Here is a 72,089-nt window from a genome sequence, read left to right as displayed (position 1 = left end):
ACTTCACTCTGTATAACAGTCTCTAGATCCATCCACCTCTCTACAAATGACCCAATTTCGTTCCTTTTTATGGCTGAGTAATATCCCATTGTATATATGTACCACATCTTCTTTATCCATTCATCTGTCAATGGACATTTAGGTTGCTTCCACGACCTGGCTATTGTAAATGTGCTGCAATGAATATTGGGGTGCATGTGTCTTTTTGAATTATGGTTTTCTCAGGGTATATGCCCAGTAGTGGGATTTCTGGGTCATATGGTAGTTCTCTTTTTAGTTTTTTAAGGAACTTCCATACTGTTATCCACAGTGGCTGTATCAACTTACATTCCCACCAACACTGCAAAAGGGTTCTCTTTTCCCACACCCTCTCCAGAATTTGTTGTTTGTAGATTTTCTGATGATGTCCATTCTAACTGATGTGAGGTGATATCTCATTGTAGTTTTGATTTGCATTTCTCTAATAATTAGTGATGTACAGCAGCTTTTCATGTGCTTCTTGGCCATTTGTATGTCTTCTTTGGAGAAATGTCTATTTAGGTCTTCTACTCATTTTTTGATTAGGTTTTTTGTTTTTTTAATATTGAGCTGCATGAGCTGTTTATATGGTTTGGAGATTAATCCTTTGTCCGTTGATTCATTTGCAAATATTTACTCCCATTCTGAGGATTGTCCTTTTGTCTTTTTTACAGTTTCCCTTGCTGTGCAAAAGCTTTTGTTTCATTAGGTCCCATTTGTTTATTTTTGTTTTTATTTCCATTACTCTAGGAGGTGGATCAAAAAAGATCTTGCTGTGATTTATGTCAAAGAGTGTTCTTCCTATGTTTTCCTATAAGAGTTTTATAGTGTCTGGTCTTACATTTAGGTCTCTAATCCATATTGAGTTTATTTTTGTATGGTGTTAGGGAGTGTTATAATTTCATTCTTTTACGTGTAGCTGTCCAGTTTTCCCAGCACCACTTATCATAGAGACTGTCTTTTCTCCATTGTATATCCTTGCCTTCTTTGTCATAGATTAGTTGACCATAGGTGCGTGAGTTTATTTCTGGGCTTTCTATCCTGTTCCATTGATCTACATTTGTGTTTTTGTGCCAGTACCATATTGTCTAGATTACTGTAGCTTTGTAGTATAGTCTGAAGTCAGGGAGTCTGATTCCTCCAGCTCCGTTTTTTTCCCTCAAGACTGCTTTGGCTATTCAGGATCTTTTGTGTCTCCATACAAATTTTAAGATTATTTTGTTCTAGTTCTGTAAAAAACGCCATTGGAAATTTGATAGGGATTGCACTGAATCTGTAGATTGCTCTGGGTAGTATAGTCATTTTCACAATATTGACTCTTCAAATCCAAGAACATGGTATATCTCTCCATCTGTTTGTATCATCTTTAATTTCGTTCATCAGTGTCTTATAGTTTTCTGCATACAGGTCTTTTGCTTCCCTAGGTAGGTTTATTCCTAGGTATTTTATTCTTTTTGTTGTAATGGTAAATGGGAGTATTTCCTTAATTTCTCTTTCAGATTTTTCATCATTAGTGTATAGGAATGCAAGAGATTTCTGTGCATTAATTTTGTATCCTGCAACTTTACCAAATTCATTGATTAGCTCTAGTAGTTTTCTGGTGGCATCTTTAGGATTCTCTATGTATAGTATCATGTCATCTTCAAACAGTGACAGTTTTCCTTCTTCTTTTCCAATTTGTATTTCTTTTCCTTCTCTGATTGCCGTGGCTAGGACTTCCAAACTATGTTGAATAATAGTGGTGAGAGTGGACATCCTTGTTTTGTTCCTGATTTTAGATGAAATGCTTTCAGTTTTTCACCATTGAGAATGATGTTTGCTGTGGGTTTGTCATATATGGCCTTTATTATGTTGAGGTAGGTCCTCTATGCCCACTTTCTGGACAGTTTTTTATCATAAATGGGTACTGAATTTTGTCAAAATCTTTTTTTGTATCGATTGAGATGATCATATGGTTTTTCTTCTTCAATTTGTTAATATGGTGTATCACATTGATTGATTTGCATATATTTAAGAATCCTTGCATCACTGGGATAAATCCCACTTGGTCATGATGTATGATCCTTTTAAAGTGTTGTTGGATTCTGTATGCTAGTATTTTGTTGAGGATTGTTGCATCTACATTCATCAGTGATATTGGTCTATAATTTTCTTTTTTTGTAGTATCTTCGTATGGTTTTGGTATCAGGGTAATGGTGGTGGCCTCATAGAATGAGATTGGGAGTGTTCCTTCCTCTACAATTTTTTGGAAGACTTTGAGAAGGATGGGTGTTAGCTCTTCTCTAAATGTTTGATAGAATTCACCTATGAAGCCATCTGGTCCTGGACTTTTGTTTGTTGGAAGATTTTTAATCACAGTTTCAATTTCATTACTTGTGATTTGTCTGTTCTTCCTGGTTCAGTCTGGGAAGGTTATACCTTTCTAAGAATTTGTCCATTTCTTCCAGGTTGTCCATTTTATTGGCATAGATTTGCTTGTAGTAGTCTCTTAGGAGGCTTTGTATTTCTGCAGTGTCTGTTGTAACTTCTCCTCTTTCATTTCTAATTTTATTGATTTCAGTCTTCTCCCTGTTTTTCTTGATGAGTCTGGCTAAAGGTTTATCAATTTTGTTTATCTTCTCAAAGAACCAGCTTTTAGTTTTATTGATTTTTGCTATTGTTTTCTTTGTTTCTATTTCATTTTTTTCTGTTCTGATCTTTATTGTTTCTTTCCTTCTACTAACTGTAGGTTTTTTTGTTCTTCTTTCTCTGGTTCCTTTAGGTGTAAGGTTAGATTGTTTATTTGAGATTTTTCTTGTTTCTTGAGGTAGGCTTGTGTTGCTATAAACTTCCCTCTTAGAACTGCTTTTGCTGCATGCCATAGGTTTTGGATTGTCATGTTTTCATTGTAATTTGTCTCTAGGTATTTTTTGATTTCCTCTTTGATTTCTTCAGTGATCTCTTGGTTATTTAGTAATGTATTGTTTAGCCTCCATGTGTTTGTGTTTTTACTTTTTTTTCCCTGTAATTGATTTCTAATCTCATAGTGTTGTGGTCAGAAAAGATGCTTGATATGATTTCAATTTTCTTAAATTTACTGAGGCTTGATTTGTGACCCAGGATATGATCTACCCTGGAGAATGTTCTGTGTGCACTTGAGAAAAAAGTGTAATCTGCTGTTTTTGGATGGATTCTCCTATAAATATCAATTAAATCTATTGGGTCTATTGTGTCATTTAAAGCTTGTGTTTCCTTATCAATTTTCTGTTTGGATGATCTGTCCATTGGTGTAAGTGAGGTTTTAAAATCCCCCACTATTATTGTGTTACTGTCGATTTCCTCTTTTGTAGCTGTTAGCAGTTGCCTTATGTACTGTGGTGCTCCTATGTTGGGTGCATATATATTTATAATTGTTATATCTTCTTCTTGGATTGATCCCTTGATCATTATGTAGTGTCCTTCCTTGTCTCTTGTAACATTCTTTATTTTAAAGTCTATTTTATCTTATATGAGAATTGCTACTCCAGCTTTCTTTTGATTTCCATTTGCATGGAATATATTTTTCCACCCCCTCACTTTCAGGCTGTATGTGTCCCTAGGTCTGAAGTGGGTCTCTTGTAGACAGCATATATATGGGTCTTGTTTTTATATCCATTCAGCGAGCCTGGGTCTTTTGGTTGGAGCGCTTAATCCATTCACGGTTAAGGTAATTTTAGATATGTATGCTCCTATTACTATTTTCTTAATTGTTCTTGGTTTGTTTATGTAGTTCCTTTTCTTCTCTTGTGTTTCCCACTTAGAGAATTTCCTTTAGCATTTGTTGTAGAGCTGGTTTGGTGGTGTAGAATTCCCTTTGCTTTTGCTTGTCTGTAAAGCTTTTGATTTCTCTGTCGAATCTGAATGAGATCCTTGCTGGGTAGTGTAATCTTGGTTGTAAGTTCTTCCCTTTCATCACTTTAAGTATATCATGCCACTCTCTTCTGGCTTGTAGAGTTTCTGCTGAGAAGTCAGCTGTTAACCTTATGGGAGTTCCCTTGTATGTAATTTTTGTTTTTCCCTTGTTGCTTTCAATAATTTTTCTTTGTCTTTAATTTTTGTCAATTTGATTACTATGTGTCTCAGCATGTTTCTCCTTGGATTTATCCTGCCTGGGACTCTCTTCTTCCTGGACTATGGTGGCTATTTCTTTTCCTATGTTAGGGAAGTTTTCAACTATAATCTCTTCAAATATTTTCTTGGGTCCTTTCTCTCTCTCTTCTCCTTCTTGGACCCCCATAATGTGAATGTTGTTGGGTTTAAAGTTGTCCCAGAGTTCTCTTAGGCTGTCTTCATTTCTTTCCATTCTTTTCTCTTTATTCTGTTCTGTGGCAGTGAATTCCACCATTCTGTCTTCCAGGTCACTTATCCATTCTTCTGCCTCAGTTATTCTGTTATTGATTCCTTCTAGTGTATTGTTCATTTTAGTTGTTGTATTGTTTATCTCTGTTTGTTTGTTCTTTAATTCTTCTAGGTGTTTGTTCTTTAATTTGTCTAGGTCTTTGTTAAACATTTCTTGCATCTTCTCAATCTTTGCCTCCATTCTTTTTCCGAGGTCCTGCATCATCTTCACTTTCATTATTCTGAATTCTTTTTCTGGAAGGTTGTCTATCTCCTTTTCATTCAGTTGTTTTCCTGAGGTTTTATCTTGTTCTTTCATCTAGTACATAGCCCTCTGACTTTTCATTTTGCTACCTTTCTGTGACTGTGGTTTCTGTTCCACAGGCTGCAGGATTGTAGTTCTTCTTGCTTCTGCTGTCTGCCCTCTGGTGGATGAGGCTATCTAAGAGGTCTGTGCAAGTTTCTTGATAGGAGGGACTGGTCAGGAACTCTTTTCTTAATTGCAGACTTCTGCCTTGTTTTTGGTCAACACTTGTCATCTGTCACAGCAAGCAAGGGGAGGAGAGTAAGGGTTAGGGTTAGTACCTAGTACTTGTACTTAGTACCTAGGGTGAATACTAAATCACAGAATACTAGAGAGCCCTGGTTGGGGGCCGGGGGGGAATGTGGTTTTATGGAGTATATCAAATGACATCTGGGAAATTGAAGTTAATGGGAACCCAAGGGACACCCTGCCAGTTATATAGAAAAATGCTTATGAAATCACCCATCCCACTGATTTCTGATCTGGCAGCTCACCTGGATTTAGAGGAGTAGGGGAATAGTTAGCCCTAGGTCGTACCTTTCAAAACTGTGGATTAGATACCCTGGTCTCTGCTCCATCCTGATGAGTGATCCTTTCCTGGAAGGGGACTGGAAACCTGAGAACTTTCATTGTCTGCTGAGACTCCACACTGCACTCTGGCTCCTGTGACTCAGGTCACATGACTCTTGCCACCCCTTCCCTTCACCCCATCCCCTGCCCAGTCTCTGCTGTCACCTGATGGCACTAACTTTGTCAGTGCAGACAAAAAGTCTCTGTTACTTTTTTCTCCAAGACCATGGGGATTTGGGTCAGAAAGCCTCACTCAGGCATCCTTCCTGCTTAGCACCCTGACCTGAGTATTTGGCCTCACCTTTCAGAAATTCCCATTTCCAGGACAATTTTTTTCCTGTTTGTTTTCTCCTTTGTTTTATTTTTTAATCTAAGAGCCAGAGGGATCATTTAAAGCTCCCTGATTCACACGTCTCCCCTGTGTGGGTCTCTAATGATATATACCAGATCTCTAGCAGACCATGGGTCTTCTGTTTCAGTGTCACAGGTGATGAGAACACTGGCCTTAACATTAAAAATGTGTGTGGCTTTTGAGGTGAGTAAATCAGTCACACATGAGCTGATCTAAATTTCCTCATCCCCAAGATGAAGAGATGGCTTACATTAATCCCACTTAGTAATAAAGTAACCACAATGTGCCTTAAAGCCCTTCAGGACCCATAAAAGAGCTGCATCATTGTCTTTGCAACTGATTCTACTGCCTTACCCTCTTGGGACCGGAAGCACAGCCTAGACTCAAATCAGTCTTCCTTACCTCTCTCTTTAATATGAACTTTATCCTTTCTCAATCCTATCCTCCCAGTTTGTCTAATTCTGGCACATATTTTCTGTTGTGGTCCCATACTTATCATCCATTTATTCTTCATATATGTTGTTGCTGTTTGTATTTTTGCGATGGTTTCATGTTTCTTTTTGTAACTCTACCCAAGTGTTAGGTTTTGCACTCAGTAGTAGAAATAATTACATTACAGAGTGATGAGTACAATAAGAAAACTCAACACTGGGTGCTTTGGAGAAAGAAAAGCCAATCTATTAGGTCCTTTATCCCACACCCTTGCTCAGACGTCGATAAACCACCCTTCTAACACGATTATGGCCAGGTGGCAAATTTCTAATAAGGAGGGTGGAAGCAGTTTGGCATGTTAAAAATCCACCTTAGCAAGTCCACTGGAACTCAGTGACTCAGGAAAATAGTACAAGAGTCAGACCTCATCGATGCCAAATGGAGACAAAACCATGCTGAAAAAAACCGAAAAGGGCTTATTCTATATTTAATTATTCTCCATGAAAACCTACCAGAAGCATTTAGATGCCAGGTCTCATTTTCAATTTTAAGCAAGGGGGTGTACAAATAGTCCCTGATAACAGCTGATGAAACATAGGGAGAACCTCAAAATGGATATTCATCACACAAACAGTAGCGAGTGGCCATGAATTCAAGCAGCTCTCTCTTTAGGTTGTAGTGGCAATTGAGTAAAGGCAGATGGATGGACACTCTAGTTTGCTTCCACAAAGCCCCAGAAATTAATGCTTCTCTGAAACTCTGAATCCCGTGATGTTGCTAGACCACAGAATTTTCTGTTAATACATGATCGTTTATCTTGGATTATGGGAGCTCCTTGTGAACAGAGCTTATGATTTAATTCTACAGCACCAGCCCTTTTCACTTTACCCAGAATAGACCAGAACTCTGTAATTGCTTATTGGGTTTATTGTCTGAATTAATTTGATATTGATGATGTGAAGCAATTGCTTTTCAAACTGGGGTCTGCAATTGCTATGACAACTGTAACTGAAGCAGAATAGTTTTAGTTGTTTTGCTTTTATAAAAAATAATAATATAAAAAATATAACACAATGTCCAGGATTATTTCATGACCACCTTATGATAGAATTCTGACTCAAGATTCTAGGGTCTGCATCCATTTTTTTAGATCATACTTTACTCCCCAACTCCTGGGCCATCTGTGTGTACTTAGCTTTGTGATGAAAGGCTAGGCTTCTGAAGGATTCCCATGTCACTAAGGTCAGAGGCAATGAGGACTGATGAGAGTATCAGTCCCTCCTTTTGGGATTACAACTCTTGCTGTAATTGATGTCACCCACTTTACATCTGTCTTCCCTTTCTGCCTGCCTGTCAGGTGAACTTTAAACTTGTTTCAGAAGCAAAGACAACAGCCTTCAAGGGAATATCCAACCAGCTGCCACAATTTTGTAAGCCAATTCTCTCTAATAAATCTCCTTATATTATAAGCTAGTCATTCTGCTTCTCTGGTTTTCAACCAGGAGTTGATGCAGTACCTTACTCTTAACACTATTTTACCCTTGCCCAAGTTTAACAAGTAGCAAATACGTAAGAACTAAAAAACAAGAAGTTTTATGTTCATGGTTTCATAATATTGTATTAAGGCAGATTTTAACAACACTATAATCCCAAACTTATCTTCAACTAGACAAACAATTTAACAGAATCACTAAGTGATGTATGTAGTATCTTCAAGGACTGTTCAAATGCTTGGCACACAAATTTAGACAAGGACAGTAGCACAGAATTTGCCATTGACAAATAAGCCTGAATTTCATCATCACCTGATGCCCAGTAAGGTTACCATTCTTCCTTGTAAGCATTAGCTCTTGACTGATAGGACAATGGTTGTATGATTAGGGACCATTTTGAATGAGACTTTCAGTTCTGTGGAAATTATAAATCTGACTCAAGAAATGACATTTTGCAGTGGCAGAGATCAAAAAACATAGATATGAGTGTCATATTATCTCAAAGCATCAGCCTCAGAACTCCTTTTAGAGCCAGTGTTCTGAAAGTTTTAAGCAGACACCACAGTGATCATGCATTTAATGGCAAAGGAAAAGATGACAATGGGGAGCTGAATCCACCACAAATAGGGACCAACTCTGCCAGCATATATGGTGCTCTTGCCTTTGAATAAGAACACATTTGTTTTTCTACAAACAAATAAGAAGAAACCAAAAACCCATCATAACCTGGAAGGGATATCAAGCATTACTAAAATTTGAAGTTAGCATTCATTAATATTAGTAGGTAGGAATCACTTGCTGACAGAATTTTGACTAAGGAGAGAGAATGATCATTTTTAAACAGTCAATAATATTGCTCTTAAAACAAATTAGTACAACATACTGATAGAAAAAGAGATCTCTGCATTAAGTATTATTGAATTCAAAACATAAAACAAATTAAATATAGAACAGAATCTTAGGCAACATCTTTCCACTATTAAAGCCTACATTGGCAATTTTGTTTTAGCAAAACACAATCCATAAGACATTACAGTAATGTTGCTAATTTGAATGTTGTGTTTTTGATTTTATGGTAATTTTTATATTTGTTTTGGTTTTATAATTCTACAAAAGTTATAAGTATGCAAAGTTTGAATCTGTAGTTTGTGTATGCTTAAGCAACGTAATTATAGAAGTGATTTCTGTCAACAAATAGTGTCAATTAGAATTTCATTATTCTCTAGAATGGTAGTTCTCAACCGTGTTGACACATTAAAATTATTGGGGGGAATTCATTTCTGGTGATTATTATTTAATTGGTCTAAGGTGGGGTACTGAACTCCAAGTCATTTTTAATACCAATCTCTCAGTAAACAATACAAAAAAAATAGAAAAACAATGAGGTTATAGAAGATTTTAACAATATTACTAACAAAATTGGCATAATTTGCCTTTATAGAACATTACCCCTGACATATGCAAATTTATTTCAATTGCAGATGGAATCTTCACCAAGATAGATTATATGTTGTGCCACTAAAATAAATCTCAACAAATCATGAAACAATTGAAATATTTTATCATGTAAGCTCTGATGACAATATAATTACATTAGAATTTAGTGTCAATAGCATATTTAGAAAAATCCAAAAATGTTTGGAATTTAAGCAGGATACTTCAAAAAAATAATTGGCTAAAAAAATAAATTGCAAGATACATTATAAAATATTTTGAACTGAATGATAATGAAATTACATATCAGAACTTGAAGGATGTAGCCATAGCAGCACTTTGAGGAAATTTAATAACTTTAAATACTTATTTTAGAAAAGAAAGAAGGTTTCAAATCAATTTTCTACACTTCTACCCTAAGAAGCTGAAAGTGAAAAGCAAGTTAAGCCCAAAGTAAGTGGAAGAAAGAAGATAATAAAACAGGAGTGTTATTCGATGTATTAGAAAAATTAATAGATCCCCAAATTGGCTATTTAAAAATATTAATAAGATTGAAAACTCTCAGACAAGAAAGACTAGAATATTTTTTAAAAGAAAGAAAAAACTACTACGATCAGGGGTAAAATAGATAATATCTCTATATATCCTACAGACATTAAAAGTAATATAAGTAATGTTTTTGAACAACTTTTTGTAATTAAAATTGACAATTCAGATGATGGGCAAATTATCTGAGAAATACAAATTACCAAACTGACTCAGAATGAAACAGATAATCTAAAACAGCCTTACATTTAGTAAATAATGTGAATTCATAACTGAAAACCTTTCCACAAACCAAAAACAAATAATGGCACTGGCTTTTTACAAGTGAAATAGTACTGTACCTAAACAAACCCTATGATTTCTTTTTTTTCTTAAAAGGATATTGAGCCACCACAATCCTGATACCAAAACTTGAGAAAGTCATTATAAGAAAAGAAAATTACAGACTAACATCCCTCTTGAATAAACAACAAAGATAATGTTTTCCCAAATATTACCAAACAAATTCAGCAATGTACAAAAAATAATAATATACTATATTTCCTAGTAGGGTTTATTCTGGGTAGTCAAATTTGATTTAACCTTCAGAAAAATGTATCAATGTTATTTATCACATTAACTGAATAAAGGAGAAAAGTTATCATCTCAATAGATGTAGAAAAAGCATTTGTTGAAAGTCAACATCCATTCATGATAAAAACAGAAAACTAGGAATAAAAGGGAACTATCTCAATACCATGAAGGACATCTACAGAAGCCCTACAGCGAATATTATATTTAATAGTAAAATTTTGAATACTTTTCCAAAAGTTCAGGAATAAGACAATGATATCTTTTCTTACCTTTACAAATCAACATTGCAACGTACATCCTAACAAGTTCAATAAAGAAAAAAGAAAAAGAATAAATGTTGAAAAAGAATAAGTAATACCATTATTATCCGCAGATGGCGTGACTGTGGAGGTAGAAAACCCTATGGAACATAAAAACAAAACAAAACAAATTCTGAAACTAATAAGCAAATTTCTCAAGACTGCAAGATACAGTACTTAATAGCAGCAAACAAGGGATGCACTCCTCCGTGGGGTGCCACGAGGAGGAAGTCCTATTAATCTTCGTTTACCCAACACGGGTGGAGAAATGAATGAATGTTTATAATAAGGATGTAAGAAGAGTAGAATAAACCAAAGCAGGTGAAATATTATAATTCAGACAGACCACATAAACTAAATTTTGCACTAAACATCTTTTCACTGTTCCAAGGGCAGAAGCTTCTAAAGCCAACCAAGTGTTTTGTTTGCAATTTGACCCAAAATCTAGTGTTACCCATTTCTGCTGTCTTTTTAAATTTGAAGAATAAAAGCTGTATGAGTGACAAATATACAAATATACCAGCTCTATTAATAGTAATAACTGGAATGCACAGATAACAAAACTCAGCACTGATATGAAATTGACATATTTTCTAAGCAATTGTTTTCATTCAAGATGTATACAAAAAGGAAAAGCAAATCACTTGCATCTTGTATCAAATCACTAGGTCATTCTCTAATTCATTCATTCATTCAGCCACTCATTCACCCAACTTTTGTTTGTTGGTCACTTACTCTATGCTAGATACTAAACTAGCAGTGAGAATATACACTTTAATAAAAAAACTGTCCTTTCCAAAACAAACTGGCATTCTAGCTGAACGAAAGATAATCAGACAAATATAAAAATGACTAATTGTGCTATGAAAGAGATAGGTACAGAGTAATATGGGTTTCTGTTATTTCTTTGGGAAAATATATATACATGCCATGTCTGACCAACTCCACCAGACATCTCTGCCAGAAGCAAGTCACCCCATTGCCCACCTCTTACTTTCATTCCCCTATCTCAGATTTTTGCTCAGGTTTTGCTCTGTCTACATGGTTTTATCCACCATTTCTCCCTACCATATCTTCATACCCACCCTAAAAGAAAATCCAGTCCGAGTTCCCCCAACAACTTTCACTGGTGTCTTTCTTTTCTACACCCCTGTGGCTCTCATGTGCTGCCATGTCCTTTCTCTTCTTGTTTCACAGGAGCTTGTCTATGTTATGTGGCATTTTGGATGTTTCTATGAAAGCAGAGATCCATCTCATACTCAGCACCTACTGACAACATTGGACCATGGTTGTCATGTGGAAGATGCTCAAAAGTGGGGGTTGATGTTATTAATACACAATTGTTGAAAGCCTACCATGCACAAAACACTTTTTTTTTCTGCTAAATGTACTTGAGGATAGGTGGGATCCAGACACCTTTGATCCGCTCTCCCTACCTGCGTCTAAACATATCTTCTCTAAACACAGCTGCTGCAAAAGTACAAGCAGCACAAGCAGAGACTATAGCGTGCAATTTCTCTATTCAGCAAGTGTACTGATGTGGAAAATGTGTAAAATACAGTTTAGAAACAATGACTGCCATTCTTGAAATTCTCTGGAGCAGCAATTTGCTAGTGCGCCAATGTCATTGGCTTGAAGGACAAAGGTAAACATTTTTCTTTTACCTGTGCATAAAGGAAATGGCCTGGATCCCCTTGGGAAAAGCTCTTTCCCCCTAAAACAGGATGGAGGTAGACACAAGATATACCAGGACTGCCTTTGCATACGTTTAAAAGCTCTGGTGTAATTTGATCTCTGGGCACTTCTCAGTATGGGGTGCACAAGGGTATGCCATCTGAGAAAAGCTGAAAGACCACAATGCCTGGTGGCTGGGAATGATGGGCCAACAACCACATTTAAGAACTAGGGCTCTAGCCTCAGTCTCAGTCCTGAAAGCACAATAGAACCAGCCCAATTAACTCAGAATTTCTAGGGTTGGGATCCAGGCATTAGTAATTTTTGAAGCTCCTCAAGTACTTCCAATACACAACCTAATTTCAGAATTACTGAATACAATGGTAGAGGTATTCCAGGGGTTTCACACTTTTTTGTACTTGAATTACCTGGAGAAATCTTTAAAACTGCACGTGATGGTTAATTTTATGTGTCCACTTAACTGGACCATGAGATGCCCAGATACTTGGTCAAACATTACTCCAGGTGTTTCTGTGAAGGTGTTTCTGGATGAGATTAACAGTTGAATCACTGGACTAAGTAAAGGAGATTGTCCTATCTACTGTGAGTGAGCCTTGTCCAAACAATATACAATGGAATACTACTCAGTCATAAAAAAGAATGAAATAATGTCATTTGCAGCAACATGGATGGACCTAGAGATTATCATACTAAGTGAAGTAAGTCAGAAAGAGAAAGACAAACACCATATGATATCACTTATATGTGGAATCTAAAATATGACACAAATGAACTTATCTACAAAACAGAAACAGACTCACAGACACAGAGAACAGACTTGTGGTTGCCAAGGGGGAGGGAGTGGATTGGGAGTTTGGGATTAGCAGATGCAAACTATTATAAATAGGATGGATAAACAACAAGGTCCTACTGTATAGCACAGGGAATTATATTCAATATCTTGTGGCAAACCATAAAGGAAAATAATATCAAAAAATGTATATATATATGTAAAACTGAATCAATTTGCTGTACAGCAGAAACTAACACAATATTTAAATCAACTATACTTCAATAATTTTTTTAAAAAAGATATTGGAATAAATAGTAAAAACAAACAAACAAACAAAGAGCAATTGAAGGTCTCTATAGAACAAAAAGGCTGACCCTCCCATGAGTAAGAGTGAAGTCCTCCTGCCTAACTGCTTTTCGAGCTGGGACATGGATCTTTTCCTGCCTTCTGACACAAATGGAAACATTGACTCTTCTTGGGACCCTGTCGTGCTGGCTTGTGGATTAGAACTTGGACCACTGGCTCTCCAAGTCTCCAGATTGCTGACTACAGATCTTGTGACTTCTCAGCCACCATGCTTGTGTGAGCCAATTTCTGATATAACTCTCTTATGTACACATTTTCAGGAGATCAGAATCTTTTATATACATACAGAAATCTTTTTATATATATGGGCAGAATTTTTACGTATATGCAGGAATTTTATATATATATGACTCATATATAGGTGTGTGTGTATGTATATATATATATTTATACAGGAATTTTTTAATATTTATACAGGAATCTTTTATACTTATATTGGAATCTTTGGGGGTGAGAGCAAATCAGGTACATGGCTCTGACGAATACACTGTAGATGCCTTGGTCCCACTCTCAAAGACTCAGTTTCAACTGGAAAGGCATGGCCCAGGGCATTTGCTATTATTATTATTATTATTATTATTATTATTATTATTATTATTATTATTACTAGGTAGTTCTAATAAGACCAGACTTTGCTCTTTAGACACAACTGAATGATTTCAAGCAAGTTATTTAACCTTGTCTAAATTAGTTATCATCTTGGTATGTAAAATGAGGATAATTATACTACTTTATGCAGTAATTTGTGAAATCTGAATAGCATGTGGTACAGTCCCTGGCATATAGATAAAAGGGAGATATTCATTTTCACAAATATGTGTGAAATCAGCAAAATATTTTCCCATAGATAAATGCTCAGTATTTATTTTTAATACAACTAGAAAGTATTTCCAAATCATCAGTAATTTAAGTCCCTTCAGAATATAATTTGAGACTTATATGTGTGTCACAGATACATGATTCTTTTAACTCGCTTGATAAAAATACATACCTATTTTTTGCTGGTCTTTCCATTCATGATAAAATCATTGACCTAGTACAGATAGGCATCGGCCCAACAAACAGAAATTGCTAAACACATTTTTGCCTGTTCCTAATTTCTTCCATTTAATCACATTTCTTCAGGCACCAAGTGTCTGAGTATCTTCAAATCTCAGGTCAGCTTGTTTCAAAGAAATAGGAGGTGATAGCAAATAGTTGTTAAGTGACACTTGAAACAGTATTTGATCAAACACCACTTGTTGGATATACTTGGTCTGAGTTTTAAACCTGGGTTTCTCATTCATGCTGCTATACTGTAATTTGAGATTTGAAATTCCTTAAGCAATACATTTGACCTTAAAACACTGCTATGTTTCAGGGATCTCCATTGGCTGTAGGGTCTCCCTTTTTATCCAGCCCCTCTTTGTTACCTCTAAAGCATTTGCAAATGAACTTCTGTGTAGAAGGGTGCTAGCATGTTTATAGTCATAAATTAATGGGTGTTTAAGAGAGATTTTCTATGACGATTACTTTATTTAAAGATCATTTTTGTTTTAAAACATTGCTTTACTTGAATCTGAAACCTTGATAACAGCAAATAATTCAAACAGTCTAAGCAACAAGTATGATGCAGTTATAATTATTTGAATATGTTAACATTTAAGGAACAGTCAGGAGCATTACTGGCCTTTAGAAAAATAAAATGCTTCATGTAGACACTAATTAATCAATAAAATCCTAATTGGATTCTATTAAGTATTGAAAATGACATTTCAACTTAAATATTCCATTTACAGCCCTGACCCATTCCCAAGCAGCAATAAAAGCCAATTAAGGTGGCATTCAGATTATAATTATGAATGCTGTCACCACCCTCATCGACATTAATATTATAACAATTAAAGAGAACGCAGTAAGGAATGAATCTGGTAAGTATTCCTGCACAGATACCTCATTTTTTGACTATTGTTGAGGGATTTACTATTACACAAAAGTGGTTTTTAAAGAACAGAAGGTTTGGAATTAGAAGGCCTGCGAAAATACCAATCCTTTACTAATTGAGTATGTATCTGAGACTAATGTCTCCCTCTGTAAAATGGGGATAAGAGCAGCTATTTTCAGGACTATGTTGAAGATTAGAATTGATGTGTATGAGTGATCCAGCCATGTGCTGGACAAGCTGGAGTCGTGCAGAAAGTGGCAGATCTATTCTAGAATACTGAGGTCTACATTCATGGAATCTTAGGAAGAAACCCAGGATTCATCAAACCTCACCAGCCATTTTCAGTGCAGAAAACCTTTTAACTGTAAGTCCCCAAAGATTATGCTGCAACCTCTGCTTGAACATGTGTATTGCTTCAGAATTTATTTCCTCATGGGGTATCACAGTTTCATTGCTAATATTGTTAGAACACGCAGAAATTAACCTCCTTATTGACTCTCATCAGACCTAGTTCTACCATTGACAATAAAATAAACTTTATTGAAATTCTTTTCTGGATGAATTGTTCAGGAAATATAGAGATATGTTTAGCAGACTTTGGAGATAAGCTGCCTCAGACCAAATCCCAGCCCTATCACTGACTTGCTCTGTGACCTTGGACTGGTTAGCCTTGCTATCCTTTGGTTTTCTCATCATTAAATGTAGATGATAACTCCTGTCTCTTCCATGTGCTGTGAATGTTAGCTATTACTGCATCCTATTTCTTTTTCATATTCTCAAACATTCCCTGTAGAATACGATGTACAAAACTTTTTCCTGCCCAATCTACCCTGGATGTCAGTTTAAACACCAAAACCCATGTTACATTGGCCGTTTTGATGCACATCTTCGTGGGATGAGTTGCATATTTCCAGATCCGCGTGACAACAAACATTCTTCTTTTTACAGTACGCAAGTAAGGAAACAGAAGTTTAGAGAAGTGAGGTCAGGAAACTTGTCCACGCTCCCCCACCTTGTATGTGTAGGGTCAGGGATTAGAGCAGCCACAGGTGCCGCAGCCTCAGCACTTAAATGCCTTGCTACAGTTTCTCCAGTATCAGCCACCAGTAGGCAAAGAAAGGAAACCAGAATGGATGACACCAGAGTTGTGAGAAGCTGAGACCCTGGCTTTGTAACTGGCCACCGTGAAGAAGAGCAATGCAAACCAGGTGTAATGGGCATCACAAACTGACTTGATCTGGTAACGACCAGAAGGTTTACCAGAGATGCTTGGCAAGTCAGGTAGGAAAATCATGCTGATTCCTCCTGGGAAAAGCAGAACATGGTGCTGTGATACAAACACTCAGCTCAAAATGGTGTTTTCACAGCACACAAAGTGTAAGAGCATCTTAGCAACTAGACGAGATGTGTGCAGTTCAGCAGTGACCTCCTGGAAACAACACATTTATTCAAAAGATGAGTTTAATAGTCAAATGGAAAATCTGACTGAGACTACATTTGGGGTGGCGCTAGGTGTGATGATGACTTTAAAATCGTATGATGTAATTAGTCACCTCTTTATTTTTATTTTGAATATTATTTATAGAAATAGACCTGATTCTTAGGACAATAGGGATGGTGCTACCCAGCTGCTGCTACCTGAGTTAAGACTTTTTCCTAAAACACAGGCTGCAAGGGAGGAACATTCTAAGACTGGACCTCAAGATGGTGTAGACTGACCACTCTGTAGACCCAGAATGTTATCTTGAATTAATTCCCTAGCATCACAAAGTCAACAAATCACTGAGATAGGCCATAGATCCAAACCTCTTTACTCTAAACCCTGGACTCTTTTGGCAATAGTTCCCATGATATAAATGAAGCAAAGATCCCAAGATCAAAATTATTTTATTAAGATCAAAATTATTGTATTAATTAATCTACAAACTTTCCCATTATAAGATAAAGTTTCAATAATTTGGTTTTAGATACTTTTTATATTTAAAAATTTTAAAGGCCATTAAATAATTGTATGATTCCATTTATATGGAATATCTAAAATAGGAACACTCCTAGTAACAGAAGGAAGATTAGTGGTTATCAGTGGCAGGGGGGAAAGGGAAATGGGGAGAGGCTGCTTAAAGAGTATCAGGCTTCCTTTTGGGGTAATGAAAACATTCTTGAACTAGATGTGATTATGGTTGTACAACATAGTAAATGTACTAAATGTCACTAATGGTAAATTTTATGTTATATGTATTTTACCACCAAAAAAAATCACAAAAAAATCATTTTAGGACTATTTTATCCTCTGGAAGTCAGCAGGGTTTCATGGATGGAAAATGATTGGGGACACTGATTGGGGACAAAAATAGTCTCTAGTTCTAATCCTAGCTCTACCACTTACTAGTTATATGACCTTGGACAACTGGCTTGATTCCCCTGAACCTCATGTACCACATGAGCTTTTTGTAGGATCAACTAATGCAGATCAAACACCTTGTAGAGTATTTGATGTATAGTAGGTGCTTAGTAATAGTAATGGCCACATAGTCATGGATTTTCTAAGGTGATATAATAGGTAAAAAGACAATGATTTAGAGGTTGACTTTATTGTAAGGAAATTTGCTGAAAATGTGCAGCAGTGGCTCCCAGGAGACTGGTGTGTTCGTACTAGTCCACTAAGTTTTCATCTTTTATTTCTCCCTGAGCTGGAATTCAGTGCAGAGAATATTTTTGACATTAAATAAGACAAAAAGGGAAAACACTATCTTCCCAAATTATTGAGCTTCTGGGGCTAATAGAAATATTCTTGCTTGAAAAAATTAAGCTGTGAGGTAAAAGATCAAGTTAGTATATACAAAATATAAGTATTAGACTAATAGAACTATATTTCTGGAATATATGAACTTTACTGACATTTCTTGAAGGGTCTGATCTTGGTTTGATGAACTGGGCAAAAAAACAGATGAAATTATAGCAGGTGAAAATATAACTGATTGTCTATAGGAGATTTTATATCTATCTATCTATCTATATATATATAATATATATATATATATATATATTATATATATATATATAACCACAACTACTACACATACTATTGTTATCATCCCATTTAAAAATGAGAAAATTGAGGCAATTTGAGTTGTTCCTTTCCCATTATTATATACATAGTAAGATGCTAAACCACGATTATAAATTGAGACAGCATGCCTCCAGGGACCTTGGTTTTAACCACCATACAATAGCTACCTCTCTATTCCATACAACTAAGTTTATTTTTGGCTTGAGGTATTTTTAACTTGCACATTTATGAAGACAAGAAAAGTATTTATTGATACTTATTAAAGCATGAGATATAAAGAGAACTTTATATAATATGATATAGATAACTACATAGTCATCTACAATAAACCATAAGTGTTTTTCTTTGTATTCTCTTAAAATTTCTAATTCTTCCTAAGCAAGGAACTTGTAAGGAAGTTTTGTTGTGGACAACTAAATTTTTTTTTTTTTAAACATCTTTATTGAAGTATAATTGCTTTACAATGGTGTGTTAGTTTCTGCTTTATAAAAAAGTGAATCAGTTATACATATACATATGTTCCCATATCTCTTCCCTCTTGCGTCTCCCTCCCTCCCACCCTCTCTATGCCACTCCTCTAGGTGGTCACAAAGCACCGAGCTGGTCTCCCTGTGCTGTGCGGCTGCTTCCCACTAACTATCCATTTTACTTTTGGTAGTGTGTATACGTCCATGCCACTCTCTCACTTTGTCACAGCTTACCCTAACAACTAAATATTGTGTTAGGTGTTCAGTGTCCTTTTCATAGCTTTTCCCTTCTAGACATTCCGTGGTTCTGTTTCATGGGGGAAAACATACAAAGATTAAAAGCCAATTGAGAAATAAATACTACTTTAATAATCTTGTGGACAGCCCTATAATCATCCTGAAAGCAGATGGTACCATTTAGGATGTCACTGGGTACAAGTTGCAGAACATAATACTAAAACTGACTTAAATGGTAAGGAATGTACTGTCTTACATAAAAGTCATCTAGAGCTAGGCTGTACTTGGTACAAATGTGTAAAGACTTGATACTGACTTCTGGGACCAACACTCTTTCCTTCCTGCCTCTGGCACAGTCCTCAATGTGTTGGCTTTCATCTGGAGATGTGTTGTTTCCTGGTTGCAGGGGGACAGCTTCACCTCCAAGCATCACGTCCAAACACAATTGTGTCCAAGGTCTAAGCCTAAAGAGAGCAGAAAAGAGCTTTCTTTGAGAATCTCTTGACCTTTGTTTAGAAGGAATATAATTTCCAGAAACCTTGTAAAAGACTTCTTTTGTTTCATTGACCAGAACTGGATCCCATGGCTACACTAACTGCAAGGAAACTGAAAAAGAGAATAAATGGCATTATCAGCTTCTATAATAGGAAGAAGACTCTGCCAGTAAGAAGAAATGTGAGGATGTTTTAAAATGTAGGTTTTAGTATCACTCAGGTATGATGAAGCCAATGGATCAGGAGATGATCGCCATTGAAAATATAGTTTGTTACTCATTGTTCCCAAGAGAAGAAGACAGGCTATACCACTTAAGGCCATGTGGGAAAGCAGCAGGGTTGGTCAAGAATCATAGGGTGTAAGAGGAAAATGTGAGCAAGATGTTTTCTGTGGTTTCCACGGAATAGGTAAAACAGGTTAAGCAGGCGTAGGATTGGCTAGTTTGAATAATTTCATCAGACTCTGGGGCACATAGGCTATCCCTAGTTGTCTGATACTTGGTCCTGAGGTGATTAGCGCAGGGGAATATTGCCCCAGAATGTGGGAGCCCAATAAAGGAGGTGTGGAGGGAGAAAATATAGGCTTTGGATTGGTTAATTTACATATGAACAGTGCACTACTGGACGAATTACTTGCTATCTTTGGGAATTTAGCTAACCTGGGAGGGGCAGTCCCTCTTCAGTTAGTGAAGCCCCAGATGCCAGAGCATTAAGAATACAGAAAATAAAACTTCCCAACAAAGAAAAGACAAGGACCAAATGATTTCACTGGTGAATTCAACTAAACATTTAAAGAAAAATTAATACAAATTCTTTTCAAACTCTTCCAAAACATTGAAGAGGCAGGAACGTGTCTACACTCATTTTATGAAGGTAGTATTACCCTGATACCCAAGCCAGATGAGGACACTACGAGAAAAGAAAAGTACAAGCCAATATCCCAGATGAATAGTGACACAAAAATCCTCAACAAAATTCTAGCAAATTAAATTCAACACCACATTAAAAGGATTATACACCATGATAAAGTGGGATGTATCCTTGGAATGCAAGCATGTTTCAACATATGCAAATCAATAAATATGATACACCACCACAATAATAGAATGAAGGATAAAAATCATATGATCCTCTAGGGAGATTGGCAGTGATAAATTAGGAGTATGGGATTAACAGATACAAGCTACTATACATAAAACAGATAAGCAACAGGGATTGACTTTATAGCACAGGGAACTATATTCAGTATCTTGTAATAACCTATAATGGAAAAGAATCTGAATATATATATATATATATATATATATATGTCACTTTGCTACCCCTGAAAGTAACACAATATGGTAAATAAACTATACTTCAATTACAAAAATATGATCCCCTCAATAGATACAGAAAATGCATTTGACAAAATTCAACACTCTTACATGATAAAAGTTCTCAATTTAATGGGTATAGAAGGAACAAATCTCAGTAAAATAAAGGCCGTATATGACAATCCCACAACTAATATCATACTCAACGGTGAAAAGCTGAAAGTTTCTCTTCGAAGATCAAGAACAAGACACAGGTTTTCATTCTCACCATTCCTATTCAACATATTACTAGAAGTCCCAGCCAGAGCAATTAGGCAAGAAAAAGAAACAAAAGACAACCAAATTGGAAAGGAAAAAGTAAAACTGTCTCTGCAGATGACATGACCTAATATATAGAAAACCCTAAAGACCCCACCAAAAAAATGTTAGAACTAATAAATGAATTCAGTAAAGTCACAGGATACAAAATCAACATGCAAATAAGTTGCATTTCAACACACTAACAATGAAATATCTGAAAGACAATACCCCATTAACAATAGCATCAAAAAGAACAAAATACTTAGGAATAAATTTAACCAAGGAAGTGAAAGATCTGTATACTGAAAACTACAACACTTTGATGAAAGAGATTTAAGAAGACACAAATAAATGGGAGGATATTCCGTGTTCATGGATCAGAAGTAATATTGTTGAAATGTCGATTTTACCCAAAGATATCTACATATTCAGTCCCTACCAAAACTCCAATGGCGTTGTTCACAGGAGTAGAAAAAAGTATCCTAAAATTAGTATGAAACCACAAAAGATCCTGAATAGCCAAAGCAATTTTGAGAAAGAAGACTAAAGCTGGAGGCATCACATTTTCTGATTTCAATCTATACTACAAAGTTATAGTAATCAAAACACACACAAGGATATAAACAGACACACAAACCAATGAAATAGAATAGAGAGCCCAGAAATAAATCCATGCATATACAGTCAACTAATATTTGACAAGGGAGTCAAGAATATTCAGTGAGGAAAAGATAGTCTTTTCAATAAATGGTGTTGGGAAAACTGGATGTTTACATGCAAAAGAATGAAACTAGACCCCATTTTATGTCACTCACAAAAATTAATTAAAAATGGATTAAAGACTTAAATATAAGACCTGAAACCATAATGTTGCTAGAGGAAAATACAGGAGAAATGTTCCTTGACATTGGTCTTGGCAAGAAGAAAAAAATGCAAAAATAAACAAACAGGACTACAGCAAACTAAAAAATTTCTGCACAGCAACAGAAACATCAACCTATGGAATGGGAAAATAGTTGCAAATCATATATCAGTAAGGGGTTAATATTAAAAATATATAAGGAATTCATACAACTCAATAGCAAAATAATAATAATAATATGATTTTTAAAATGAGCAGAGAACCTGAATAGACATTTTTCTAAAGAAGATATACAGATGGCCAGCAGGTACAAGAAAGGGTGCTCAACATCACTAATCATCAGAGGAATGCAAATCAAAACCACAATGAGGGCTTCCCTGGTGGCGCAGTGGTTGAGAATCTGCCTGCCAATGCAGGGGACACGGGTTCGAGCCCTGGTCTGGGAAGATCCCACATGCCGCGGAGCAACTAGGCCCGTGAGCCACAACTACTGAGCCTGCGCGTCTGGAGCCTGTGCTCTGCAACAAGAGAGGCCGCGATAGTGAGAGGCCCGCACATTGCGATGAAGAGTGGCCCCCGCTTGCCACAACTGGAGAAAGCCCTCGCACAGAAACGAAGACCCAACACAGCCATAAATAAATAAATAAATAAATAAAATTTAAAAAAAGAAAACCACAGTGAGATATCACCTCATACCTGTTAGAATGGCTATTATGAAAAAGAGAAGAGATAAAAAAGATGTGGAGAAAACTGAACCTTTGTGTACTCTTGGTGGAAATGTAAATTGGTCAAACATTATGGAAAACAGTATAAAATTTCCGCGAAAAAATGAAAAATATGACTACTATATGATACAGAAATCCCACTTCTGTGTATATAGCTAAAGGAAATAAAAATCACTATCTTGAAAAGATATATGCATCCCATGTTCACTGAAACATTATTCACCATAACCATTACATGGAAACCAGCTAAACATCCATTGATGGATGACTGGATTAAAAAAAGGTGATATATATGTGTATATATAATGGAATATTATTCAGCATAATAAAAAGGAAATCCTGCCATTTGCAACTTGGATGTTAGATCTGGGGAATCTAATATTCAGCATGGTGACTAAAGTTAACAATATTTATTATATAATTGAAATTTGCTAAGAGTAGATCTCACCACATACATACAGACACACACTGTAAAAATGTGAGGTGATGGATGTGTTATTGAAGTAATAATGTTGTAATATGTACATATATCAAATCACCACTTTGTATACCTTAAACTTACACAATGTTGTATATCAATTATATCTCAATAAAGGTGGGAAAAATACAGAAGATACAGTTAATGTAGAGGAAAATGGTTTTGGTAGTCTAAGAATCTCTGTCAAATATTATAGGTCTTAGGTTCATGTGGCCCTTTCTACTTCTTCCCCAAATCTAAATCTAGAAGCCAGAATTCTTATGAATACAAGAGGCAGACTGTGAGAACAATAACAAATTAACAAGTTACTGTCTACAGAGAGGGCCTCACTGGTTTGGTTTACCTACAGGTTACAGACAGATCAGAGACACAGCAGGAGGGTCTCCCCTTGTCAATTTGGAGAACTTTCCCAGATGTGCTTTTCAAGAAGCAATAGAAAGCACAAAAGTACCCTTTAAAACTAAGTATTGGATGTGAAAATTAAAAGTTCAGAGTTTGTCATGAGGGCAGGGACCCCCAGTGGGGTCCTAGGAATGGTTTTGATTCTGACCAATCAGAATAGTTAATGTTTTTTCCCAGGAGAGACTTTGATCAAGGGATGAAGAGTCTGGAAGGTTGGCAGGAGAAAGAGAAGCAAACATTCTCCCCCTACCCCCTACCATATTAGTATTCTTGGCTGGAATTACTTTTTGATTGATTGGTGTCAAGTGTTAGTGAGTTCTGCTGATTGTCCTCTGTGTGCACCTTTCTGTTTCGCCTCACCTCATTTAATTTAGAAAAAAGACATTCGTGAATTAGAAGTTACTGCTCACTAAAGAAAGTTCCTGTTCTTTGCATAGGCAAATGCTCAAAATTCATTTTCAAATCAAGTCTTTATCCATTGATTCTTATGAGACCTTGCATCTTTCATCATACTCTAAAAATTGTTGACTGCTTGCATTTTTTTCATGGTGCCAGAGCTGTCTTCGGACTGCCTGCTTGGCTCTTTAATTCTCTCTCTAGTCTGAGTTTTGGGTCTGTGTGTTGAATTGCTGCATCAAAGAAGAATATTTGAGGTTAGTGATGCAAATTACAAAGAACGCCTTTGTTTTGAAAAACATACTTCCTGTTGATGTCTGAGCAGAGATTTAATCTGTACTCTCCTTGAGTACCGTCTTAACATCCTGTGTGACACCATTTAGCATCATCTCCCAGGCTCCCAAAAGTAAAGGGGGCATTAACAATTAATCACTGCAGGCCACTCTGGCCCTTAGGTACTGATGATGCAAAGTTGGAAATGAATTTCAACTGCTTTTCCAAGATCTTAGTCTAAGGAGAGTCACACACAGGTAAGTGTGATATAGTGTGAATCAGAGATTTGAACAAAGTAGAGAAGAGGCTACAGGAGAGATAGATCCTATCTGAGTATTCAGAACAGCCATCAGATTTCTGTAATTCCTATACCTCAGGTGGTGACTATTCATCTATCTAGCCCTTTCTTTGTGTATAAAGGATAGAAAATTTCTTGAAGCCCAGTTATAAGTCTCCAGTCTAAATTTCTCCAAAGCAGTTGTTTTGGAAAATATAGATGTGGGCTCTAGTGAGAGACTGATCCAGAATCCAAGCTATGGAAGCCAGTACTTTACTCTTTTCAGGAATAATCTGTATTTTGACTCTAATTTTTTTTACATATGCATTGAATGGTGAGGGTGTGTAAGGGAAATCTTTCCAAGAGGACAAGGTGACAGGCCACTGAGTGGATATGTGAGACTGTCTGTCTCAATGTCCATGGAAATAAAAGTAGCACCAAAAAAACCCTGTTTAAGAAGGCTCAAACCTTCCTCCTCCAATGTAACTGCCAATTTTATCCTTGCTCCTCTGTACTTTGTCTTTGCCACACAAATGTGAAACATTTTAATGAAGTCCTACTGTTCAGAATAAAGCATTTTGAAGCCCTAGGAGAGCCCCAGCAAGCTCATCAGGAGTTTCTGAAAGTTGCCTGAACCCACTGGGCCATTCTGGACTGGTCCACAGGGTTGCCACAAGCTGTCATTGTTGAACTGGAAACTTTTAAAAATGTATCTATATTTGACAAAAGGCTAGTAAAAAAGGCAAAGTCATTTGGAGGAACATATGGGGGAAGTTCATGAAGAAAAACAGACCAAAACAAAACAAACAAACCAACAAGCAAAACAGAGAGAAATTTAACAGTACCTGGTGTTATACATTAGCATGAAATTAATCTTAGGAAACACTAAAAGTGTCTATAGTTGGTCCCTTCTGCATGTTCTTGAATGAGATGGAGAAGATGAATCAGGCTGTTTAAAAAGTTAACATTATCAGATTAAAAAATGTTCATCTAGAGGGAAAAAAGATTTTCCTTGTTAAATTTGTTAATGTTAAGAGTAGAACTAATGAATAGTTTTGAGTTCTATAATTTCCTTTTTTTGGGGAGAATACATAAAATAGCATCTCAAAAGATAAATTATTTCGCCATGTGTCAAGTTGATGTTACAAAGAAATTACTAAATGAAAAAAAAATGCCTGAATTCTCTTAGCTCATAATAAAAATACCTGGCATTTGTAGAGAACTGTGTAAAGTTTCTTAAACTTATTTTACAGATCAACAGCATCACAAGCACCAAGGTGCTTATTGAAAATTCAGATTCCTGAACAACTCATTCAGAATCTTTAGAAGTGCTACTTTGCAGTTTCTATTTTACCAAGCTCTGGATATGTATTAGTTTCCTATTGCTACTGTAACACAAGTTACTGCAAATTTAGTGCTAAAAACAACTCAAATGTATTCTCTTACTGTTCTGGAAATGAGTTTCACTGGGCTAAAATCAAGGTATCAGAGGTATTGTGGGCTCTATCAGAGAATGAATTTTCTCCTACCTTCTGGAGACCACCTCCATTCCCTCATTCATTGTCCCTTCCTTCCATCCCTCCAACCCCTTACTTCTCTTGTCCCATCTCCTATTTCCTCTCTGATCTCTTGTTTCCCTCTTATAAGGACCCTGTGATTACAAAGGTCCCAACCTGGAGAATGCGAAATAATCTCCCCATCTCAAGATTCTGACTTTAATTACATTTTCAAAGTCCCTTTTATCATATAAGGTGACATTCCCAGGTTCCAGGGCTGAGGACATGGACATCTTTGCAGGGTGTGGTGCTATTATTCAATCTACCAAGGGGTGATTCTTTAGCAAATGAACATTTGAGAATCATTGTCACAGAGTAGACAAGGTATCTTTGAGTAACAGGATGTTTAAATGTGTAAAACTTCAATAGTGATCTAGGTCATAGGCCAGATATACAAGACATTCTAAGAAATTAAAATACTAAATCAACTATCATTAGAACATTATCCCACTCAAGCGTATAAAATAGTTCAGCTGAAAAGTTGAGAATGGGATGAGTTTTTAGAGATTGCTTTGCTGGCCCTCATGGAGACAAAGAGGGCAGGAAGCATCTACAGTTTCTTTTAATTCATATTCCCTGTCCTGTTCATGAGCTTTTAACATTTTAATCATAGTTATTTAAAATTCCTTCTCTGCTTCCTTCTCAGGGCACTTCTGAGTCTGGTCTGTTGAATGCTTTGTCTCTTGAGAGTGAATTATTTTTCCTTGGTCTTTGTTGGTCTCATGATATCTCACTGTTTTCTGAGCATCATGTGTAGAACAGAGGGGCCTGAGGTAAAGAGTACTGAGGTCTAGAAATGAGCATGCCTCTTCTACTAAGTTGTTAATGTGGAGAATGTCAAGCTGGTTAGCAGTTGATCTAAGATTAGGATGTGTTGTTGTTCTTACTAGTTTCAGTTTACCACCAGCTCCAGATTCCTCTAGGGTCACCTGTGCTTAAGGTGCAGTTGGGTTGCCAGATGGTTTTTCTTTTACCACCCTCAAGTCAGCCTCCCTGTACAGCTGTTGCAGTGACTTTTTTTAAAGCTGTAATGTACTTTTTGCTGTATTAATTTAGGTATGATCATTTTCTGTGGTTAAAAATTGCATAATCTGTCTGACTGGGGACTGTTCTCAGTTCCTTTAGGTCACCCTTGGGTCCTTACCCAATAGCTCCCTCTAGCTCAGCAACAGAGAGCCTCTCTCACTGGAAAGAACTTTGTTCTTTTAAAGGGTTCATGTGATTAGGTTGGGCTGACCCAGATAATGTCCTTATTTTAATTTTAACTGATTAGTAACCTTAATTACATATGAAAACTACCTTTGCCATGTGATATAATCATGGGAGAAACACTGGGGGACAGGAATTATGACAGCATCATAGAATTTTGCCTACCACATTCTGCCCTGTGGTCCTCATAACTTCTGCCTACCCAGTATGAAAAATACTGGGTATTTTACAACCTACTTACAACCTCACAAGGTGCCAAAGGACCTCATGCCATTAAAGTATCAAAGTTCAAAATCTCATCTAAACCTCATCAGCTCAACTGTCCAAAATCTCATCACCTAAATTAGGTATGGATAAGGCTTCTAAATGTACCCCATTAAATGTCACTTCTCTCCATCCGTGGGCCTGTGAAACTAAAGAGACCTGTTATCGTCTCTAAATACTCCTAGCATACGATGGTTAGGAAAATAGGTATGGACATTCCAACCCAAATAAGGGGGAAATTGAAGGAGTTGACAATACAAGCAATTTTGAAATCCAGCCTGACAAAATCAGAGGGAATCCTTGATTAGATTCCAACCTGGAATAACCCTCAGTGGTCCTCAGCTCTGTCCTGTGTGCTTTTGGTTTTGTCCTCTGTGTTGTCTTTCTTTGTTGTGAATGGTCACACATTGTCTGCAGCTGGGTAGTTTTCTCAGCCTGCCTCCTACCCCTGTGGTCATTTCTTCAGCATCCTTCAAGAGCAGCAGACTGACAAGAAGAGAGAAAAAACAAGGTATGGAGATGGGAGTTAAGATTACCTCATCTTTCTTTAAAAATTATTTAGTATCTCTTTTTTTTTTTTTTTTTGGCCACACTATACGGCTTGCGGGATCTTAGTTTCCCAACCAGGGATCAAACCAGGGCCTCCCGGCAGTGGAAGCACGGAGTCCAAGCCACTGGACCACCAGGGGATTCCCAAGATTGCATCATCTTTGGAATCAAATAGACCCATTAGTTATGGTTGTTGTTGTTTACTGAGCTCTGCCTCTTGACAGTTGTATGACCCTGACTAACTTATTTAACTTCCTTTTTTTTTTTTTGATCCTCACTTTCCTCACCTCTAAAATGAGGCTATTATTACCAATCTCATAGCATTGTTACAAATATTAAAGAAAATAGAGTTTTATCATCTTATAAAGTGCTTAGCCCATAGCCCAGAATTTGATCAGTGCATGGCAATTACATTATTGGTATTTCTCTCATTCTCTTCCTCTTTCTTTTCTGCTATTGTGAATTACAAACAGTAGCTTCTGTCTATAGTTGACATAGACAGTCATAGGCAGTCACCTAGGAAAGCTTTAAAAGTACTGACACTTGGGTTTCGCCCTCAGAGCTTCTGATTTAATTGGCCTGGAATGTGATCTGGGCTTTAGTATTGGTTAAATCCTCCAGCTAATTCTAATGTGCAGCTAAAGTTGAGAATCGATGTGAGACTTTGTAAATTATGATGACCACCTGAGCCTTCTCAATGACCTTCCCCTTTCAACCCAATCCTAGGTGGTCAATGCACAGGAAGAGTAGGGTTGACCCAGAGAGTGGGCTCTGAAGAGCTCCTTAAGGCTTTTCTCCAGAGCAGCCTCTCCCAAGCCCACTTAGATACCCAAATACCTCTAATCAAGCACATTTTTTTAGTGAAGCATTACAAGATCTTGCTAAGATCTGTGTTGGCTTTGTTATGTTTTGCTGGGTTGGGGTACTTATTCACATAATATCAAATACACCATCCAGACATACTCATGACACAGTTTTTCAGGGAAAGTGAGAGATCCAGAGGACAGAGACCATTCTAACTAAACTGGGACAGGCTGGGAGGACTACAGTCAGAAGTGTGGGGGTCAGAGACAGTAAACTTAGGTGGCTGTGACTTTGTGAAAGCTGGTACAGGAGATGTCCTAGGGCACTGACTTTGAAAGGAAGATAGGAGGGATAAGGAAGGAAAGGTGAGAAGGATGGAATTGAGAAAAAAGAGTTCAGAATGGAAGGGACAAAGAATCCAAGAACAAAAGAGTGGCTTTACACTGTAGTTACATGTACAGTGCATGTGTACTGTATGCAGTATATGTAGACAGTAGCTACATTTTTTAATGCCTTCTACAGTGTATAGGCCATACACATATAATCCTTCCTATTATTAGGGGATATAGGAATCTTGGGAGAGGGGTAGAATTTCAATAACACCAACATATTTAATTATGTTGCTTAGTCACTTAAGAGTGTAATTAAGTGGCTTCATTACCCACGTACCAGGGCACGTGGCTTGGAGGAAATTGTCTCCTGTCTCTGATCACTGGTCTTCTGGTATCAACAACATATACATATATCAAATTAGATCCTGCCATTGCTGACATTTCCAGACTTTATGACAATGTGCTCAGACATTTAGAAAGTCAAGAATATGAAAACATTACATTGATTAACGTTGCTTGGAAGATCCTCAGGTAAGATCACCAAAAGATCCCTGAAAATTCTAACAACCATGTAACGATTTCCCACCCCCCCACACACACCCCACCTCAGGGAATCAGGTTGTATTTCTAGATACAAACCATTGCTGGACAAGAAGTTATCCAGCAAAGGACTCTGAACATCTTCTTGTAACAAAGACATATAGGGGAACATAGGACAGAGTCCCTTATAAGCTCCCTTTTTTTTATAATTTGTCCTTTTGTATCCCAAATGTGCCAAAGAAAGCTGTGATGGGATTGTAGACCTGATCAGGATTTATAACTGAATTTCACCTGGAAATCTTGCCCCGAGGGAAGTTGATATGAAGGACCACTTCACCTTTAGCTTCTTGAGGAAGTTTTCTGGAGCTTGGCTTTGAGTTACAGGCTGGTCTTGATCTCTGCCTCTCTCACCAGGCAAACCATGCCACTCTGGTGACAAGGACTATTTGGGTGATTGATACCTCCCCTCTTCAGGGCAGCACTATCAATCTCTAGCTTTAGTTTGGTGCAATGCCTTCAATGTCTCTGACTTATTATGGTGTACCATACATAAATCAGCACACATGTTGTCCCAGAAAATACAGGTCTCCTGACTGATGGTCAGATCCAGGGCTGATAACAAAAGTCTCATTCATTTAATGGCAGCAAGGCCAAGGAGCAGCCTCACAGCTCCAGTCTGGCTTCCTTCCATGTCGGTAGACTGACTGTTTCCTTTAGTGAACTCACCCATTTCCTCTATCTGGACCTCTAGTCCCTGGGTTTAGAATAATGGCATTCATGTAGCTGACCAAGATGATTTGTCCAAGTTGGTTATCCCAGAGATAAGATCACAAATACCCCTCCTTTAAGCAATAAAAACCTTTAAAACAGAACAAAGCGATGGTAATCAAAACAATGTGGTACTGGCATAAAGACAAACACATAGACCAATGGAATAGAATAAAGAGCCCAGATGTAAACCCTTGTGTATATGGTCAGATGGTTTTCTACAATGGTTCCAAGACCATTCAATGGGGGAAGAACAGTCTTTTCCACAACTTATGTTGGGAAAACTGGATATTCACATGCAAAGGAATGAAGTTGGATCCTTACCTTACAGTATAAAGAAAAATTAACCCGAAATGAGTTAAAGACCTAAATGTAAGAGCTAAAACTATAGAACTCTGAGAAAAAAATATAAGGAAAAATCTTCATAACAAAGGCAGAGACAATAAAAGAAAAAAACAGATGTTGGACTTCATCAAAATTAAAAACTGTTGTATATCAAAGGACACCAACAGAGTGAATGCAGCCTAAGGAATAGGAGAAAATATTGGCAAATCATATATCTGATAACGGATTGATATCCAAAATATGTCCAAAAAAACCCCACATTTTTAAAAAGCAATTTTACTATGTGAAAAATATGTAAATAAAACATAAAAAGTATACTATATGTCACTCCATTATTCAAGAATTTTTTAAATTTCCCACTTTATACTGAATAAAATCTTCAAACAACATGTTCTTTTTCATCTTTTGCTGCTTCTCAGGATATAATCATCTACAGGCAGTTAATAGATATTTGTGTGATTCATGCCTCAGACTTTACATCTTTAAAAATGAAAATACCTTTTTTTTTATTGCCTTAAGAAATGTATTGGTTTTGCCTTAAAAAATTCCCCAACTTCTCCCTAGCAAAGCATCACTTTTAAGTATCTTTCCAGACTAGGATTTATGTGTATTGAGGCAGTACTTCTTTTTATAGAAAAGAGGCATGACCTGTTTTAAGAATCTCTGCCTTGGTTAGAGAGTGAAAGATTGTTACTGTTGAGTTCTACAGCACAGGAATCCAATTCAAGATGAGAGAGAAAAACAAAGGAAAGACATTCAAAGAAAAAGAACAGCATGTACCAAGCCACCTAAATATACTGACAATTCAGTATTGTTGAAATGCAAACTGCATGATGGGGGCAGAGTCAAGATGGTGGAGTAGGAGGATGTGGAGTTCACGTCGCCCCACAACTAGGGCACCTACCAGACCCTGGTGGGGGACCTCAACACCCAAGGGAACAGGAGGAACCCCCGAGCAACTGGGTAGAATGTAAGGGGGTAACGAGGGGGGAGAAGTGGAGGTTGGACAGGACTGGCACCCCTGAGGGGTAGATGGGGTAAGGGAGGGGTTCCCATGCCTTGAGGGACCCTCAGGGGTTCAGAGGACTGGGGGGGAACGTGGCTGACATTTCCCCTGCCCACTTGGGCCCAGGAAGCCTGCTGGGGTCCCGGGCTGGATCCTCCACTCTCTGAGGTTCCCTCTGGCTGCATGGATCCTGGGGTCATGGTGGAGGGGGGAAGAAAAGGAGAGGCGAATTGGGAACCTACGGAGGTTCTGGGCCTGATTATCCACACTCCGAAGCCGGAGGCACTCCAGGGCCCCTCCAGCCTTGCTGAGACTAAGGCCTGCCCACACCCCCCCAGGGCCTTTTCCAGCAACGTGGGTCCTAAGCCTAGACCACACCCCCACTGAAACCCTGCCCCTGCCTGAGCCCCAACCTCCACAGCCAAGGCCTTTTCGGGTCTTTTTCTTTTTTCTTTTTTTTCTCTTCTTTGCTATTATGTTTCTCTTTTACCTTCCATCATTGTTTCATTTATATTTTATTTTTTCTAACATATCTGTTAGTTTTCTAATCTTATTTAGTTTTTACTCTGTTATTGTTCTGCTCTTTTTGTTTTGTTTTGTTTTATCTTTTGCCACCCCTCACAGCTTGCAGGATCTTGGTTCACGGGCCAGGGGTTGGGCCTGAGCTCCTGTTGTGGGAGCACCGAGTCTGAACCACTGGACTAACAGAGAACCTCAGACCCCAGGGAATATTCATTGAAGTGAGGTCTTCCAGAGGTCCTCATCTCAGCAGCAAGACCTAGCTCTACCCAACAGCCCACAAACACCAGTGCTGGAACCCTCAGGCCAAACAACCAGTAAGACCGGAACATAGTTCCACCCACTAAAAGAAAAAAAATGAGACAACAAAAAATATGTTAAAGATGAAGGAGTAAGGTAAAAACCTAAAGATTAAATAAATGAAGAGGAAATAGACAACCAACAAGAGAAAGAATTCAGAGTAATGACAGTAAAGACGATCCAAAATCTCAGAAACTGAACGGAGGCATGGATCAAGAAAATACAAGAAATGTTTAGCAAAGACCTAGAAGAACTAAAAACCAAACAGACAGAGATGAAAAACACAGTAACTGAAATAAAAAATACACTAGAAGGAATCAATAGAATAATTGAGGCAGAAGAACAAATAAGTGAGCTGGAAGACAGAATGGTGGAAATAACTGCTGAGGGGCAGAATAAAGAAAAAAGAATGAAAAGAACTGAAGACAATCTCAGAGACCTCTGGGACAACACTAAATGCACCAACATTCGAATTATAGGGGTCCCAGAAGAAGAAGAGAAAAAGAAAGGGTCTGAGAAAGTATCCAAAGAGATTATAGTCAAAAACTTCCCTAACATGGGAAAGGAAATAGCCACCCAAGTCCAGGAAGCACAGAGAGTCCCATACAGGATAAACCCTAGGAGAAACACACTAAGACACATATTAATCAAACTAACAAAAATTAAAGTCAAAGAAAAATATTAAAAGCAACAAGGGAAAAGCAACAAATAATATACAAGGGAATCCCCAGAAAGTTATCAGCTGATCTTTCAGCAGAAATTCTGCAGGACAGAAGGGAGTGACAGGATCTATTTAAAGTGATGAAAGAAAAGAACCTGCAACCAAGATTACTCTATCCATCAGGGATCTAATTCAGATTCGACAGAGAAATCAAAAGCTTGACAGACAAGCAGAAGCAAAGAGAATTCAGCATCACCAAACCAGCTTTACAACAAATGCTAAAGGAACTTCTCTGAGAAGGAAACACAAGAGAAGAAAAAGACCCACAAAAACAAACCTAAAATATTAAGAAAATGGTAATAGGCACATACATATCAATAATTACCTTAAATGTAAATGGATTAAATGCCCCAAGCAAAAGACACAGACTGGCTGAATGGATACAAAAACTAGATCCATATATACGCTGTCTACAAAGAGACCCATTTCAGACCTAGGAACACATACAGACTGAAAGTGAAGGAATGGAAAAAGATATTCCATGTAAATGGAAATCAGAAGAATGCTGATACTCAGCAATCAGTAGCAATACTCATATCAGATAAAATAGACTTTAAAATAAATACTGTTATAAGACTTCCCTGGTGGCACAGTTGTTAAGAATCCACCTACCAATGCAGGGGACATGGGTTTGATCCTTGGTCTGGAAAGATCCCACATGTCACGGAGAAACTAAGCTCATGTGCCACAACAACTGAGCCTGCGGGACACAACTACTGAAGCCCACATGCCTAGACCCCGAGTTCCGCAACAAGAGAAGCCACCACAATGAGAAGCCCATGGAACACAATGAAGTGTAGTCTCTGCTCACTGCAACTAGAGAAAGCCCACGCACAGCAACAAAGACCCAACGACGAAGATACAATGCAGCCAAAAATAAAGAAATAAATTTATTTAAAAAATAATAATAATTAAAAATAAATAAATTAAGACTGTTACATGTGATAAGGAAGGACACTACATAATGATCAAGGGATCAATCCAAGAAGAAGATATAACAATTATAAATATTTTTCCAAGACTGAAACTCAATATATAAGGAAAATGCTAACAACCATAAAAGGGGACATCAACAGTAACACAATAATAGTGGGGGAATTAAACACCCCACTTACACCAATGGGCAGATCATCCAAACAGAAAATAAATAAGGAAACACAAGCTTTGAATGACACAATAGACCAGATAGATTTAATTGCTCTTCGTAGGACAATCCACCCAAAAGTGGCAGATTACACTTTCTTCTCAAGTGCACGTGAAACATTCTCCAGGGTAGATCACATCTTGGGTCACAAATCAAGCCTCAGAAAATTTAAGAAAATTGAAATTTTATCAAACATCTTTTCTGACCACAATGCTATAAGATTAGAAATCAACTACTGGAAAAAACTTTAAAAAACACAAATACATGGAGGCTAAATACTGTGCTGCTAAATAACCAAGAGCACTGAAAAAATCAAAGAGGAAATCAAAAAATACCTAGAAACAAATGACAATGAAAACACAATGATCCAAAACCTATGGGACACAGCAAAAGCAGTTCTAAGAGTGAAGTTCACAGCAATTCAAGCTCATCTCAAGAAACAAGAAAAATCTCAAATAAATAATCTAACCTTACACCTAAAGCAACTAGAAAAAGAAGAACAAAGAAAACCCAAAATTAGTAGAAGGAAAGAAATCATAAAATCAGAGCAGAAATAAATGAAATAGAAACAAAGAAAACAATAGCAAAAATCAATAAAACTGAAAGCTGGTTTTTTGAGAAGATAAGCAAATTGATAAACCTTTAGCCAGACTCATCAAGAAACAAAGGGAGTGGACTCAAATCAATAAAATTAGAAATGAAAAAGGAGAGATTACAACTGACACCACAGAAATACAAAAGAAAATAAGAGACTAATACAAGCAATTATATGCCAATAAAATGGACAATCTGAAAGAAATGGACAAATTCTTGGAAAAGTACAACCTTCCAAGATTGAACCAGGAAGAATTAGAAAATATAAACGGACCAACTACAGGTAATGAAATTGAAACTGAATTAAAAATCTTCCAACAAACAAAAGACCAGGACCAGATGGCTTTGCAGGTGAATTCTATCAAACATTTAGAGAAGAGCTAACACCTATCATTCTCAAACTCTTCCAAAAAATTGCAGAGAGAGGAACACTCCCAAATTCGTTCTGTGAGGCCACCATCACCCTGATACCAAAACCAGACAAAGATATCACAAAAAAAAGAAAATTACAGACCAATATCACTGATGAAAATAGATGCAAAAATCCTCAACAAAATATTAGCAAACAGAATACAACAACACATTAAAAGGATCATACACCACAATCAAGTGGGATTTGTCCCAGGAATGCAAGAATTCTTCAACATATGCAAATCAATCTATGTGATACACCATATTAACAAATTAAGGAATAAAATCCATATGATCATCTCAATAAATGCAGAAAAAGCTTTTGGCAAAATTCAACACCCATTTATGGTAAAAGAACTCGCCAGAAAATGGGTATAGAGGGAAACTATCTCAACATAATAAAGGCCATATATGACAAACCCACAGCCAACATCATTCTCAATGGTGAAAAACTGAAAGCATTACCTCTAAGATCAGGAACAAGACAAGGATGTCCACTCTCACAAACTTTAATTGGAAGTCCTAGCCATGACAATCAGAGAAGAAAACGAAATAAAAGGAATCCAAATTGGAAAAGAAGAAGTAAAACTGTCACTGTTTGCAGATGACATGATACTATATACAGAAAATCCTAAAGATGCCACCAGAAAACTACTAGAGCTAACGAATGAATTTGGTAAAGTTGCAGGATACAAAATTAATGCAGAGAAATCTCTCGCATTCCTATACACTAACAACAAAAGATCAGATAGGGAAATTAAGGAAACAATCCCATTTACCATCACAACAAAAAAATAAAATACCTAGGAATAAATCTACCTAAGGAGGTGAAAGACTTGTACTCAGAAAACTATAAAACACTGATGAAAGAAATCAAAGATGCCACAAACAGATGGAGAGATATACCATGTTCTTGGATTGGAAGAATCAAAATTGTGAAAATGACTATACTACCCAGAGCAATCTACAGATTCAGTGCAATCCCTATCAAATTACCAATGGCATTCTTCAGAGAATTAAAACAAATAATTTTACAATTTGTATGGAAACAAAAAAGACCCTGAATAGCCAAAGCAATCTTGAGAAAGGAAAACAGAGCTGGAGGAATCAGGCTCCCCAACTTCAAACTATATTACAAAGCTACAGTAATCAAGACAGTATAGTAGTGGCACAGAAACAGAAATATAGATCAATGGTACAGGATAGAAAGCCCAGAGATAAACCCATGCAGATATGGTCAACTAATTTATGACAAAGGAGGCAAGAACTTACAATGGAGAAAAGACAGCATCTTCAATAAGAGGTGCTGGGAAAACTGGACAGCTACATGTAACAAAATGAAATTAGAACACTCCCTAACACCATACACAAAAATAAACTCAAAATGGATTAAAGACCTAAATTTAAGACCAGACACTATAAAACTTTTAGAGGAAAACATAGGAAAAAACTCTTTGACATAAATTACAGCAAGATACTTTCTGACACACCTCCTGGAGTAATGAAAATAAAAACAAAAATAAACAAATGGGACCTAATGAAACTTAAAAGCTTTTGCACAGCAAATGAAACCATAAACAAAACGAAAAGACAGCCCTCAGAATGGGAGAAAATATTTGCAAATGAAGCAACAGACAAAGGATTAATCTCCAAAATATGCAAAGAGCTCAGGAGATCAATATCAAAAAAACAAACAACCCAATAAAAAAAAATGAGCAGAAGACCTAAATAGACATCTCTCCAAGGAGAACATACAGATGGCTATGGGGCATATGAAAGGATGCTCAACATCACTAATTATTAGAGAACTGCAAATCAAAACTACAGTGAGGTATCACCTCACACCAGTCAGAATGGCCATAATCAAAAATTCTACAAAAAATAAATGCTGGAGAGGGTGTGGAGAAAAGGGAACCTTCCTGCACTGTTGGTGAAAATGTAAATTGATACAGCCACTGTGGAGAACAGTATGGATGTTCCTTAAAAAACTAAAAACAGAACTACCATATGACCCAGCAATCTCACTACTGGGCATATATGCTGAGAAAACCATAATTCAAAAAGATACATGCACTCCAATGTTCACTGCAGCACTATTTAAAATAGCCAGGACATGGAAGTAACTTAAATGTCCACTGACAGATGAATGGATAAAGATGAAGTGGTACATATATACAACAGAATATTACTCAGCCATAAAAAGGAACGAAACTGAGTCATTTGTAGAGATGTGGATGGACCTAGAGTCTGTCATACAGAGTGAAGTAAGCCAGAAAGAGAAAAACAAATATCGTATATTAACAGATATATGTGGGATCTAGAAAAATGGTGCAGATGAACCTATTTACAGGGCAGGAATAGAGACGCAGATGTAGAGAACATGTGGACACAGAGGGGGAAGGAGAGGGTGGGACGTGCTGGGAGATTCGGATTGACATATATACACTACCATGCATAAAATAGATAGCAAGTGGGAACATGCTATAAAGCACAGGAAGCTCAGCTCAGTGTTCTGTGATGACCTAGATGGGTGGGATGGGGATGGTGAGAAGGAAGTCCAAGAGGGAGGGGATATACGTATACATATAGCTGACTCACTTCATTTTACAGCAGAAACTAACACAACCTTGTAAAGCAATTATAGTCCAATTAAAATGAAATTAAAAAAAAAAAAAAAAGAAATGCAAACTGGCCTGTAGGTGGGGTGGGAAAAAGGAAAATGGGGAAGGCGGATGCAACTGGGGAGGCACCTTGGCGGAAACCAGATAACAAAGTGCCTTGTGAACCCTACCATGAATTTAAGTTTATACTTAAAGATGACTAGCAAGTGATCAAAGGTTCATGTGAGATCACTCTGGCAATAGTTGGGAGGATGAAGAGTAGGTGAGACTCCAGAAGGGCAATCAGCAATGATTCAGCTGAGAAGCAAGTCCTTGAGAGGGGAGTGGAATCTGGTTGACTCAAAGGTGACAAGTAGGAATAAAATGTAGGTGGTAGAATGGACAGGCTTTAGTTACCGACCACTTGTGGGAGTTTAACCTGGAGACTGCTGAGATGTTTTCCAGGTTCTCAGCTTAATCATCATGCACTGAGATGGGGAAGGAGGTTGGGAGTATTGGAGTGTTTTTTTAGAAGAAGGTAGGGAGGGCCAGGCCTATATATTTAGGCAGAGATGCTCTATCTTTTGGCTTATTCTACAGAGTTCACCTGAATGAAAGTTTTGCTTTGAAGCAGTAACATTCTGCCCCATCCACCTTCTAAGTACCTCTATTACAATGCTATAGAAAAAGATGAAAATGTCTATTTAATGTCTGGATTGCTTATGCAGATTGGATTTTTTTTCTAAGAAAGCTCCAGTCTCCTAAAATTGCATTAACGTTGCTTAAGGAAAGTGTCCACTGAAAAAAAACGCACAACCTAGAAGTTGAGAATTTTATTTGTTTTATTCCATGGACTTGCTGAGGACATAAGCCCAGGGAGGCAGACTCTTAGATAGCTCTGAGGGTCTGCTCCAAAGAGGTAAGAGAGGAGCCAGGATCTATAGGAATTTTTGCAACAAATATCAAGTAGTTGGCACATGCAAAGATTACTGTTAATTAAAGAAAAACCGAACATCTCAAGTTAATGAATTTAGAGCTTTTCTATGTATGGGAAGATGCAAGAATCTGGGCTCATTGAAATCATTCCTTTGATATACACCTTAACTATCTAGGGCCGGTATCCTGTGCTTTCCCATCCTGAATCCCCTCAGGGTGCACAGTCAGGGCGACTGCAGTGGCTGATGGCTTGATGGCTGAAACATCCTGTGTTTACTGATATGGCAGGTGACATTCTTTGTCCACACAAGGAAACTTGCTTCCAGTCTTCAAGGACTCCCTAGCCACTCCTTGGGACATGTAGGACCAGTCCTGTCCATGTGTTTCTCTAAAGCCAATGACAGATGTACAACAGCCCTAAATTTAGTATCTCAGCTCTTTCCATGTTGTCACTGGTCTGTCTTTACTTTTTATCTCTAATATCACATTTTCTGTCCCCTTGCAGCTCACTTCTTTTTCCTGGGCCAAAGGTTTTGCTATTACTGCACAGCTAAGCTGCCTCCCTGGTCAAGATTTGCAATAATAGATTATTGTTTCCCAGGAGCAGTCCCTTTCTCCTCAGGGCTGCCTACACTTCTCCTTTAACCCCTACACTTGGAATGACATTCCCGCTGGCTGCTGAGTAAAGGAACCCTCTTCCCCATACACAGTTGTGTTGCAGGATTTGCTAGGGATTAATTCTTTTCTTTCAGATACAGCTTGTCAGAGACCAAGAATGAACAAAGAGAAACATCAGGGAATAGGAGATAGACCCTGTTTGGCTTTGTCTGGCATTCACTCCTATTCACTAAGCCAAGCTTCCTGATACTGTTGTGACAAGGCATTATTGTGGGTGGAAAGCTTGGAGCTATAATATATGCTGCTGCCACAAACAGTGGCTGCTCTCTGCTTAGAGCTGGAGTGGAATGAACCTGCCTGTTAATTTGTGTATGAGCATACAGTCATCCCTCATTTGCATTTGCATTTGGGTAGCTGGGTTGTTTATGCCCACAAAGGAGCCTAGTGGGCTTGGCCCTTTGGCATTCCAGAGCTGAGAGCCTCATTAGGAGCTGCAGTTTCCTTTCTGATTCAGTGAAACAAGCACTGTGGGCTTCAATCCCAGACTCTCATTCTCTACCTATTTAAAGTAATACTAATAATAAAGTATTTGCTGAGCCCTTAATAAGACCAGATCCATATGAAATTACCCACCGAGTTACCTGGAAACGTGCTGGGGAGTCATTGCCTGGCAATGGATTTGTTCCCCACTTCTAAAATTTCCCCAGACCATTTGCCATCTACCTGTGCAGGTAAGGTGATTGCTGCTCTGATTTCCCCTGGCTCTCTGATCCCGCTTTAGATCTATACCTCAGTTAATTGGCCCTCAAGTCCCACTACTCTAATGGTTCCCTTCCTCTGCTTTTTTCTAGCACACTCTATCTGACATAGTCCTGAGACAATGGACCTTATGATTATGAGTAAGAATCCATCCACCAGCGAGGTCATCTCTATAATTCTAATAGAATTTAAGTTCTACTGAATGTATAAAATTTATATTATTATTAATGAATTTAATTGGAATTAAATTTATATTTAATTTATTAATCATATATAATTATATTATATTTATTAATATATATTATAAATATAATTCTAATAGATTTAATTATAATTACATAATTTTTAAAACAAAAGCAAAACTTAGTCATTGTGTAACAACAAGGTCCTGTATAGCACAGGGAAATATATTCACTATCCTGTGATAAACCCTAATGAAAAAGAATATGAAAAAAAATATATGTATATATGTATAACTGAGTCACTTTGGTGTACAGCAGAAATTAGACACAGCATTGTAAATCAACTATATTTCAAGAAAATGTTTAACAGTTCATTATTTCATAATGATTTTAGTGCCCCTGACTCTTTTCTATGCTCTTGAGATTACTTATGTATATAGTAGAAGTACATATATAATGGTGTCCTATTGTATATCTCTTCCCAAATCTGGATTCAGTGATATCACATTAATAGTTTAAAATCAGCCCTGGAGATAATTACACCAGAGAAATAGACAAATTCTACAAATCAAAGCTTTGTTGATTGTTTTGTTGATTGTCTATACAAGGGATCACCAAATTAAGGCAAGTAGGTCAAATCTAGCCTTCAAGTTAAAAATGAGTTTTACATTTTCAAAGGGTTATAAACAAAAAACAAAGAACATGCTACACAGACCTTATGTGGCCCACAGAGCTTGCTTAAAATATTTACTACCTAGCTCTTTACAGAAAGTTTCCTCACCCCAATATAGAACATTTTGATAGACAATGCCACTGACCAAATCCAGCCTGCCACTTGTTTTTGTAAATAAGTTTAATTGGAACACAGCCAGACCCATCCATTTATGTTTTGTCTATGGCTGCTTTCCTGCAGCAATGGCAGAGCTGAATATTTGCAACAGAGACTGCATGGCCTGCAAAGCCTAAAATATTTATGTTCTGACACTAGAAGTAAAACTTTGCTGACCCTTGGCTACACTAGAGAAAGTAATGGAGAAAAGTTAGTAATGCATATTAAATTTCAAAATATGTTGTGTCTCTAGTGGTTTCATTGCAAATAGCATAAAAACTTAGGAAACATTCTTCTAGTATTAAAAAATCATTATCTGAATCAGCAAAGAACTCCCTCAGGTCACAGATGAGTGAGTGAAGTTCCAGTACATCTTTATTGTCTCATTTTTTGTATCTTGACTGTTAATGTAAACAAAAAATGTCAGTCAATACTAAGTAGGAACTACATTTGTTCATCAGTTGCAACCATGGGTTGACTGTGGATATGAGTTAAGCGAAAACCAACAAAGCATTCTGTGAGAATCAATTTGCTGTACAGAATTTACAATAAAGAGTATTGTATATTTTATTATTTGTAAATTGTGTGCCATATACATCCTTTATATAGGTAAAATTTATCATCAACATATGTAAATATATATGTATATATGTGTATGTGTATACGAGTATGCACACATAAACATGCACATACACATTTCTTTTTGTTCACAAACCAGTTTTTAAACATTTACCAACATGTCATCCAGCTAATTAACAGAGCCTGGTTAAAACTACTATGTAGAGAAACTGTAGTACCATTTGGATTTTAAATGGAGGATTTTTTTTTTTAACATCTTTATTGGAGTATAATTGCTTTACAATGGTGTGTTAGTTTCTGCTGTATAACAAAGTGAATCAGCTATATGTATACATATATCCCCATATCCCCTCCCTCTTGCCTCCCCCTGCCACCCTCCCTATCCCACCCCTCAAGGTGGTCACAAAGCACCGAGCTGATCTCCATGTGCTCCATGCAGCTGCTCCCCACTACCTATCTATTTTACATTTGATAGTGTATATATGTCAATGTTACTTTCTCTCTTCATTCCAGCTTACCCTTCCCCCTCCCCGTGTCCTCAAGTTCATTCTCTACGTCTGCGTCTTTATTCTTGTCCTGTCCCTAGGTTCATGAGAACCATTTTTTTTTTTTTTTAGGTTCCATATATATGTGTTAGCATACGGTATTTGTTTTTCTCTTTCTGACAAATGGAGGATAAAAGTCCTGTATAAATGTGAGGGGTGGGGGTAATAATTTAATAAATAGCATTTTAATTTTTTATTATTGAAATACAGTTGACATATAATATTATGTATGTTTCAGGCATAATACATAGTCATTTAACACTTGCATGTATTATAAAATGGTCATCATGCAAACTTATTACAATATCATTGACCATATTCTTTATGCTTTATGTGGTTTATCTCTTTTATAACTGGAGGTTCGTAACACTTAACTCCCTTCACTTATTTCAACCACCCCTCCAACTCTTCTACTCTGGAAACTCTCCTTTTGTTCTCTGTATCTATGAGTGTTTTCATTTTGTTATCTTTTGTTGTTTTGATTTTTAGATTCAACATGTTAATGAAACCGTACTGTATTTGTCTTTGTCTGACATTTCACTTAGCATAATACCATCTAGATCCATCCATGTTGTCATAAATGGCAAGATTTCTTTTTTTATGGCTGAGTAACTGTCCATTGTAAATATATACTACATCTTCTTTATCCATTCATCTATCAATGGACACTTAGGTTGCTTCCATATCTTGGCTATTGTAAATAATGCTGTAAGGAACATGGGGTGCATATATGTTTTCAAGTTAGTGTTTTTGTTTTCTTCAGAAAAAAACCCAGGAGTGGAATTGCTGGATTGTATGTTAGTTCTATTTTTAGTTTTTGAGGAACCCCCGTACTGTTTTCCACAATGGCTGCATCAATTTACTTTCCCACCAACAATGCCTGAGTGTTCCGTTTTCTCCATATCCTCACCAACACTTGTGATTTGTTGTCTTTTTAATAATGGCCATTCTGGGCTTCCCTGGTGGCGCAGTGGTTGAGAATCTGCCTGCCTAATGCAGGGGACGCAGGTTCGAGCCCTGGTCTGGGAAGATTCCACATGCCGCGGAGCAACTGGCCCCGTGAGCCACAATTACTGAGCCAGCGCGTCTGGAGCCTGTGCTCCGCAACAAGAGAGGCCCCGATAATGAGAGGCCCGCACACCGCGATGAAGAGTGGCCCCCGCTTGCCACAACTAGAGAAAGCCCTCGCACAGAAACGAAGACCCAACACAGCCATAAATAAATAAATTAATTTAAAAAAAAATAATAATGGCCATTCTGACAGGTGTGAGGTGATATCTCATCATGGTTTTTAGTCTTATTTCCCTGATGATTAGTGATGTTGAGCCTCTTTTCACATCCTGTTGGCCATCTCTATGTCTTCTTTAGAAAAATGAATACTGACATCTTCTGCCCATTTTTTAATTGGTTGTGGGTTTGTGTGGGTTGTTTTTTTTTTTTTTTGATGTTGAGTTTTGTGAGTTTTTGGTATATTTTGCATATTAACCTCTTATTAGATCTATAGGTTGCAAATATTTTCTTTGATTCAGTAGGCTGCCTTTCCATTTTGTTGATAGATTCCTTCCTTGTGCAAAAGCTTCTTAGTTTGATGTAGCCCCATTTGTTTATTTTTGCTTTTGTTGCCTTTGACTGAGGAGACAGATCGAAAAAAATATTGCTAAGACTGATATCAAAGAACACACTTCCTCCATTTTCTTCTAGGAGATTTATGGTTTGAGGTTTGCATTTAAGTTTTTAATCCATTTTTAGTTTATTTTGGTATATGCTGTGAGAAAGTAGTCTAGTTTGATTCTTTTGCATCTAGCTGCCCAGTTTTCCCAATACCATTTATGCAAGAGGCTGTCTTTTCTCCATTGTATATTCTTGCTTCCTAATAGTTTGTATCTCTTAATCCCTTACTTCTACACTGTCCCTCCCCCCTTCTCCCCACTGGTAACCACTAGCTTGTCCTCTATATCTGTGAGTCTCCTTCTTTTTTGTTTTATTCACTAGTTTGTTGTATTTTTTAGATTCCACGTATAAGTGACATCATACAATATTTACCTTACTCTGTCTGACTTATTTCACTTAGCATAATGCCCTTCAAGTCCATCCATATTGCTGCAAATGGCAAAATTTTATTCTTTTTCATGGCTGAGAAGTATTCCATTATATATATATATATAATATATATATATAATATATATATATTATATATATATATAATATATAATATATATATATTATATATATATATATAATATATATATACACACCACATTTTCTTTATCCATTCATCTATTGACAGAGGAGGCAAGAATATACAAAGGAGAAAGGACCGCCTCTTCCATTGTATATTCTTGCCTCCTTTTTCATAGATTAATTGACTATAAGTGCGTGGGTTTATTTTTAGGCTCTCTATTCTGTTCCATTGATCTATGTGTCTGCTTTGGTGCCAGTACCATACTGTTTTGATTACTATAACTTTGTACAATACCTTGAAATCAGGGAGTGTGATATCTCCTGCCTTGTTCTTTTTTCTCAAGATTGTTTAGGATGTTCAGGGTCTTATGTGTTTCCATACAAATTTTAGAATTATTTGCTCTAGTTCCGTGAAAAATGCCCTTGGTATTTTGATAGGAATTGCATTGAATCTATAGATTGCCTTGAGTAGTATGGTCATTTTAACAATATTAATTCTTCCAATCCAAAAACCTGGTATATTTTTCCATCTGTTTGTGCTGTCTTCATTTTCTTTCATCAGTGTCTTATACACACACCTACAGTCTGTGTGTCTTTTAGATATGAAGGGAGTCTTTTGTAAGCAGCATATACATGGGTCTTATTTTTTTTCCTCATTCAGCCACTGTATGTCTTTTGATTGAAGTGTTTAGTCTATTTACATTTAAAGCAAATATTGATAGCTATGTATTTATTTCCATTTTGTTAATTGTTTCGGGATTGTTTTGTAGTTCTTTTCCGTTTCTTTCTTCTACTTTTGCTCTCTTCCCTTGTAAATTAATGAGCATCTTTATGTTTAGGTTTGGATATCTCTCTCATTTTTTGTGTGTATCGATTATAGATTTTTGGTTTGTGGTTAGCACTATATATATATATATATATATATATATATATATATATATATATATATATATATATATATATATATATATGATGTTGATGACTTCAAGTTTGAATGAATTCTAATGACTCTACAATTTTTACAATGCCATCTCATATTTAATGTTTTTCATGTCATATTTTACAATATTTGTTTTGTGTATCCCTTACCTACTTATTGTGGATATAGATGATTTTACTACTTTTGTCTTTTAAGCTTCCTCCTAACTTTATAGGTCACTTACTGTATGTTTGCCTTTACCAATGAGATTTTTTCTTTTATGATTTTCATGTTTCTAGTTGTGGCCTTTTCTTTTCTGCTTAGAGAAATTCCTTTAGCATTTCTTATAAAAACCAGTTTTGTGGTGCTGAACTCTTTTATCTTTTGCTTGTCTGTAAATCTCTTTATCTCTCCTTCAAACTTGAGTAATAACCTTGCCAGGTAGAGTATTCCTGGTTGTAGGTTTTTCCCTTTCATCACATTGAGAGTCCACTCTCTTCTGGACTGCAAAGTTTCTGCTGAAGAGTCAGCTTATAGTCTTACAGGAGTTCCCTTGTACATAGTGGCTTTTCTCTTGCTACTTTTAAACTTCTCTCTTTATCTTTCATTTTTGCCAGTATAATTATAATGTGTCTTGGTGTGGACCTCTTTGGGCTCGTTTTGTTTAGGATTGTCTGTGCTTCCTGGTCCTCATCTGCTTTTTTCCCAGGTTAGGTCTTTTTTCAGCTATTATTTCTTCCAAAAATTCTCTGCTGCCTTCCCTCTCTGTTCTCCTTCTGGGACCCCTATAATGCTAATGTTAGTAGGCTTGATGTTGTCCCAGAGCTCTCTTGAATCATTCTCGTTTTTCTTAATTCTTTTTTCTTTTTTTTAAATTAATTAATTTATTTATTTATTTTTGGCTGCATTAGGTCTTCGTTGCTGCACACGGGCTTTCTCTAGTTGCACCAAGCAAGGGCTACTCTTTGTTGCGGTGTGTGGGCTTCTCATTGCGGTGGCTTCTCTTGTCGTGGAGCATGGGTTCTAGGCACATGGGCTTCCGTAGTTGTGGCACGTGGGCTCAGTAGTTGTGGCTTGTGAGCTCTAGAGCACAGGCTCAGTAGTTGCGGCACACGGGTTCAGTTGCTCCACAGCATGTGGGATCTTCCCAGACCAGGGATATAACCCGTGTCCCCTGAATTGGCAGGCAGATTCTAACCACTGCGCCACCAGGGAAGTCCCATTTCTTTTTCCTTGTTATTCAGTTTGTATGATTTTCACTTCTCTGCTTTTCAGTTCACTGATCCACTCCTCTGTATCATCTAATCTACTGTTGATACCTTCTAGTTTATTTTTTATTTTAGTTATTGTATTCTTCAGCTCCATTCAGTTTTTCTTTATATTTTTTAACTCTCTGTTGAAAAACTCACCATGTTCATCCATTTTTCTCCTGTGTTCAGTGAGCTTCTTTATTATCATTACCTAGGACTCTGTCAGTTTGATTGTTTATCTGCACTTCATTTAGTTCTTCTTCTGAGGTTTTGCTTATGCCTTCATTTGGAACATTCTTCTATCTCAATCATTTTGCCTAATTCTCCTTTTTTTTAATTTCTATAATTAGATCAGTTGTTTCCTGATCGTGGGGAAGTAACTTTATGTAAGAGACATTGTATGGGGCCTAGCAGCACACTCCCCTCTGGTAGGGGTGCCCCCTATGTGGGCTGCATGTGATCTTCTATTGTGGGGCCAACTACCATGGGAATGCTGGTAGTTAAGGGTGGCTCCCAGCCAGGCTGGCTGTGAGGCCCTGCCTTGTGTGGTGGTTGTGATCTCACTCAAGACTGGGGTCGGCTTCTCATGCAGTTGTCAGTACAGCCTAGTGATGCTTGGCTGCTGCCAGCCCACTGGTAGGCAGGGCTGTGTTCCAGTGGAGCTGGTTACGTGACTGGGGGAGGTCATGGGCTTGCTACCTGCCCACCAGTAGGCAGGACTGTGTCCCTGCATGGCTGGCAGCATGGCCCAGGGAGCATGGGGCTGCTGCAGGCCACTGGAGGGTAGTAAGTCCCTGGGGCTAATAGGCAAGAAGCGCAATTCCAAAATGGTGCTTGACAGTGCTGGTGTCAGTTGCCATAGAACAAGCTCCCCCAAATGGCTGCAGCCAGCAAGTCAGTCCTTAGGGCCTGGCTCCTCCCTCTTCAAGGCTCATCAGTATCAGCAGGTGAGTCTGACCCAGGCTCCTTTCAAGCTACTGCCTTTGTACTGGGACTCAGAGTTTGTGAGATTTTGAACATGCCATTTAAGACCAGAGTCTCCATTTTCTATAGTCCTCTGGCTCTCCGATAAGTTAGCCTTGCTGGTTTTCAAAAACCAGACATTCTGTGGGTTCATCTTCCAGTTGCAGGAGGAACCCCAGGTTGAGGAGACCCATGCGGGGCTTGGTCCCCTGCTCCTTGGGGAGAACCTGTGTGGTTGTGATATTCCTCCCATTTGTGGGTCGCCAACCCATGGGTGTGGATCCTGACAATACCGTGTCTCCACCACTCTTACTCTACTTGTCTCGTTGTGGTTTCTTCATTATGTCTTTAGTTGTGGACACTCTTTATTTTGCTATTCTCCAAGTCATTTTCATAGATTGTTGCTCTGTAATTAGTTGTAATTTTGGTGTACCTGTTGGAGGAGGTGAGCTCAGGGTCTTTCTACTCCATCATCTTGGCCACACCCCATTAAATAGCTTTTTAAAAATCAGAGCTGTTAGTGGAGAAAGGCTTACATGTTGTAAAAAGTTCTCAAGTGTCAAAAAATGTGCTGGGCTCAGCATGAGACCTGTCAGATTCTAATCTTGATTCTTTCAGGACCTAAGTTCCTCTGCAGGAAATTAAGTCACTGCAGGAAATGGCCTTGCAGGCACTCTCTAAGCCTTACATTCTGTGCAAGAAGTGGGTCTCAATCATAGCTGCTGAGTTTAGGCCTGAGTTGGCATGTCTGGCCCACAAATGACTTGGTCACTTAGGAGCCAATTCACAGAAAGCAGAGGAAACTGTGCCACTGCTGGGAAGAAGACGCATACATCAAATTGTGAGCTGGGCGCACATGCAAAGGAGTTATGAGGCTTCAGGAAGAATGCACAGTAAGTCAAGGAGGATACCAATATCCCAAGTAGACCTAGTAACAACACCTCCATGATCAAGTGGTTACTCTAATTAAACTTTGAATTTTGAGATAATTATAGTGCATATGTAGCTGTAGAAAATCATATAGAAAAATTCATTATGCCCATTTTCCTATTTCCCTTAGTGGTAACATCTTGAAAAATTACAATACAAAATCAAGCAAGATATTAACATTGTTATGGTCAAGATATAGAACATTTTCTTCACCACAAAAATCCCTTGTGTTCCCCTTTTACAACTATGTCCACCTACCTTTGGTTCTCATTCCCTCCTTTAACTCATGGCAACCACTAATCTAGTCTACATTTCTATAATTTTTTTCATTTCAAGAATGTTGTATAAACAGAATCAGACAATATGTAGCCTTTTGGGGTTGACATTTTTGTGACTCAGTGAAATTCTCTGGGGATTTATCAAGGCTGCTGCATGTGTTAATAGCTTGTTCTTTTTATTACTGAGTAGCATTCCACATTTTGTTTAACCATCCACCCATTAAGGACCTCTGGGTTGTTTTTTAGCTATTATGAATAAGGTCACTCTAAACATTCATTTGTGTGAACATGAGTTTTCATTTCTCTGGGGTGGATGAACAAATGGATGGATGAACTCAGCTGCTGCTGAGTCACGTGGTGGTTGCATGGTTAGTATTATAAGAAACTGTCAAACTGTCTTCCAGAGTGGCTGTTCCATTATACATTCTCAATAGGAATTTTTGAATGATTCAGTTTGTCCACATTCTCACTAGCACTTGGTGTTGTCACTTTTTTTTTCATTTAAGCCATTCTGACAGGTATGTAATGATAACTTATTGTGGCTTTAATATGCATTTTTGTTGCTGACAAATGATGTTTAACCTTATATGATATCTATATAACCTTTTTAGTAAAATATCTCTTCATGTCTTTTGTCCAGTTGAAACTTACTGGTTTGCTTTTGCTGTTTGTTTTGTTTTCATGAGTTATTATATATTCAAGATATTACAGGTTTCCCCTACTCCATGAAAGTAGAGTGTTCCTATGAAAGCTTTCCTAAGCCAAAATGGCTTAAAGCAAAGAAGCAATTACCTTAGGACACATCTTGTTAAGGGATGCACAGAATACATTAAGATAAACACAGATGCTCAGAGACACAGTTCAAGGCTGCAGCAGCCAGATACTGAGATGCTGAGTGTAGTTTCCAGAAGGAGCTTGGAGGGGCCACTCTTCCTGCTCCTCAGGGTGCAAACTGCCTCTATAACAGCTCCCTGCAAAACAAATGCTGAACACTGTTCTCATTGTTAGTCTTTTTTTGTAAAACCAAAATTTGTCTTGGGATTTCTTTCATTTGGCAAAAACAGATGCTAATACATATAAGCCTTTCATAAGAGTACTGTGTAAAGTGAACTTTTGAAAAGTGTGAGGGGGGGTTGGGAGGGAGGCTCACGAGGGAGGGGATATATGCATACATATAGCTGATTTACTTTGTTCTACAGCAGAAACGAACACACCATTGTAAAGCAATTATACCCCAATTTGCTATTTCAAATACTAATTGGGACAAAAATTAAAGTTTTCTGTTTTTTGTGTGTATTCACTTTCAAAAAATAAAAAAGAAAGAAAGAAAGAAAAAGAAAGATAGAAAGAAAGAAAGGGAAAGAAAAGAAAAGTGTGGGATACCTGAGGTCCTTTTTCAGATATATGGTTGCAAATACTTTCTGCCAGTCCATAGCTTCTCTCTTCATCTTCTTCACAAGGTTTTTCTCAGGACAAATATTTTTATTCTGATGATATCAAAATTTTCAAATTTTCCTTGCTTTCCAAGCTTTTGGTGTCATCCTGAGAATTCTTTGCCTAACCCGATCCTGAAGATCCTGCAGACGTCCTTCTATTTGTTTTTGGTAAAATATTTGGAACTTTATGTTTTATATTTAAGTTTTGATCCATTCTGAGTTAACTTTTGTGTAAGGTAAGATTTGCTAATATTTTATCAATGATTTTTGTGTTTAAATTCATGAGAGATATTGGTCTGTAGTTTTCTCTTTAAAAATATCTTTGTCTGGTTTTGCTATCAGGGTAATCTTTTATGAAATTAGCTGGAAATTTTTTCTTCTCTTTTTTTCTGGAAGAAATAGTATGAAATTGGTGTTAGTTCTTTAAATATTTGGTATAATTTTAGAGTTCTACACTGTGGAATTGTAGAATTCTATAATAAAACCACCTGGGCCAAGAGATTTCTTTTTAGGGAGACTTTAAATAACAAATTCAATTTCTTTAATTATTAAAATATTACCCAAGTGTTCTATTTCATCTTGTTTGATTTCTGATCAACTTTTTTTAAATTGTCACATTTATGAATGTAAAGTTGTTCACAGTATTCCCTAATTATCTCCTTCCTATCCCCTACATCCCCTGTTTCTTTTCTGATATTGGTGAATTGTGTCTTCTATTTTTTTTTTTTTTTTTTTTACTTTTGCCAGTCTTATCAGAATTTTATCAATTTTACCAATTTGTTTTGAAGAACCAATCTGATATACTTATAGTGTTTTAGTGGTTGCTCACTTTGTATATCACTTTGTATAATTTTCTAGTGGTTGCTCGAGGTATATTACAATATACTCAACTCAGCACAGGTATTAATGTTTCACCACCTTTAGTGAAGTGTAGAAAATTCACTTCCTTTTAAGTATTTTTACCCTCTTTATTTACTAAAGTAAAATTTTCTTAAGTATTTCCTCTTTATACATTGAGTACCACATCAGATGGCTTTATAATCAACCTTCAAATATGATGTAATAAAGTCATGATAAAGATAGTCCAGTATATTTAGCCCTGTATTCAACTGCTTCAAAGTTCTTCTTTCTGAAATGTCAAGCCTTCTTCTGTCAACATTTTCTTTTTGCCCAGAGAACCTCCTTTAGCAATGCTTTACAGGTAGGTGTGCTAACAACTTATTCTCCCAGTTTTCCTTCGTTTGAGATTGTGTTTATTTCCCCTTCATTCCTGCAAGATTTTTTGCTAAACAGAAAATTCATGGTTTGCAATTCTTTTCCTTCAGTACAATTGATCCTTGAACAACACGGGAGTTAGGGCCGCCAACACTTCACACCATCAAAAACACATATAACTTTACCGTTGGCCCTCTGCGTCTGTGATTCTGCAACTGTGAATTAACCATCGATCATGTGTACTATAGTCCATATTTAATGGAAAAAAAAAAAAACTGTGTATAAGTAGACCCATTCAGTTCAGACCTGTGTTGTTCAAGGATCAACTGTACTTGAAAATAATGTTTTATTTCCTTCTGGCCTCCATTGTTACAGGTGAGAAATCCACTATCATTCAAATTGGCATTTTCATATAAGTAATGTGTCTTTTCACTCTTGGTACTTTCAAGATTTTCTTTTTGGCTTTAGATTGCCCTAGTTTAATTATGGTATGTTTTAGTCTTCACTTCCTTGAGTTAATCATTTTTTTTCCAATTTGTTCAGCTTTTTGAATCTGTAGGGTTTTGTCTTTTCCCAAATTTGAAGTTTCTACAATATTTTTTGAGTACTTTTTCAGCCTCAATTTCTGTCCCCTCCCCTTGAAATTCGATGATACATATGTTAGATCTTTCTTTATTCTCCCACAGGTCCCTGAGGCTCTGTTTATTTTTTTATCAGTCTATTTTCTCTGTGTTGCCCAGATTAGGAAAATTATATTAATGTATCTTCAAGATTGCTGATTTTATCATCTGTCCTCTCCATTCTATTGTTGAGCCCATCCAGTAACGTTACGTTTGTTTGTCTGTTTGTTTTGGAAATAGTTTTTTTTTTTAAATTTCTTGATTGATTTTTATAACTTTTATTTCTTTGCTGAGATTTTTCTAATGTTTTTGTTTCAAAAAATGTATAATTGTATGTTGAAGCAGTTTTACACTGGCTGCTTTAAAATCCTTGTCAGATAATTCCAATCTAGAATTCATCCTGGTGTTTGTGACTGTGGATGATTTTCCTGGTTCTTAGCTTGAGTTATTTACAGTTATATTCTGGGCATTTTAGATAGTATGTCATGAAACTCTGGACTCTATTGTATCTCCTTTGTAGACAGTCCTCTTGTTGAGGTGGCATGAGGTCTGGGTGGCTGTGTATTCTTAGCTTACAGGGTCCCCCTGACACGGTAGGGCAGGATCGGGGGGGATGAAGCCTATTGATAACCAGCCCCACCTTACTCCATCTCATTAAGACTCTCTTGCTGGGTTGCAAACAGAGCGCTGCCTGCTCCAGCTGTGGCAGGGAATGAAGAGTCCCCTACTCAGCTTTACTGACACTTCACTGCATGCCCCTTGCTTTTGGTAGAAGAGGGATGGAAGATCAGGTCCCTGCTCAACCTCCCTGACAATACCCAGAGTAGAAACGGGAACTTGCTTCCAAGGGCCATGAGACTGTGGTATGGAAGGTCAACATTTTGTTCATCCCTGCTGAGTCCCCCAGGGCTGAAGACAATGTTATTTCCGTTAGTAGTTGACTGAAGTAAGGCTTTTTGTTGCTAGTCCACCGTTGCTTGTTCTTTGCCTTGGGAAACAGACTTCATGCAGCTTCATTTCTTTCTGTGCCTTTTTTTGTGCCTCTTTTGGTGGTCTGGATCCGAGGCTTTCTCAGCGCCTTACCTGGAAGCAAGAAGAAAACCCAGAGAAGTCACCACTGGGTTGTTCTCAAGTCCTAACGGAGGTCCTGAGCAGCCCATCTTCTTCCTACATTTCAGAGACTTTCTAGGCTGGATTATTGTGTTACTGTGTTATGTCTAGGGCTTTTCAGTTACAAGGTAGAGGGCCTTGGAGGAATGGGGTGGCTCCATCTTGCCAGAAGGAGAAGGCTGTGAGAAGGAATTTTTTTTTTTTTGGCCATGCTGCATGGCATGCGGGATCTTAGTTCCCCGACCAGGGATGGAACCCGTGCCCCCTGCAGTGGAAGCGTGAAGTCTTAACCACTGGATTGTCAGGGAATTCCTGAGAAGGATTTTTAAGTGCAACATTTTTACTCTCAGGTGACTACTTGCCCTACACAGCTCCATAGATGAATGTCTAGGGAGTTGCTGTTTCACTAAACAGCCTGTCAAATCTTGGGACCACCCCACTAACAGAGCCCATCAGAAAAGAGAAGAGATGCATTTTCTCCCCAGCTTTGCCAACAAGCTAAATGTGCATCTACTTGTTGTTGGTGACTCTGGCCAAAAGAGCTCATGCCCAGAGCAGCCCTGATGTCCAATATGGCACTTCTGGCCCCCAAATAGAATCAGTTGGTAGAAAATAAAAACCCCCACAGTCACTGGGTTTTCCCAGTAATATCCAAGTTTTGAGTAGTATCCTATGAAACGTGAAGACATTCCTAAGAAAGAAGTTCTTGAAAGCTGGAGGTCCTGTGTTAACCATGCCTATTTATTCCTAAAGGTTGCTGAAAACTGGAGAAGTTTATATTATGCAATATTTCTAAAGTTTTTAATGTAAATATTCAATAGACTCTATTAAATATAGTACATATGTTATCAATCTCTTCATAACTCAGCAGAAGTGGCACAGACCCTCTTTCCCAGCTATACCACAGTTATCAGATAAATTTAAGTTTCCGACTAATGTCTCCAAGTGCCATTTATTTTAATTTCTAGTGAAACATAATACAGTGAAACATCTAAGAGTGAGCATGAAAGGATCCTTATGTGGAGATTGTGAAAGATATTTTCACTTTTCTGATTTTATAACTTCCAAATGCTGGGCTGTTTCATTGCAGCATATAGTCTGAGGGTGTAATGTAGTCCATGATGATATATATGAACCAATGAGAATCTTGTGTTTTCCAATTTCATTTCTGAACATTTTCCCCTACTTCTTTCCTGCCCAAATTCTTGCACTTATTAGGCTCATATCCTTACAGTCCTCTACACACAATTAGTATAGCAGACAGTATTTTTCAAAAAAAGATTACAACAATATTTCTAGTCCCACATGCTCTTCTAGAACATTGCCATTTTCCATCAATTTCTTTCCCCCTTGAACCACAGCAGATTTTGTGACCACTTTGATGAGTAGAATGTGACAGAAGTGGTACCACATGACTTCCAAGACTAGATCATAAAAGTGATATGACTTACACTTGGCTCTCTCAGGATGCCCTTGTTACTGAACAAAACTTGAGTCTGCTTCCCCGCTCACAGTAAAGCCAATCTTCTGATACCAGGTTGTGGTGAAGGAAAGTGCAGCATTTATTGCAGGGCACCAAGGAAGGAGTCCAGGCAGCTAGCGTTCAAAAGACCCAAACTCCCCGAATGCTTTCAGGAAAAGGTTTTTAAAGACAGGGTGAGGGAGGCAGGTTGTGGGTATGTGATCAGCTCATGGACATTATTCTGATTGGTTGGTAATGATGTAATCAGGAGTCAACATCATCAACCTTCTGGTTCCGACTGGTCTGGGGTCTGTGTGCTTGTGGGCATCATTCAGTTAACTTCTCCCAACAGTGGGGGTTTCAGTATCTGCAAAACAGCTCAAAGGACATGGCTCAGAATATTATCTATAGCCCTTCAGGAGGAACTAAAGGTCCTTAACTTTGTTTAATGGCTAAAGTATTATTCTTTGGTCTTGCTTGACTGTTCTCCTTTCTTTCTGCATTTTCTCACTCCTCTGATTAAATTTATTCTTTGGAACTTGGGGAAGGCCTAGGAAGCTAAAATTTCCTACACACCAGAGGCAAGTGGAGGACATGGGGGAGATCTGTCCTGGGAAGGCCCCTAGGGTCCTGCTCAATTACACCCCGTCTTGGAACTCAGTCATCATGTGGTGAGAAGGCACAGACTACATGGAAGTATCCTAGTCAACAGCCCCAACTGAAGTCTTAATTTACAGCCAGTATTAATGATCAGACATGTGAGTGAGTTTTAAGATGATTCCAGCCCCCAAGCTTGATGTCTTTCAGCCTGAGACCCCAGATATCATGAAGCAGAAGAAAGCCATTGCTGATATGCTCTGCCTGAAATCCTGATCTAGAAAATCTGTGAGTGTAACACACGGTCATTAATTCACTAAATTTTAGGGTAATTTTATTTAGGTATCTGTGGTAATTCTATCATTTCCTCACATGCTCTGAAAACTGGAGCACCATTTTCTAAAGTATGTTTCATAGATCTTACATTTGTTTTCAAAACACTGGGAATATTGATTCACACAACATGAATCTCCATTAAGAAGACATAATTTGAAGCATGTCTCAGCTTCCCAAAAATTTTAGACCATGGAAACTTTCCCCCTACATTTTGTCTTAATACTTCCATAAAATATCCTTTGGGAAATTCTTTAATGTAACCTCCCTCTCTCCCTCCCCAAGGTGAGTAAACTCTGTGCAAGAATAAAATAGAGTTCACCTCAGAGACAACTAGAGGTGAGTCTTTGTGTGAGAGAATTTAACAGATTATAAATTGACCTTGACAGAGGCATACTAGCCTTTCACCTTATTTTTGACTCCGGTCTCTTACCTGTTTCCATTTCCATGTTTCCAGCATCCTACTTCCTGAAATGTGTCCCAAAACTCTAACCTCGAGTGAGAGCTGCAGAGAGAAGGGTGAAGAAGAAAGTGGCTTAGAGGAACTATGAAAAGAAGAAGTTTGCATGAGGGGACATGACCCTCAAATTTCACACCTATCCAGCCCAGGTAACATTTAGAGAGAACAGACAAGAAATTACTAGTAAAGATCTATGTAGTAAGGAAGAGAGTGCACTTACCAGGAGTATTCTTTGAGCCATATATTCCTCCTCAGAAATATCTTTATATGTGTGTCAGGGAAGGGGCTAAGGAAGAGTTGATGTCAGTGAGGGGAAGATGGAATGCATGGGAAAAACAGCAAGTTTGGCCCACCTGGCAGTGGTAGAATCAGAGGTCTTCACTTAGCGTACCTGTTTTCCGTAGTGACAACCAACATACGTGACTTGTCTGGCTTCCCTATTTCCCTTTGCCTAGAGTGTTTTTTCTAATATTTTCCACTCATCAGCATCCATCATAAAATATTCACAAATCCCTAACTCCTGATAGGTTCTGTGGATGAGTAAAACTTAGTTTCTATCCTTAGAAAGATACCAAGGAAGTATGGTAGATCTTTTACAAAAATGGCCTCAATTATCACCCCTTTGCAAGATGATGTGTAGCAACTCCCACCCTTTGTGTCTGGTGGGTCTTGGGTCTTTCTTGACCAATGTAATATGGCAGAAGTGGCACTGTGGCATTTCCAAACCCAGGTCTCAACAGGCCTTGGGGGTTTCTGTCCTTGCTTTTAAAACTGCCATGTAAATAAGCCCAGGCTGGCAGGCTGAATTTTGGGGAGACTTGTGGCCCAGTTCTTTTATCCCACAACCAACAGCCCCATAAGGAAGACCATCCTTAAGGCAGCTAGACCCTGGGTTGCACACAAACTGACTACAGACCCTGGAATGTGCCCAGCTGAGGTCAACCAAACCTAGCTCAGGTGAGCAGAACTTCTCTGCTGAATCTTAGAATCACAATCAATAATAAATGATTGTGGTTTTAAGCCACTAAGTTTTGAGACGGTTCCTTAAGCAGTGAAAGTTAACTGATCCAGGGAGAAAGAAGCATAAACAAATCAGATAAGAGCAGTTTTAGAAGTGAGCCCAGGATTCTTGTGTAGCACAAAAGTGACTAATCAGCCTTATGGAGATTACGCATGGCTTAAGAGATAACTGTCAAGGAAGAGTTAGGCATTAACCAGGTGGTAAGTGTATTATTAGCAGGGTAAATGTAGGGGCAAAAACACACGGGTAAGCAAGAAGCGCCAAATGCGTGTAAGGAAATTAAAGCACTGTGGGGCTTTCAAAATGCTGAGTTTTCAGGAAATCAAGCTAGAAATGGGAGCAGAGTGTTGTCTTTAAGAAGCCTATATGCCTAGTTCCGTGAACTTCAAGGCTCAAGTCAGTCCCCACTTCCTGCGGTCCACCTGTCTGCTCCCTATTCATAACGAGTTCTGGCTTTTCTGACTTTCTGTAATATTCCTTATCTTTGCCTTTCACTGGGCATTGACACAGCCTGTGGGAAATATTTAGGTCCCATACTTGTAAATGTGTCAGCTGTGAGAGAGCTTTCTCATCCAAAGATTCCAGATTTGTTTTCGTCTCTGGAACATCTCTGTTTCAGAACTGTAACAACAGCAGTTAATGAAAAAGATGATAATTCACCTCAACCAACATTTGTTGGCCATCAATTATTTTCAAGACAGTGTGTTCTCGCTTTCCATTCACATAGAGTGGGACTCCCTGGGGCTCCCTTGGATCTAGAGCTTCAGCTGTTCGTCTGAATATGGCTGAGTGTCAAAAACAAACTGAAGCAGCCAAACATCCCAGGGATAGGGAAACCGTGTACCTACAAAGAGATCCATAACGCCAGCTTGGCATCAGCAGCCCTACATCATTTGAATCCCAGTCCTGTCACTGCTAACACTCTAAATTGGGAGAAATTTCTTGTTTCTCATAGCCTTGGCTTCTACATTTATGAAATAGGAATAATATTATTTTTATTTCATTTTAATGAATTTTAATTGAAGTAGCCACATATGACTAGCAGCTACCTTATTGGACAACACAACTGTAGAGTCTGAGTGCCCTGGATTCAAATCCTGTCTGTCTCACTTGGTAGATGTGTGACTTTGGGAAACGTACTCAACTTTGCTGAGCCTTGGTTTCCTAATCTGTAAAATAATTAGAAAAATATTTTAAAAGTTATTGGGAGGCTAAAATGAGATATGTGGATTTAGTAGCTTATACACAAAGAGCATTCAATAAATATGAGTTATTATCTTATTACTTTATGATTTCAAAGATTCATAATTTTACAAATATATCGATTATATCCTTGTCTCCCCCCAAAAACTAATGAGACAGGTGACACAGGTTTTGTCTATCAATTCCGTGTTATGGATGAGGTGTAGAAAGCTTAGGGCCTTAATGAAGGACAGAGGTATATGCGCATTGTATGCCTGAATACTTGTTTTGTGGGTGTTGAGGATCTTTGTGACCCTGTGCTGAGCACAATCAGGGTTACAGAAGACACGTGCAATAGAGACCCTGTTCCCAAGCTGCATAGTGTCCAATGGCAAGGTGAAACTGACGTGTGGGAAAAAAGAAGAAATCAATGCTCTGATAGGTGGTATGGTTCTGACCGTGCATAGCAATCGTCCAGCAACATCCTTGGAGAAGGCCCAATCATTTAATGGTGGCTCAGGACCCGGGCCAGCCTGTAAAATTTAATAACCTATTAAATGCTCACATCTATCTTTCAATAGTATTGCAATTATCTATAGTCTACAGATGAGCAAACTAAGAATTTTAGAAATAAAAGAATTTGACCTAGGACACTGTCAGGTCTGTGATCTGATTTTGTCCAACTTACGAGCTAGTAAGTTAGCTTATTACTTTGTTGTGGTTGCTGGCAGATGCCACAAGAATCTTGGATCAGAGACAAAGAACTTTATGACTCACAGCACAGCAAGCAGTACAATTTAAATGATTTCTCCTTAACCCCAAGTCCCATCATGGGCTCATATGAGTGCTGTGCATGTGGTAAATGTGTATCACAGCTGAAAAATACTGGGCTTGGGAAATCCATCATCTTATAACAAGCAGCAAGCAAATCTGCTTTGTCTCTAACAGAGACTTGGCTTCATCCCTCAAGGTTGCTGGCTGAAAATATTACCCAGGGAAAGGGCTCGGTAGAGAGTAGTCAGTGCTTTGCATTTGGGGCCTATTCAGCTAGCAGGGTTCAGGAAGACTTAGGGCCTGTGGTTGATTGCCTCTCCCAAAGATCCCCAGCTAAGAAGTGATTAATGTTCTTTGGCTTTAAATTCAATTTGTTCCAATATAATATGGGGCCTACTAGCCATACAGACAAGTTCAACAACCCTGCCCTCTGGTCACCATTGGAGTACTTTTGACATCACCGTGTGCCAGTGAAACTTACATTGTCATGATTAGCTTAAGGGTCCTAAATTTTTTACCTGGTATTTAAACAACCTACATTTCGTATTCCTAATACTCATAAAATATTTCTAATAGAATATCATCCTTATTTTATATGAGATTCAGGGAAAATTTACGTGACTTGCTCAAGGCAAACCAGAAACTCGACCTTCAGGAAAACATATTATAAGGAGAGTTTATTTTTCTCTCCTTACCCTCTATCTTTCTCTCTTCCTTATTATACTCATGCCCAGCATTCTCTCACAGATGAAGCTGGTCCTTCACTGCTGTCAGTGATCACACCACAACCTTCCTGACATGGATCCTTTTCCCTACAGTGTCCAGCATTGAGCCTAATGACAGCCAGAAACAATCGATACCTCTCAGCTTCCTTATTTTGTCTTTCATGGATGCTCAAGGAGGTGCATGGGAGACTGACAGTTTAAAACAAAAATGTCTGCTAAAAGAACAAGGAAAATAAATCAGTCTAGGGGAAATTTAGCTAAAATTGGGCAATTTTTATAGCATTTAGAGGATCCTTCTCTCCTGTTAAGCAGAATGCAAGTGGTCAAACAAGTGATGGATTTCATTAAGGGAAAAGTCATTGTATCGTTCTCAAAACATAAAAAATAGTATGATGTACCACAAAGTATAAAAGGATCTCTTTCTCAGTCCTTAGTCCCTGCAAATAGCATCTTCTGATACCTCCTCTTGGGGCTTCCCAAGGTATTTTACCACATCTGTGAAAAACTCCTCTTTTCCTAATTTCCACGTGAGTCACAAATGAGCACCCAGGTAGTCATGATAGCATGTAGGGGCCCAGTGGATCCTTATCAGAGCTGGGACATAATGAGTAGAACCATAGCTCATGGCACTGTTTGCTTTTGAACGTTTTGCAACAAATGTCTAAAACAGCTTCTTGATGCAATAGGAGGCCTGAACATCAATTAGAACACTTTTTTTTTTTCATGTTAGTACAATTGGATATAGTTTTTTTTTTTAACTTTTTATTTTGAAATAATTATTGAATCACAAAAAGTTTCAAAGATAGTATAGAGGGGTTCCATAAACTCTTCACCCATTTTCCCCCAACACTTACATTTAAGATAACTGTGACACAATATCAAACCCAGGAAATTGACATTAATACACTGTATATATTTCTGTCATTTGATCATAGGTGTAGATTTGTGTAACCACAACCTCAATCACAATACAGAGCCGTTCTATCACCACAAAAATCTTCCTTCTTTTATGGTCACACCAAACACCCTACTCCACCAGCCTGGCACCCACTAATTTGTTCTCCATCTCTATAATTTTGCCATTTCAAGAATGTTAAATAAAGGCAGTCATTCAGTAGGTGGCCTTCTGAGATTAGCTTTTTTCTTTTTTTTTTAAGTTTTTATTTTATATTGGAGTACAGTTGATTAACAATGTTGTGTTAGTTTCAGGTGTACAAAAAATGATTCAGTTATACATGTACATATATCTATTCTTTTTCAAATTCTTTTCCCAATTAGGTTGTTACAGAATATTGAGCAGAGTTCCCTGTGCTATAGAGTAGGTCCTTGTTGGTTATCCATTTTAACTATAGCAGTGTGTACATGTCAATCCCAAACTCCCTAATTATCCCCCACACTTCCACCTGGTAACCATAAGTTCGTTCTCTATAGAATAATTTTCTAATTGCTTTTTGGATGAAGAGTGATGTCAGGAACTCTCTAAAACCTCTCCTGACTCAAATTTTACTAATAAACATATTAGATATTTGGGATATTTGGGATATTAGAACTCTCACTCCCTGAGGGATAACTTTCTCCTGCCTTCCACTTGAGTCTTTAAAACAGAGAGATTGTTTACTCTTTTTTAATACTTTATTGAATCTTAATTGGTAAAATTTAGGTATTGCATTGTTTTGGTCTCATTTATTGGATTATAAATTCCTTCAAAATGAATGAAAAAGGAGTCATGACATTAGTTGAATATCTGTTACGTGCTAGGCGTTGCATGTTCATATTTCTAATCATCACAATGCAGGAAGCTGAGTATTATCATCCTCATTTTTATTTTATTGTTTCCAATTTATTTAGTTATTTTTATTGAAGAATAGTTAATTTACAATATTACATTGGTTTCAGGTGTACAGTATAGTGATTCATTATTTTTACAGATTATACTTCATTAAAAGTTGTTCCAACATAATAGGTACAATTCCTTGTGCTATAAAATATATCATTGTTGCTTATCTATTTTATATATAGCAGTTTGTATCTCTTTCCCTTACCTCTGTCTTGCCCCCCCAGCTGGTAACCACTAATTGGTCTTCTATATCTGTGAGTCTGTTTTTGTTTTGCTATATACATCCATTTCTTTTATTTTTTAGATTCCACAAATAAGTGATATCATTTAGTATTTGTCTTTCTCTGTCATTTCACTAAGCATAATATTCTCTAGATCCATTCAAGTTGCTGCAAATGGCAGAATTTCACTCTTTTTTATGGCTGAGTAATATTGTGTTGTAAATATACCACATCTTCTTTATCCCTTTGTCTGTTGATGGGCACTTGGGTTGCTTCCACATCTGGCTATAGAAATAATGTTGCTATGAACATTGAGGTTCATGTATCTTTTCAAATTAGTTTTTTCATTTTTTCCAGATATAGACACAAGAGTGAGATTGCTGGATCATATGGTAGCTCTACTTTTAGTTTTTTAAAGAACCTCCATTCTATTTTCCATAGTGGCTGCACCAATTTACATTTTCACCAACAGTGTATGAGGGTTCCCTTTTCTCCACATTCTTGCCAACATTTGCTATTTGTAGACTTTTTGATGATAGCCATTTTGACTGGTGTGAGGTGATACCTCATTGTTGTTTTGATATACATTTCTCTAATTAGAGATGTTGAGCCTCTTCTCGTGTGCCTGTTGGCCATCTGTATGTCTTTTTTGGAAAAATGTCTATTTAGGTCTTCTGCCCATTTTTTGATTGGGTTGTTTATTTTTTTGATATTGAGTTGTATGAGCTGTTTATATATGTTGGATATTAACCCCTTATCAGTCATATCATTTGCAAATACTTTCTCCCAATCCATCAGTTGGCTTTTCATTTTGTTGATGGTTTTCTTTGCTGTGCAAAAGCATTTAAGTTTAATTACATCCCATTTGTTTATTTTTGCTTTTATTTCCTTTGTTTTGGGAGATAGATCCAAAACAATATTGCTACGATTTATGTCAAAGAGTGTTCTGCCTATGTTTTCCTCTACAAGTTTTATGTCTTTAGGTCTTACATTTGGGCTTTAATCCATTTTGAGGTTGTTTGTTTGTTTGAGATTTTTTTGTATATGGTGTGAGGAAATGTTCTAATCTCATTCTTGTAGCTGTCCAGTTTTCCCAGCACCACTTATTGAAGAGACTGTCTTTTCTCCATTACATGTTCTTGCTTTCTTTATTGCAGATTAATTGGCCATAAGTGTGTGGGTTTATTTCTGGGCTCTCTATTTTTTTCCACTGATCTATGTGTCTTTTCTTCTGTCAGTACCATGTTGTTTTATAGCATAGTCTAAATTCTGGGATGGTGATACCTCCAGCTTTGTTCTTTTCTCTCAAGATTGCTTTGGCAATTCAGAGTCTTTTGTGATTCCATATGAATTTTAAGATTGTTTTAGTTCTTTGAAAAATGTCATTTTTAGATAGGAGATAAGAAGCTGAAAGTGTTACGGTGCTTGCCCAAGTTCACAGAGCTGGAAAGAGGAGAGGCTGGGACCTGGCCGCAGGGTTGTCTCCAGCCCCGTGTCCTTCTGTTTGGACACTGTAGTCTCACTCTCTCTGCAGATAATGCTGACTCACCTGCCACAATGTCATACAATAGAACAGTAACCTGTAGTCTAATGCTCACTCCATAAGTGGACCATGTTGTATTTTAATTTCTTACTTCATTCCTGATGGATTACCACTGCAGAAATGTAAAAATTTTGTCCCAGCTTCAGAGACTCTGAGATTCAGGGTCTGGCCCTGTCAGAAAATTGGCCACCTCTGGCCTTCAGACATCATTTTGCATGACAGAAAGAGGCCTCAAGGCAGAAATGACTTGAGTGCATGAGCATCTGAGAGACAGATGGGGCCATGAAGGGGACCCCAAATCTCCCGTCCCACCAGCTCTGCCCCATTCACAAGGTCTGAGTTCCAAGATGGAGGGCTGTCAGTGAAAACTCAAGAAGTCTTTATCATGAGGAAATCTGTGGGACACAAAACACACACAGTGTTGTTTCAGGGCCCAGGGGACCAAGTGTGACACAACAAGACAGAAACAAGCAACTTTCCAATTCTGTGAGGAGACAGCAGTGGCTGGGTGTGAGGAAGTCTGCAGGGACCATAGAGCCACATGACGCCTGGAGCAGGAAGATGCCTCTGGATGAGGAAGCATCTCTCCATGCCAGGATCCTGGCAGCCAAACTCAGGAAGGGTGGACACACAGGCCCCCTCTGGGCCATGGCCCAGGCCTCTTACGACAAACCAAGGGGTCAAAGATGGAGTGGGGATCTTTATTATGCAGCTAGAGAATACAGGCCAGAGATTTCCAAAAATCAATGTTATTTTAGAAACATTTGCTTCCTTAAGCAAGAGGAATTCAGTTTATGCAAGTGATGATGTTACATGGAAGCATAATTCAATTTTTTTTTTTTTAACTTTGGAAAGGACTAAATTAGGTCACATGACAGTAAGTCCCTTTCCAGGAGCCACACATATTATAGGCTTGGGGGGAATGCTTTGGAAGCTGGAAGAGAGGGGAACAGTGTTCCCACAGGGTCCCCTGAATCCATGCTTGGTCTTCTCCACAGATCCAGTGGGGGATGAGGGACTGTGAGATGATAAACAGCAAACAATTCCCTAAGTGCAAAGATGTTCACCCAGCACAGCGCAGAGAACACCCAGGTGTGTGCAGGAAGGGAATGAACGTAGTAACCTGGACCAGCGTTGTGTGTAACAGGCAAGGGCCGTCATTTATTCAAGAGTCAGGAAACCTTTCAGGAAAAAGCAACTTCTGAGGTTTTTCTTCAGGACAAGTCAGAGCTAGTCGTACAGAACAGAGAAGGTTAGATTCCATACATCTTACCTGCTCCTTGAGAACAAAGCTTGTGTACGTTGATACTAGTTTCAGTAGAACCATCAATATCTAGTCATTATGAAAATCAAGGTAAATGGTAATTCATGCATTCGTTCCTCTGACATTCACTGGCCATCCACAACCCTCTGGCATGGTGTGGAGTGTGGGAGGGGTAGGGATGAAGTAGAATAACCCCCATCTTCAATGTGCTCACTCTGAGATGTGGGAGCAACTCACAGCTACATCAGTAAATGTGAAAGGTAACTCATGCCAGGTGTGGTGAACACTGACAAGGAAGCACTAAAAATCACTTACTCTGTGCCTAGCATAGACCACGTTTTAGGAGAAACACTAAAGAAATGTAAGACATGGAGTCTCTGTTAGTCCCTTCCTTCTCCACAAAAGAGCTATCAGTGGGGGTTGTTCCAGCAATTATTTTAAAGGTATTTAATGTTCCAAATTTCAAAAAGAATTCTTATTTAAAAGGATGAAAAATTTTCAATTTATAAAATGTTATACTAGACCTACTGCAGGACACCTGTCAACTGCCAGTGTGATTTTGTAGTCCTTGTGCTATATCTCACAGATAATCAGGAAAAGAGCAAGTCAGAAGGGTTAGAAATTCCTGATCAGAGGCAGAAAACTGGGTGTGGAGGACAGTAGAAAAGTGTTCTCATGAAGAAGTACATTCTTAACTGAGAAGTAAGTAATCAACCTATCATTTTGACCACACAGACCACGTAAACACAACTCACCACGTTCCTTTGCTGTTCACGCTGCACACCCATAAAAGTTTCAACTGAAAGGACTTTTTCCATAAGAAAAAGTGGCATATGTTATATGGAAACTTACTAGAAAAAGAAGGCAAGATTTAGTCTACAGACAAATTTTCTGGATAAATTTCTTCCTTAAAACACGTATACATTGCCAAGTAAAAATAATTGGCTCATTTACCTGGCATAAGCCTCATTTCATGGACCAGCATAAAATAATCCAGACTACTTACATTTTTATAGAAATCATATCATCATTGATAATGAATTCATAAATTCTGGCTTGGCTTTGCTTTGCTCCTCGAAGGAAGAGAGAGAATCTTTTTCAGTTTTGTCCCTAGAATCTAGGACAGTGCCTGAGACATATTTGCTGAATGAATGAATGAGTGACTGGTAGAAGTTAGAAGCAACTTCTGATTGGAGGTCAACATTGAAAGCAAAGACACAGACACATGAATCTGCCTTCTACCATCTTGCAGGGTCCTTAGGTTCTCCCGTCATCTTAGATCATAAACTTTCCACACAAGTCTAAAATTAGAAGCCTATGAAGATCCCCAGCAGGATACCTGGCATATAGGAAAGGCTTTCTATGATCTGAGAAGCTTAGTTGCTCTTCACTAAGTTCATGCCATGACAACTGCTTTCAGCAAGGTGAAGAGAGATACGGAATGTTCCTTGACCCAGGATCTCTTCCAGTTTAACTAGAGAAATGAAACAACAAATGCATAACAAAGTAGTGAACAAGTTTGCTATAAAAAAAAATCAAGGGCCTTAAAAAGTACTGTGTGAGATCCAAAGAAACACGCTGATATTGTTTTGGCCTTGAGAAGACTTCAGGGAGGAAGTCCCTACTCACCTGGGCCTCCACAGGTAACTGCAATGCCAGTATCTGGTGCACAGAAAGGACACCAGGACCTGGAATTGGAGGAACTGAGCTCAAGTCCCCCCCCCCCCCCACTTCATTGTTTTGGGCAAGTTCAACAACTCAGGGTTGGATCCACATTTTGTGGGCTTAAGGTATATACAATTTTGGTGTGTCATCTTTAAGTAAAAAGAATGCAAATACAAAATGAAGTGTAAGTATGATTATTTACTAAGAATGAAAAAAGAAATCATAACATACTACTTGAGACTTGCATAGTATGATCCCTTTTTTCTCTTGAGATACTAGAAATATTTATAGAGATGTTTCCTGACTTTGTTTCCATATCTGGAACAACTCCCAGAAGCATTCATAGGACCCTGCACAAGTGAAGACCTCAAAAGCTTAAACTTCCTGGGTAATTTGCCTTTTTAAACCTCTTGAATTCTTGATATTCTTTTTTTTTTTTTTTTTTTTGGCCACACTGCGCAGCTTGCGGGATCTTAGTTCCCTGACCAGAGATTGAACCCGGAGCCAAGCAGTGAAAGCTCCAAGTCCTAACTACTGGACAGCCAGGGAACTCCAAATTCTTGATATTCTTACATGTAAAATACATAATAGTAAATCTCACAGCACTGGGCTCTATAACAGCTAAATGAAAGAATATATATGAAACTACTTTGGATAGCTAAGCTTTTGAAAAGACTGAGTGCTTGTGTGCAGTGTTCCATGTAGGGTACAGCTCACATGCAAGGCATGGAAACTAGGAGTGACATGGAGAAAAGAGCTGGGTGAAGAAGGCTAAGGGCTATGTGCTGGCTGGAAAACAATGGTGTGAGGAGAAGTCAGAAATATGAATTGTATCCTAAGGACCAATGAAGTAGGGGAAAGTGGAGAGATCTATGGCTAAAGCATTCTGGTGTAATTAAAGGAGTATTTTGAATAGTCAATTTAGGATATAATTGTGATACATTGTTATCAGGCATTGGTACTTTAGCTCAAATATGCGAATATAAAAATTATGTCTGACATTAGAAAGCATGGCCTTGTATGATGGGGTACTGGACATACAGGTGAAAAGTGATCAGAGAATGTCCTGAAAATGGAAAGGATAGGCTTGTTATAATTCTGTGCAGAACCCTTTGAGACAGGCTGGGACCTGGGACCCTTTGCTGCAGTGCTTGCACCTGGACAAACGTCTCCTCAAGCAACAAAATACAAAGAAACTATAAGGAACTAAAAATAACTGCATGCATGTGCAGGTGGGGCAAATTCTGGACAACAAGATAGAAAAAGACCAAAAACCCAACTGCCACTTCTGAAGAGCTGGGAGCAAAAACAGGGTGTTGGGAGTAAAAGCAGGGTCCTATGCATGCCCCCTGCACAGACCACCACTGAAGGGGTGGGCAGACAACCTCAGCCACCCCTCCAGCCGGACCCCTGGACACACCCTTACCTTCACCCCATATAAGGAACCAGCTCGTGCGACCCCCCACCCATAGAGAGTGAGCAAGGGAAACTGTCACTTGTTCTTGCTCCCCCCAGCTGCAACGGGGGCCCCAATAAAGCCTTGCCTAAATTTCTTGTCTGGCCAAGAAGGCCAAGAACCCTGATGGGTAACATCTTGACTCCTGGAGGACACTCGATGAGAAAATAGCAGAATGCTTACTGGAAGGAGAGACCAAGGGAAGGAGGGCTAGATGGCTATAGACCAACAGGATGGACCACAGAATAAAAGAATCAAGGATTGTATTTCAGCATCATCGCTTATCAGCTTGTTGATCTTAGGCAAGTTGTTTACCTTCCTAAGCATCAAAGCATCAGTTTTCAAATCTATAAAATGGATATATAATAATAACTGCTTTCAAGTCTTTTATTTATTGATGTATTTTTGATAGGGGTACAGTGAGGAAAGACTTGAGAGAGAAATCCACCAATGATTCTTTATTTTGTTCCTCAGGGTCTATATTTTGTTCTGGAGGGTAAGAAGAGGCAAGGATGCCCAAGGTTGTTTTTGTTTTTTGTTTATGTGTGTGTGTCTGTTCACCCAAACGTGACTAAATATAGATACAGACTCTGCTCTCTTTCACTGACCAAAGAGAACCCCTTCCAAGAAACTGTCTAAATAGAATTCATGAACTTGCTCTTCCCCTCCCAAATAAGATTCATTTTCTCTGATTCTTTGGTTAGTCTGGGTAAACACTTTATATTTAATAGGCAAACAGAGCCTGTTTCTGAAGGGTGTCTCTAAGATCACATCTACATTTTTCATCATATTTCTGCAAAGATTTTTAACAGACATTGAGATAGAACATCAAAGAGTGTTCAGTGAGACAGTAAAGCAAATGTCTTTTTAAAAAATGCTTCTGTGGCACAATCAGAATGTCCCCATCCCTCCCATTCATGTCCCACTGCATGTACATCAGAGTTCTCAACATTCACCTATTCATATGTGACTGTCACCAAAAATTCATTTTCCTTTAGCAAATCAATTTTAGCCAATTTTTCCCAAAGAAGCAAGATTGCTAATCCTGGATGTAAAGTGCTCTTTGGGGGCCAGCAGCAGATCTGGGACATGGCTTACAAGTTTTCAAAGGATCCATGTCCTCTGCCAACTCTGCTGCATGTGTCCATAGCAAACACTACCTTGCCTTCTCTCATAATCTTGAAGCAAGAGTGGAATGCATTTTCATTCACGTATTTGACAGATTATTTAGGAGTTTCTATTTGGGGATGATTTTTCTTCTCTTCAAAGACTTAAAATCCGAGAAAATTGCATGTGCTTAATGACAAAGGAGAGCTGAGCCTACTAGGAAAGTTTAGTGAGTTGTGCTCATTCACAGCCCCTAGAGAGATGATACAGAACAAGACTTCAAACTTTGAAAAGGAGAGGGTTTTGGTGTCTTGTTTTGCTTGTTTGTTTTTTGGTTTAGCTTGGTTCTTTTGCATTTTCAGTTTCTATTTTTTATTTTTTGCTGTGAAGGTAAATTGCTCTGTGAAGGTATTAGAAGTGGCCTTTTGACAGCCAGATGGGACTGAAGTAAAATTTCCATTTTAGTCAAACTGGCTTCACACACTGTGCAATTTTCTTTATCCCCCAGTTTCAATTCAAGGCTCCTCTAGTGATATCACACTCAATCAAAGCCGACAGGTTATTTCTATTAAAGTTTGGGGTTGAATGGAGACTAACTGGGGGTGTGCTTCTATTGCTAATATTTCATTCCAGGGGCAGAAGGCAATACCTTGGGTAGAGTTAAGAAGATAAAATTTCGAGTGCTGCTGAAATTGAAAAACAGCTTGTTAGGGTAATTCAGCTTATTTAAATAAAATCATTGTTTATTTTGATGTCTCCCCCCCTCAGATTATAGGGCTCCTAAATCCTTTGTTGCTCCTGCCGCCCTGCACCTTCCTGAGGATCTTAATTATTACTCTCTCAGGAGACCTGGCTCTTTACACCAGGAAGAGAGAACAGCAGTGACAGGGTCTGCCGACCTGCAAATTCCTGGCTTTTGTGCAGAAGAAGAAGCCATTTGATTGGATCATCTCTGGAGGGGAGGGGGAAAAAATACACAGTTCTGCTTTCCACAGACTTTACCCTTTCAAACATGTTCTGTTTGGTCCAAGTGTAATAAAAGCTAATTCCCTACAATTACATTGGCTTCTGTGAAAGCCAAGACTGCTGCTAGGTGCATGTGATGAATTTGGAGGAAGATAAAATAACAGTTAATTAGGCACACGTACATGTGTACAACCACCGCTATTCCTTTTGGAAGAGAGGTAAATGAAACACAACCAAAAGTTAAATCTTTTTAAAACAAGTCTTTGTTTGTCAGAGGTACAAAAGATGATTTTGTAGAGCTCTAAACTTTAAAAGCAAATCAAAATCTCCCCAAAGTGCATTTGCCAATATAAGCAAGATGAGGCCATTGTTCTTTTATGTATTCATCAATATTGAGGAGCATCTTTAGACACATAACATCTGTATAAATGGCACTTTACTCAGCATTGTGGCCACCATAAATGTTGGGAGATAAAAATATTGAATTTGGACTTATCCCAGCACATACAGCCTCCACAGTTCTGATATTAAAATGGGAGGAGGTGAAGTTTCAGAGCCAAAAAGAATACTTCCTGGGTCAGTTGAAAGTTCACTGTATATCATAAGTTCTTTATATCGTAAGTTCAACAATTTGGCTTCTTGCTGTGGCTCTGTCCCCATTTAGCTGTATGAAGTGAGGCAACAGTATAGCCTTTCCAAGACAGTTTCTCTACCCATAAAAGTGAGGGTTATATAGAGGGATTCAATTCTATAAGAACTTCTGTTTGTAACACTTTAAAGTTTTTAGCAGAGATAAACACTGTGAGTAGTTCAAAGAAAGGCTTAATCATTCACAAAGGGACAATGAGTATCTACCATGGGCCAGGGCAGTGCTAGCGCTGGGGTGCAAAAGTGCACAAAACAGTCATGGTTTCTGCCTGGCAACTCACAACCCAATGAGGGACTGAGAAATTAAGCAAACTAGCATGCAAATAAATGCAGAGTAGCAACCTGAGTTAAATACAGAAAAGAATATTAATATGGTACTAGGAGAGAATCAGAAGATTGACTTACAAAATATTACTCTCAGTATTATGATACCAATAAAAAACGTTTAGGATTGATTGAATACTTTATATCTCATCCGTTGTTAAGCATTTTGTGTTCATAATTTCGTTTAATCTTTAAATCAACACCTTAAGATAGGCGTAATTATTAAACTCATAAAAGCAGATGAGGAGACTGAGTTGTATGTATTAAGTAACTTATCTGAGTTAGGAAGTGGTAAATACAGAATTTGAGCAAGACTCTTCAAATCCAAACTTCATTCTAATAATAATTGGGTTTTCTTCTGCCCTCTATTGAAAAGATTTAGTTTTATTTATTTTTCCTTTTCCCCTATAGTAATACAGAAAATTGCACATTTTATTCCTATTCTTGAAATGGTTACCCTTAATTTTCAATCAACATTATTAAGGTATAACTTATATACAGTACAATGCATCAATTTTAATAATGCAGTTTGATGAATTTTGACACACCTGTGTAACCACCACCATAATCAAGACATAAAACATTTTCATTACCCCTAAAAACTATCCATAAGCCATTTTTCAGTCAATCTCACTCCCTCCCAACCCCAAGCAACTGCTGAACAGCATTCTCTCATTAAAATTCAGGTTTGGATTTTCTAGGGACTCATATAAATGGAATTACACTGTATGTACCCCCTTACATCATCTTCATTCACTCAGTTTGTCTGTAAGATTCATCCATTGTTGTGTGTATTGGAGAGTTTATTCCGTATTATTGCTGAGGAATATTCATTGTATGTAATTACTACAATTTGTCTATTCGTTGGCTGATGGGTAGTTGGATTGCTTCCAGTTTTTGTCTATTAAAAATTAAGCTGTGAAAGACATTAAAGTACAAGTCTTTGTACTGGCATATATTTCATTTCCCTTGGGTAAACACCTAGGACTGTAATTGTTGCTAAGCAATATGTTAATTATACATTTAACATTATATATATATATATACACACATATATATGT

Source organism: Eubalaena glacialis, chromosome 1, assembly GCF_028564815.1.
Source record: "Eubalaena glacialis isolate mEubGla1 chromosome 1, mEubGla1.1.hap2.+ XY, whole genome shotgun sequence".
Taxonomy (NCBI): Eukaryota; Metazoa; Chordata; class Mammalia; order Artiodactyla; family Balaenidae; genus Eubalaena; species Eubalaena glacialis.
The sequence above is the reverse complement of the archived record's forward strand: the minus strand, read 5'-3'. Positions refer to the sequence as shown.